The sequence below is a fragment of the Pinus tabuliformis genome, chromosome 5_1, assembly GCF_031772625.1.
Source record: "Pinus tabuliformis cultivar Carrire ecotype Pingquan chromosome 5_1, CPIR1, whole genome shotgun sequence".
NCBI lineage: Eukaryota > Viridiplantae > Streptophyta > Pinopsida > Pinales > Pinaceae > Pinus > Pinus tabuliformis.
The window spans coordinates 511,193,591-511,265,679 of NC_142305.1; the positions used below are offsets into that span (position 1 = coordinate 511,193,591).

Consider the following 72,089-nt stretch of genomic DNA (forward strand, 5'->3'; position numbering starts at 1 on the left):
ACAGGGCATTCTCCCTATGAACTTGTTTATGGGAAAGAAGTCCTGCTCCCCATTGAATTTCAAGTCAAGACTTTCAAGATGGCAGTTCAGTTGGGGATGAATCTATCAGAAGCCCAAAAGCACAGAATGGAGCAGCTGAATGAGCTAGATGAGATCAGACAAGAAGCAATTCTAAGAACTGATCTAGTTCAACATCAAAGAGCTAAGTGGCATGACAGATACATCAAAGAGAAAAAGTTTCAAGAGGGAGATTGGGCACTACTGTTTGATTCCAAGTTTAAAGACTTCAAAGGTAAATTTCAGACTCATTGGCTTGGGCCATATGAGATTGACAAAGTCTTTAGCAATGGAGCGGTAAGAATCAAGACCATTGATGAATTTCAAACTCCTCTCATTGTGAATGGCCACCGATTGAAAATTTATCATAAGCCACTCTCCAAAGAGGAATTTGTCAAAATGTTTCAAGAGAATTCTGCAATAAGGCTGGTGAAGAAGAATTCTTCTTCCCCACCAACCTAGCCTTTGTTTCTTTCGGAAAATAATAATAATAATAATAATAATCTATATAAGACTGAAAACCAATCACAGATTGGCGGTCTTATACAGAAAATTTAGAGTGAAAATCAGGGACACCTGACACTCTATATTTTCCAAAAATAAAAATCTCTTCTCTCCTTCTTTTTCCATATTCACTCCACCTCATCTGCCATTCCACTCCATCTCCATCTCATTTTCATTTCACTTCACTCCGTTTCACTTTCACTCCATTCCACTCATTTCATCTTCATTTCATCAATAAAAGTCCCTTTCAAGTCTATTTTCACTCAATTAGTTATTATCTAACTATCTTTGTTCAGCTAAGAGGGTGTTGTGCAGTTTCCGCAGCTGGTACTAGTGTCCGCAGCCAGAAGCAGTTTCCACAGCCACCACTCTGTTTTTCAAATTCACAGCCAAAATGTTAGTGCAATAATCATGAAAATGCAAGTGTAATTGATCATATGCTATGAAGACATGGAACATCTCCAAGACATTAAGGAAGAGCAGTTGGTTAAAAGCTATGAGCAAGAAATGACAAGGTTTCCAAAGGTATGAGCAAATTTTTTTAATCAAATAGTAATTAAAGTCATGATTATGCATAGTTATCAAACCATAAAAGCTCTACTATGTGCAATGATCGGTACGATAGCTCCATTACCCACTCTCATTCCACGATATTATTCCGCACACCATGCATTCATTTCTTAACGGTCTCATGATTGATTTTCGGGTTTAAACTCATAGTTGACTGCAATTTCACTTACCACCTGTACTCATGAGATGTGACTATCCCATTACGGCTCCTCTCCACTGCATTTTCTGCAGCCATCCATTAAAACGTGTAATATTTTGTACGCAGCTGTTTAATTCAAAAATCTCGACCTCACTCCATTCCCTTACCATTCTATTAAAGCCATCCTCTTCACATACATCCACATTTCATCTTGTGAACTCATTTGCGGCTGCTCATCCTCTGTTCCGCCTGTAATCCCAAAGTATTCTCGTTACCTGCTATCTATCTACCGCTGCAGCCACTGCATTTTACCATAAACCCTGCAACCGAGCCACCTTCCCTCTGCTAAACCCTCACACGCAATTGAATTTTCAGTTGAAATTCAAAACAGAGGAAGGAATGGGAAAATTACTAAGGGCAGAACCAGAAGGACCGAAATATTTAGAAGGTTACCCTCAAGCAAAAGATTTGCTGAAGAAAGCCAAATGGTTACGCTTCATCCAAAAGTTTAAGGGCTATAATAAAGAGGTAACCAAAGCTTTTGCACGGTCTTTCGATGGCCAAATGGTGGAGATTGGAGACTTGAAGCTCACGGTGACTGAAACAACAGTAGCAGCTGCCACAGGCTTACCCCAGGAAGGTGAGCGATGGTTCAAAAACAAAAGTGTGGATGAACAGGAATGGAGAATTATGCTAAGAAACCCAGGTATGGACACCACTGTGTTTACGAAAGGAATTCCTGTTCATGCATTAAAAGAAGAATGGGCCAGTCTGCTGTTAGTTATCCAAAAATTTATCACTTGCGAAGGATGCTTTGGTTCAATGTATATGTACCATGCTAGACTGTTGATGAATTTCTTAGAGAGTCAAACTCTTAATTTGTCTTATTTCTTACTGTTGAGTTTGAAAAAGATGAGTATTACAGTCCAAAAACACATAGGAAATATAGAACCTCATCTATATCATCATGGACTTATAAAGATTCTCATTGAGGACCAACTAAAGAAAAACAAAGATACCTGGGAACAATTCTTGATAAGAAACTACTTTCAAGATCCATCTGAGGCATATGAAAGTAGTACACCAAAGACACCAAGAAAAAGTAGGAGAAAAGAAAAGAGTGCCATAGTCCAAGACTCTCCTACTACAAAAACTCAAGAAGTTGGTCAAAAAGAAAAAGAGAACAGAACTAAGGACAAGAAACAGAAAAAAGTGAAAGGCAAAAGAACCATACAAGAAGTATACCAATCACCTGAGCCATCTATAGAGGAAGATTATCAAACACTGTCGGAGAGATTAGTGCATCTTCAAGAATAGGCTGCTATAGCAAAGAAAAAGGAAAAAGGAAAACAGAGCATACAAGAAGAGAGTACTAGTCCACCATACTTAAGGAGAAGCACCAGGCTAAGAGGAAAGGGGAGTAAAACACAAGTAAAACGGCCCCACTTCATTGACTTGGGTGGGGATACACCCGAGAAACCTCCAGCTGGCCGTAGTCCACCTCGTCCTCAGCCAAGTATTGAAACTAGTCCTCCACATATTGATGAAAGCCCTTCTCGGCCAGAGCTAGAGAGCAGTCCTCCTCCTCCACAAGATTTTGAACTCAGTCCAAGAAAGACACCTGAAATAGATCCCAGTCAACAAGAGGTATATGACTACCTTGAATCTTTAGAAAAATCAGTTGCAGGTTCGAGTACCACTCTACCCCACATGACACCAGATGCACAAGTTCAATCCTTAAAGCAGGAGGTATTTGAATTAGAGGTTCTAAACAGGCATATCAAGCAAGAAAATGAAGCACTCAAGGAGCAGAGCAAAGTAGATAAAATTATTCATGATAACACTATGCTTCATTTGGGACTATGGCAAAAGAAAAACAAGAAACTAAAGAAAAAGTGCAGAAAGTTGAGCAGAGAATTGATCAATCTCAAATTCAGATGTCTAATAAGGAAACCCAGGATGGTGGTAGCACCAAAGAAGAAGAAAAGAGGGCTAGATGTCCTAGCAGAGGCTTCAGAACATATGGATTAGAGGGGAATGACTAAATTTTGGTTGCATGAGGACATGCAACACCTTCACAGTGGGGGTATGTTGAGTCCCAAACCTGCACCTTCCCTATATACCTTTTCAGCCTTCTTTTCCATCTATTTGAGCCACCAAGATGTCAAATCATTGGATATTAGTCTAAAAAGAGCTTATGAAATGGTTTCCTAACTATGTTTATGACTGCTGTTTGATTTAGATTTTTGTTCAAGCAGCTGCGGAAACTTGTCACTTTCCGCAGCCAGCTCAAGTTTCCGCAGCCATTTTGTTAAAGACTATGTTACAGGTGTCTAATGGAGAATCTGACCACATGGGCAAGCTGCAAGTGACATGTACATGGAGCGTGTCCCCTCAGTTTAGCCGAATCACTCACAAACAGCCATGGTCAAAGACGGTCAAAGGAGGGGTCAAACCAAGAGTTTTGCGGTGGCACGGCTCTGTTTTTCCCACATGAAGGTTTGTGTGGCACGATCCTCAATTTCCGGAGGTGTTGGCACACCTGTGGATCAACCCGTGAACTGAATCGAGCAGCCACCACTCCATGGATTTAACTGTCATAATTACCATACCGCTAGATCTCAGGCCGTGGAGATTTACGTGTCTGTTTGGCAGCGTAGAATCTAGGAATTAGTTGCAGCATTTTCACTTATAAATAATGCGTTATCAAACGCTTGACAGTTAGCTTTTCATATGTAATATTGACTGTGTTTTACGAGCCACTGTACCGTGCTCTGTTTCTATGTTTTTACTGCACTTTAATATATGAGAAGACAACATTCTTGAGTTCCATTTGTGACTGAGTATTGATTGGCTGAGGTTGCAGAGGGCCCCTATACACCAAAGCCCTGTATCTACTGTATAATTTCTCGCCTTCTTTCATTATGTTACTGCTTTTATAGTTAGTTTCCTGTATATATATATATATATATATATATATATATATATATATATATATATATATATATATATATATATATATTTCTGATGTTTATAATTAACTGTTGTTCATCTTTTCCTTTTATGCTTTCTTATGGTTGCTAGCTGATCAGTCTTTGTCTTTCAGGGTCTTGTAGGCAGCCTAGGCAAATTACATAATTTTAATGAATACTGACATGAGATCATCTTGTCCTTTCTGCTGATTCATTTACTGAGTTTTAATTCCAACATTGTCATTTCTTTCAATTTTGCTTTGCTTATTTACTTTTCTGCCACTTAGATATCATATTACTCATCTATTTATGATCTCCTTCCTATAGCTAAGCGACTCAATTAGTGAGGAATCAGAATATTATTTGATGTAGTATGATTTATTTTGCTTTCCTGCAAGTTAGAGATTAAATTACTTATGTCATTTTCAAGAATTGAAATATGAATGAGTAGTTAAATCTTAGTTTCCTTTTATGCAATTTGATTTCCTGCAATTTAGATATCATATTACTCAGCTTGTTTATGATTACTTCCTATAGCCGGAGCGAGTCGAAAGGTGAAGGGTCAGAATGTGGGTTGAAGTAGTGTGATTTAGTTGCTTTGCTTTCAGTCTTTGAGTTGCTTTGAGTTCAGTTTTTATTTTCTTTTCATACAGCAGTAAGGATACTGGGCCATTGTCACTAGTTCACTGTTTTGGTGCATTTATTTCCTTTTGAGAATTGATTTCACCACAGTCAGTTTGAAACCTTCTTTTTGAGAACTTTAAAGTTTGGAAAATCATTGTAGAAATCACCATTACCATCCATACTTGACTTTCAATTTCGCCATCTCACACTAGGGATTCCATAGAAGATAAACCCAAAAACAAACCAAAAAACTCAAAAACGACAAAGAGCTAAGAAATCGGTTATCTTGCATATACAGTGCACTTCACTTCAGCAGTTTACGACTCCCAGATTGACATTTTAAATAGCAATTTAGGACACACTAAATTGACCAAACAATAATGGTGGTGAATTCATCTCTGGCGAGTTCAAGGACTTTTGCAGCGCAGAAGGGATTCAAAGAGAGCTCATAGCTCCCCATAACCCACAGTAGAACAGGGTTGCTGAGTAGAAGAACAAAACGATCGTGGGTGTTGCACGGGCGATGTTGCATGATTAGGGCCTACCCCTTCACTTGTGGGCGGAGGCATGCAATACTGCAGTATATGTGCGTAACCATTGTCCTCACAAGATACTTGGCATGAGTACACATGAGGAGGCTTATTCTGGTAAGAGGCTTGATATTTCCCATTTGAGGATTTTTGGTTCTCCTGTTTACATGCATGTGACGAAGGATGCCAGGAAGAAGCTGGAGCCGACCGCAGAGGTTGGGATATTTTTGGGGTACACTGATACGCCCCACAACTATCGTGTGTATTTGCCAGACAGTCGCAAGACTGTTGTGCGACGAGATATTAAATTTCAGGAGGAGAAAGCCATGAAGTGTTCGCTTGAGAGGGAGCCACACTTGCATGCAGATGAGGAGCTATTAGTTCCTAAGGATGAGCTTCAGGATGTGGATCAGCCACAAGATGAAGTTCATGGAGTGGAAGAGACCACTCATGCAGAACCAACCATCAGAGGGCGAAAGCGCACTACAAAAGCTGAGCGACTGGCTCAAGATGCAGAGAAGGTTGTAGGACCACCTACAGCACAGTGCAAACAGAGACAATCACCTGATCGGTACACTGGATACATGGCTCTTGTGAGCAAATGTGTCGTGACTAAGCCATCCTCTTTCGAGGAAGCTGTGGAGGATCCCGCATGGGTAGATGCCATGGTGGAAGACTATGATTCGATTGTCAGAAACAGTGCATGGGAGATTGTCCCAAGACCGGAGGGGAAATCAGTGGTGGGTTCGAGATGGATCTACAAAGTGAAGCAGGCAGCTAACGGGAGTGTGGAGAAGTACAAGGCAAGATTTGTTTCCCAAGGCTTCTTATAGATAGAGGGGATCGATTATGAGGAGACCTTTGCACCTGTCCCAAGGTATTCTTCCATACGGACGATTCTTGCTCTCTCAGCGCAGATGGAGTGGCACATCCATTAGATGGATGTGAAAACTGCATTCCTCAACGGAGTCATTGAGGAGGAGGTGTACATAGAGCAGCCCGAAGGTTTCGAGATCTTCAGCAGCGAGTTGCATGTGTGCAGGCTCAAGAGAGCATTGTATGGGTTGAAACAAGCACCTCGTGCTTGGTACACACGGATAGACAGTTATTTCACTGGACTTGGATTCTCCAAGAGTGAGGCGGATCCTAACCTATACCAGATTGTGGTGGAGGGTAAGTTGCTAATCATTATACTTTACGTAGATGATTTGATTTTGACGGGAGATGAGTTGTTGATACTTTCATGCAAGGAGGATCTTGCTAGAGATTTTGAGATGAAGGACTTGGACCTCCTTCATTATTTCCTGAGATTGGAAATTTGGCACCGCAATGATGGACTATTTGTTTCTCAGGGTAAGTATGGCCGGGAGATACTGGAGAAGTTCAACATGCATGGCTGCAAGCCTGTTGATACTCCTCTTCCTGGAGGTTGGAGGAAGGAGGATGCTACTTCAGTGAAGGTAGTGGATGCCACTGTTTATTGACAGTTGGTGGGGTCGCTTATGTATCTGGTCAATACACGACCCAATATATGCTATTCTGTTAACCAGCTTTCACAAGCTATGGTTAAGCCAACCAAGCTCTTCTGGAAGGTAGGCAAGCTTGTATTGCGTTATCTCAGAGGCACATCGGGATATGGATTGTAGTACAGATAGGAGGATGAGGTGAAGCTATGTCGCTTCACGGATGCAGATTGGGCAGGGAGCCCAACAGAGCACATCTTCAGGGATCTTCAATATCGGGTCGATAGTAGTTTCTTGGTACAGTAGGATGCAGAGATCCGTGGCACTCAGTTCAGCAGAGGCCGAGTATATGGCAACAAGTTTGGCTGCATGCGAGGCTATATGGATGAGGAAGATCCTGGTCGAGTTGTTCGGGTCACATTTTGAGCCTACTGTGATTTATTGTGATAACTAGAGTTGCATTAAACTCTCGGCTAATCCAGTATTTCATGATAGATCCAAGCACATCGACATCAGGTACCATCATATCAGAGATTGTGTGCAGCGGAGAATCATGTTACTTTCATACATTCCCACGGAGGATCAGGATGCTGATATCTTGACGAAGGCGCTCACCAGGAGAAAATTCGAATACCACAGAGGCATGATAAGGGTTGGCATATCTTGTTGAGAGGGAGTGTTGAAAATGCAACATGATGCATGCGAGTGGAGGCGTCTATTTTTAACTTTGCGCAAAGTCATAAAAATGGATCATGGTCATATATGCAGGATGATTATGGATGTTTAAATAGAACAGTCGAATATTATTAGCTCTTAATAATATTTGGACTATAAACATTATCTTATCCTCTTGCAGCACTTCAGTTCAAGCTACGGATGTGGCACATGCAACTGCCAGAAGGAAATACGCTTTTCCTATGGGTTAGTTGAGCTATTGCATGATGGACTTTAGTTAGAACTCAAGTGATTGAGTTTGGTGGAGTTGATTGAGGAGTTGATGGAGTTGTGTTCAGTTTGACTTAGTTGAACTAGTTGTATTTAGTCTAACTGCCAAATACACTAGTGATGAGTGATGTGAATTAATTATTAATTAATTCACTAATTATTAACTCATAAATCAACTAAAGAATACATCAGTTAACTCAGTGCATGGACAGTTCAATGGAGACAAGTGTTAAAGGTGGGTGAAAGGGTGAGACTACTATCAGTTGTGACTATAGCTGTGCATGAGATTTGCACAATCATTGATTGAGATTGCCAATGAGGATTGCGCAGTACAAGCCAAGGGTATTCAAACTTGGATATGATCTGTTCTCAACTTGGATTGTGCAGTAGAACTAGGCAAACAGTGGAGGAGATTTGAACCCGTGACTTGTTCATATCTGAGCTAGTTTGTGTGTAGCATGTGGAGATAGTACTTAGTACTTGTGAGGAGTATTGTACTATGTATTGTCACATGTTCTCTATCATTATAGTATACAGATAGTTGGGGGTTTTCAGCTGTATGCTTTCCCCATTACATACTGTGTTGATATGTGTGATTGATGTTTCAATGTGCACATGCGATTGTTTTTTAATTCTGCAAATTGATGATCAATGGTAGAGGAGGTTATGTATTATGCATGCATTCCGCAAATAGTGTATAATCAGGATAATCTCTGTGAATAAGTGTTATATTATTCAAATTTCTATAGTTGCAAATGCTCTAGAAAATGCCACTGCAAGGATGACACCGCTTAGGGATAGATTTACAATTGAAATTTTGTATAAGCCATCTATCCTTGACAACATAACTAATTTACGTGTTTTTTATGATGATGAATAGATACTGCATTTTATGCCCAATACTGGCGTTTTCAAAGACACATCCATAGATGAAGACGTGCACGAGCAATCTCTTTAAGACACACCTGATGAAAGCAAAGGTAACCCCATCCCTAAGGGTGTGGTTTCACTTGAGAAACTCTATGACTTGCAGAACCGCTTCAAAGGGCCCAATAACACCAAAACACATAGTTCCACACTAATGCACAAATAGATTAACTTGGGAACAGAAAGAGATCTGAAGTTTGTAAATCTCGCTGCGTGTTGCACACCAGAAGAGTGGAAAGCCTTTGTTCGTCTGTTCAGACAGTACTGTGATGTATTCATATGGGCATACGATGCCTTGAAAACATATGACATGTGAAAAATCCAACATGTCATTCCAATCAAAGAAGGGGTCAAGCCGTTTCAGCAAAAACTCGGAAAATTCCATCCATCACTTGAACCCCTCATACAGAAAGAATTGACTAAGTTGTTGGATGCTCGGATCATATACAAGGTTCATCATTCTACTTGGGTTTCAAATTTAGTTCCTGTAAGAAAGAATTCTAGGGAAATCCACCTATGCGTAGATTTCTGAAATCTTAATAAGGCCTCAGACAAAGACAACTACCCTATGCCATCTATGAAACACATATTGCAGAAAATATTTGGAGATGAAATTTTCTCCCTCCTTGACAGATTTTTTGGATATAACCAGGTTCTGGCAGCAGAACTTGATAGACTTAAAACTAGTTTCCATACCAAGTGGGCTACGTTCGCTTAGAAAAGAATGCCATTTGGGTTGGTAAACGCAAACACAACCTTTCAACGCGGTATGGACATCGCCTTCCATGGGCTCATTGGATAGAGCATGGTTGATCCAGGTGGAAATTGGCGACCACCCTCCTATTCCACTTGGACCCCCACCATGGTCTCTTTCAGTCTTTTAGTTTCCTTAATTGTAGCACAATTTACTATTTTTTGCAGTTTTTCGGGTCCTAAACTTTCAAAGCCGTTTTGAGGCCCTAAACAACATTTTTGAGAAAATTGGGGCCAACAAGGATGATAAACTAATGTTGTCCATTTGAAATTTGTATTCCTCGGATAGATCTTTCTAACAAGGTATTGTGCACGTCAAACAGAGATCGTATGCCAAAACTATGACCCCGGGAAGTTGATGTACCAATTTACCTAAATAGGGCCCATAGTTTGGCGCTTCATCTCCTAGGGTTAGGTTTTTGGATGTTAGGGTTTTCCATTGTTTCTCAACAATAAATAGGCCTTCGAGCCTAATTGTAACACAGTTCATGGGCATGTAGCCGCCACATCTCTTCTCAAAGATAAGCTACCTTTGCCTAAGCTAGTCTTATTTCCATTTTGTTTGTAAGCATATTTCAGTATTTGATATTAATAAAATGAAGTATTATTTCTGTTGCATCTATGTATTTATGTTTATTTGTGTAATTTATTGCGTTCCTGCATAAATTCGGATCAGTGGTGGTTTACCTTGCTGACGTGACAACCTTTTCAAGAAAGTGGTCAGATCACCTGCACCATCTCAAGAAGATCTTCTAGCGATGTCGAATTTACGGGATATCATTGAATCCCAAGAAGAGCATATTTACAGTGTCTAAGGGTAGCCTCCTTGGGCGTATCATCACCAAGAGTGGGATCAAGGTTGATCCGGATCGAGTTCAGACTATCACGCATATTCCTCACCCAATCAACATAAAATCTATACAGGCCTTCTTGGGAAAGATCAACTTCCTCTGGAAATTCATCTCATATTATGTGTAGATTGTCAAACCTATTCAAGATATGATCAAGAAGGATGCAATCTATAGCTGGGTGAAGAAGGGAAAGGACACGTTCGCCTGTATTAAGCAGGCAATAGCAGATACACCTGCGCTGTACAACTTAGATTTCAACAAATATTTCTTGCTTTACACATTCGCTTCTGACAACTCACTCACTGCAGTGCTCACACAGAAGGAAGAGATGAACAATGAATGTCGTATCTCCTTCATGAGTGCAAGCATGCAGAGACCACCTGCATAAATTCGGATCAGTGGTGGTCTACCTTGCTGACATGACGGCCTTTTCAGGAAAGTGGTCAGACCACTTGCACCATCTCAAGAAGATCTTCTAGCGTTGTCAAATTTACGGGATATCTTTGAATCCCAGGAAGAGCATATTTACAATGTCTGAGGGGAACCTCCTTGGGCGTATCATCACCAAGAGTGGGATCAAGGTTGATCCAGACCGAGTTCAGACTATCATGCATATTCCTCTCCCAGTCAACAAGAAATCTATACTGGCCTTCTTGGGAAAGATCAACTTCGTCTGGAAGTTCATCTCATATTATGCGTAGATTGTCAAACCTATTCAAGATATGATCACGAAGTATGCAATCTAAAGTTGGGTGAAGAAGGAAAAGGACACGTTCGCTTGTATTATGCAGGCAATAGCAGATACACCTACGCTATACAACCCATATTTCAGCAAAGATTTCTTGCTTTACACATTCGCTTCTGACAACTCACTCGTTGCAGTGCTCATATAGAAGGAAGAGATGAAAAATGAATGTCATATCTCCTTCATGAGTGCAAGCATGCAAAGATCTAAGCTCAACTATCCCACCGTGGATAAATAAGTGTATGTTGTATACAAGGCAGTGAAACATTTCAGACCCTGAAAAATCATTGCATAGTCTTTGTGCCACACCCATCAATCAGAGCATTGCTTGTTCAACAAGAGCTAGGTGAAAGATGTGAGAACTGGATGATAGGACTGAAAGAGTATGATCTTGACATCAAGCCAGTTCACACTGTGAAGGGTCACGGTCTCTATAGACTTGCAACAGAAGTAGTACATGAGCAAGAGGAAGAAGAAGAGCTCGTCGGTTGGGAACAAGAAATCGATATGTACAATATAGAGCGAGCACCACCCACTTCACACGATAACTCTTGGTACAAAGAAGTGTGCTAGTGCCTTGAGCACAGAACCATTCCCTCTCACTTTTCCATGCGACAGAAGAGGGCACTCTAACTCAAAGCCCTATCTTGCTAGTTGGTGCACAAAGTGCTTTACAGAAAGCATAACAGTGGAATTTTTCTCAGGTGCCTGGAGGCACAAGATTCAAAGAAAGTGTTATGTGACATGCATGTCAAACCAACCAGAGGTCACTTTGTGGGTAACAAAAATGCACACAAAATCACGAGAGTTGGTTTTTACTGGCCCACATTATTTAAAGATGCACACACTTATGCCCGCAAGTTCCCAGTCTGTCAGCGATGCGCCAACAAAACTCGAAGGTCAGCAGCCGCGTTGTAGCCTGTTGTTGTGGATGAACCATTCCAACAGTAGGGGCTTAGAAATCATTAGGGAAATCTTCTCACATTCATCAAAACAACACTGCTGCATTCTGACTGCTACAAATTACTTCACGCAGTGGATGGAAGCAGTTCCGCTCAAACGACCAAGAAGACATCAACTTCCTTCAACATAACATCATCTCGAGGTTTGGCATTCTTGTATCACTTGTTTTTTACAATGAAAAATTCTTCCCTACATTGAAACTGTATGATTTTGCATTGCAATATGGTATTGTGCTTAAACATTAAGCTAACTACTACCCACAGGGAAATGGTCTTGTCGAATCAACAAACAAAAATCTCATTCACATCATCAAAAAGACCATTTACTCTAAGCAGCGAAATTTGAATTCTGCCCTGGTGAATGCACTTTGGGTTGATCGAGTTACATCCAAGCCCTCTCTGAGCACATATTCATACTTCCTTGTATACATAAAAGAAGCCATCCTTCCACCCAATATCTACTCGCCTGCTCTCCAGTTATCCCAAGAATCCCGAGGCAAGAAATGTCTATTGATTCAACGTAGGATGGACAGGTTATACAAGTTATAGGAAGAATGGATGAAAGAAAAAGAAAAAAATTCACTCCACCAGAACCATATCAAGAGATGGTTCAATCGTAATTCTGCAGGGAACGCTAGCTTTGTTTTGGGTGACTTAGTAATGAAGTGGGATAAACCCCACAAAGACAAAGGTAAAGACACGAAGTTACAGTCTCTGTGATTGGTCCATACACGGTTCATGAAAAACTTGGCTAACAGGGTACCGCTTGCAATCACTTGACGGGAGGATTGACAACCTTCCTATCAATGGACAAGATTTAAAATGCTATTTTCATTGATCTGGGGCCACGCCCAGCGTATATACATAGCATGCTTACTATTTCTCTATTGCTTTACTGTTTTTGTTTTGTTGTTTACTTTGTTATTTTTTCTTTGTGTTGCTTTGCTTTGTTTTGGTTATCTTTTCATTTTGTTTTGTAAATAAGTTTTTTCGTATACTGTGTTCTAACTTTTGAATAAGTATGTGGCTGAGTTTAAAGATTCTTGTGACACTACAACACTTGGCCAGTCCTGTGTCCGTCTTATCTGTGCTTGGGTGTAACTTTTGGCTGATGAAGACTGGTCAAAAAATATGATCCATATATAAGGGAATCTCTGATCAAACCATGAACCTGTGTCCAAATTGGGAAACCCCATGCCTGTACTCAATATTCTTCTTTGTGTGTTCAAGTTGAATCTAACCAGTAGAAACGAAGAAGGGGAAAAATCTAAACAAGAAAATATAAATTAGAGGTCTTACATGCTTCTCTGAAGGAACAACCTCTTATGCACTCCATAAGTCAGGATCCCTCTTCCGACCCAAAAATAAATAAGTGCCTTTGCACAATCCTCTTTCAAAAATACAAAGGCAAAAGAAGTGAAAGGCTTCCTGCATAAAGAGGTGAAGCAGGAAACTCCACCAGGGTACTGAATAGACTCGCTAGCAGTGGAGCAATGTTTGTGTTCTTGCGTGACTCCGTCAGGGTACTGTCCAGGCCTGCTGGCAGTGGATCAACAACACTAGAGATGAAAACTTATACTTTGCAAATCTTAAGCTCGTGAACCAAAATACCCTCCCTGAATTTGAAACACTGTGATCTAGCTAAAAATTTTGTTGTGTTTGACTGAGTTGGTACAAGGTGAACCATGTTTGTCCATGCGGTAAGTGGGGAAGCCAAAGAAACTTGCACAACGAATCAATACTTCGTGAAAGGCCAATTCCCTGTGATGCAAATGAACCGAAATAGAGAAGCTTGTATTCAACCAATGTGTCGCCAAGTGTTGTAGTAGCTGCAACACCCTCCAAAAAATTTTCTTGCATCCAAATTTTGGAGCCTTCCTTGGTTTTTCCCCTTGATGGTCACAAACATTCGAGCTCATCCCATGAGCTCCTGTTGAGTCTTCACACCCTTTTTTCTTGATCGATCACCGGTCGAATTTTGGCATGTCGATTGCTATGTCATGCTTGTGAGTTTATTCTGGAATTTTGAAGGTTGTCTTGGTGTGTATGAGTTGTTTTCACTCTATTAACATCAGTCGCACTCACACACAAAGTTGTAAACACTGTTGTGCAAGTGTCGTCACGGTCGTTTGAAGACATATTTCAAATGTCACACTTGTCTCTCTTAACCGTTGAGACAGTCTCACTGAGCACATGTTTTATTTTTTGTTTGAAGTGTCTTGTTGTTGAGTTGTGCTAAGTGTGTGATCACATTGTCATGTATGCACAAGTACACTATCTTTCACACTTAGTCAATTTTTCTGAAAATTTGTCAACCAGACAACCCTCCATCAACCAAACCCCATCTCAGTGACCTTACACTACTGCCGAGAACTACGTAGAGCTTGAGGCTATCCTTTGTGCATCTTGCACTACGCAATCCTAGAAATGATCCAACTGATTGATTCCCAGAATTGCGCAGAAGTTGTCCCAAAACCTAATCAATTCTACGCTTCCCGTAAGGTCTCCTATCAAGCCTCCCGCTGGTCAACCAGAGAAATGACTTGAGCTATGACCCAGGGTTGTACTGATATCCAAAATTGCATAGAGTTGTCCTTCATAAGAGCTTCTACCTCGCTCTGCAACCAGCCTAGGAATTGCGCAGAGATGTCCTTCACCAACCCTTCTTCTTCGCTCTGCAATTAGCCCAGAAACTACGCAGAACTGTTTGGCAGGCTTCCATACTGACCTACTATGCTCTCACTCTGAAAACTACACAGATCTGGCTACCACTAGCCCTTCTTCCATGCTCTATAATTAGCCTAGAAATTGTGTAGAACTATCCAAGCTCGGATTATCTCCCAAGATTGCGCAATTTTGACCAGCAGCTCCTATAGGGTGACCTTGTCCTCCTCTGGAAAACTGCGCAAATTTTTCTGCCAGTGCCTCCTGCTGCCCGCACTATCTTCCCCGGAGAAATTGCGTAGATCCCATCTGGATGACCTACCCAGTGTTCCCCTTGAAAATTACACGAACTGGCCCAGCAGGTCCTCGACTCCCTGCTTGATCTTCCTCCCAAAAACGACGCAATTCTGCCTCCCAGCTATGGTTTTCCTCAGAGTAGTCACTGATATCCTAGATTATGCAAATCTACTGCCTAGTGACATCTCAACAGTTTTTCTCGACAATGTTCCAAAGCCTCACATCAGGGCCTAAGCTGTGCTCTGCGTAGTTTCAGTGCCTTGTCCCTCTCCTAGTCACCTGCACCGAAACGGAAAATAATGCATCATGTTAGACTAGGAGATTTTTGGATTTGATGTCATCTTGTCATGAGTGATTGTAGGAACAGGTACATCGATGAAACATGGCATGATGACGAACGATATGGAAAAGAGGCACATGCTAGAAGACTTTCTCATAATCGAACAAACACATGAAGCACATCAAGCAAGTGAGAAAAAGGGACACATTCACATGCACCATCAAGCAAAGACCAAGACCATTGAAGACCCCATGCACTTTTCCATGCGGAGGTGAAGACATATTACACCGAGAGCACACCATCACTCAGCAGCACAACAACTCGACACAGACACCATAGTTAGCCAGTACATGTCAATAGTGTCATGTCGAGTTGTGTCATGATTTGTCTTGGCCACATCACTGCTATGGGCCATACTTGTCATAATCAATGTAATGTAAAGTGGAAGTCTAAGAGACCCACATATGAATTTGAAGAGTCATGTAAAGTCAAAAAGTCATAGGAAGTCAAATAGTCATGAGGGAAGTCGAAGAGTCACAAGGGTCAGTTATACCCCCTTGGCTATATATACCCCCTCGTTGTATGAGAAAGACTTTTCACCTTGGCTCCTCCCACATAGCCTTGAGAGTCTGTAGTCTATTCTTCAAGGACCAAGGAGTGGCTCCAATGTCCCACTACTGGGACTAGTTACGTATGGTGTACAGACGTGTATTAGATCTTTTTCTTAATTTAGAAGCATGTCTTAGACCAACACGTTTTCACGTATGTTTTGTATCCGTTTGTAAGACTATTATTTAAACGTTTGTAATGCATGTTTTCTTAACCTGTACTAAGATAGTTGAACTACTTCGGCCATTTTAGTACTCATATTGTTGAAGATGTGTTGCATTGTTTATCACTTTTGTCCCGTCCATGTGGACTACTCAGTCAGACATTAGATAGACCATCTTCGTGTTTTCTTGGTTTTAACAACTTTCACCCCCATGTGGACTATTATCCTCGATGGTGTACGTGTTTTCCCTTGAAATTTGGTTTTCACAACTGTCGCATCCGCTGTGGACTATTCCGCCAGATGCTAGAAAGAACATTGTCGTTGTTCATGTGTGTTTCTTCCTGGGTCGAGACTATTCCCTTTCATCGAGAGGCTCATTTTACTCCCCCCTATTGAAAGTAAGAGAACCTAGACACAGAGTTACACTATGCACTCACTAGGCACAATCGCCTCGCTTTCTTAAAGATACAAGCATAACACTCTCATGTGCTAAACGGTGTGAGGTGTAGTTGGGAATTCATACCTGGGAGATCCCCTGAATGTTGGCGGGTCCAGTACCATCAACAGACCCTTAACCAAGACTCCTCAAAGACAAATTTAACCTTCCTTATTGATTTGCATAACTTCCAGCAACAAAATTTGACCTTCCATCACTTGTTCAGCAACTTCAACCCCTTGCAACAATTTCTGCAATTTCGACCTTGTAGATTCACAACTTTAACCTTGATGCAGATTCACAACTTCGATCTTGTAGCTTCATAGCTTTGTCCTAGAAGTAGCTTAACAGATTTGACCTTCCAGCTTCACATATTCCACATAGAAGTAGCTTCACAACTTTGACCTTGCAACTTCATAGCTTCGACCCAGAAGCAACTTCACAACTTCGATGCAGCTTCACATCTTCGATGTAGTTTCACAGCTTCGATGCAACTTTAGAATTTCATCTTGCCCAGTAACTGTAGAAATCCTAACAAAAGAGAGTGAGAAAGAGACCCAACACTTCGATATTCTTCTTCTTCTTCTTCATCGTCCTCTTCCAGCTTCTAACTTGAGGAGTTATAACTTGCTTTAGTGTGTATCCAAATGAGGTCAAGTTTCTTCTTATATATAGGATTTTGAGGGGCACGAATTGCTATCTTTGGGCCGACTTGTCCCTTCATGTAGGTCGACTTGATCTTTGTGTCATGACTAGGTCTTGGAGGGTCTTTTGACCTATTTTGACTCAAATAAATTTTCTTTACAATATGTAAGATGTCAAAATGGGTCTTCAATACATGACAATAACTCAATTGTATTTATGACAAACCTAGAAGTACTCAATGGGTGATTGGCCTAAAAATAAATTTCCCTTGAGCATGAAACCCATGCCTCAAGAATAAAAATAATAAATTTATTTTTCTATTTTCATTAAATACATAAAATCATGATTACATATGTCATTATGAAGGCTGAACCTAGTTACATATTTCAACATCCCGTCATCACCCACACGTTTTTCTGGTAAAATGTTTACATTGAACCACAAGTCCAAGGTAATATTATCTATCTCATATTCTTTAATCTACGCACCAAACTGAAACTCCTTGCTAGTTCTCTTCCTACATGCCACCTGGTTTACTGCCCATGGAGAAGTCTCCACATTGGCCACTTCAAGTTAGTTGGCACACTGCTCCACCATCTTCCTGAACTTTTCCAGTGCCTGGGAATCTTTTAACAACTCTAAACAACTTTGTAGCATACTTTGAACTGGGTTTGTTGTTGTCCTTGACTCCTCACCTGTGGTGTTATCATATATCTTCGGCATGGCTGCTTTATGCCTAACCTCAAGCCTATCCCATTCCGCTGTGACCATTTCCCACCAAGGCTCCTTATATGTCACCTTTTCTCATGCAAGGTCGAATTTCAAAGGGGGCTCAGGTGCTCTCCTTACCCATTGTGGCTACAACGTCTGAGCTTTCACAACATCTGCACGTGTTTTGGCACCTCCACAATTCATTGCGCCAACTCGCTATTGGGTCTTGCGAGGTTCTCTAAATATTATATGCACATTGGGTCCCTTCTTCTCCTACCATTTGAAGATATGATGGAGGGAATTATTAGTAAGATCATTTAATGATTTGCAATAGATACAAGTGCAATAGGGGTTAGTGCAATCTCGCGCCAATTGCCCTTGCTACCCGAAGTAATAGCAAACTATGGTGCTTTGTCCTTGACCAAATCCTCCTCTTCCTCGACTTGTTCCTCCAGGTCCTTTAGCCACCATACCTCAGCCTCAACCTTGCAGATTGTACTCTCCACCCTAGTTATACCCGGATTTGTTGAACCCAGTCATTGCGACCTCTGTCCCTTTAGGTCCCTGCACCCAAAATGAGTCAAAAGCGTGCTCACACATAAACTCCAATGCATGATAATGATGGATATCATGTCCTACATATTTGCAAAAGTCAGAAAACATAATGTGGGCTATAGCCTCATACTTTTGCATCATGGGGAAATTTGTTCATATGTGGCCCCATACTCAACATATCTCACACCACATTCCCATTAGAGAAATTTTGAGGTAAAATATGGGCATAAAAACAAAAATGTACAAAAAAAATCAACTTTATAAGAACCAGTAGGATTCAAGATGATGATGTCAACCATGGAGGATGATTCACCATTTTTGGAATAAAAAATATAAAAAAAATTGTTTTTTCAACTCGTATTTTCAACTTATCTCCCTACGGTTTTACTCAATTTTCTAGCGGGATCAATTGTTAAATGAAAAAGTTGATTCCTCATCCAAGGAGTACTGATCTTGCATACTTTCGATTGACCCTACTACACGAAAAATGAGAAATACATGAAAAAATGTGATTGAAATCATGTTTCTTCATGTATTTCTCATTTTTCATGTAGCAAGGTCCATCGAAAGAATGAAAAATGGGTACTCCTTGGATGAGTAATTAAATTCTACATCAAAAGAGTGCTCCCACTCGAAATTTGAGTGAAATCGTAGGGAGATAAGTCGATAATACGACTTGAAAAAATAGTTTTTATTTTTTCCATATAAAATTTGATGATGTAATATAATCTTATTTTATTATTTCCACTGTTATTTTATAATATTCCTTAGGAGGCCCATTTTACACCTCAAAATTTCTCTAATGTCTGTCTTGTGCAAGCGAATTCCCTACGACAGTCACCATGTAGTATATCAACAATATGAATTCATTTATGTGGTGGCACTCTATTCGATACATGGTACACCACACTTCCTCCTCTTTTTTCCTTCCCCTTCGTCAAATCTTAAAGTTGTAAGGTTAACACAACCAGCTAGCATTGTACCTGTGCCATGCCATTATTCTCTCCAGATCTCGCTAGTGAAGCCTCTAGTTTCAACATGAGTTCTAGAGCCTCTAGTTATGTGCCTATTTGCTGTTGTGTCAGTGGTATTTTGATATGCGGTAGTACTCCCGAAATGAACCATTCTTTATGCTACACATCTGGGATCTCGAACGTTAGCTTATGCTTCAAAACTTTGAACCACTAGTTAAAATCCCATACCGACTCACTCAGACCTTGCTTGATTTCCTTCAGGTTTGTAATAAGTTGGGGCTCTGACTTCGGATTTTGGAACTCCCTGATTAGTTCCTACTTGATCTCCACCGGGGTACTATTTTGGATAGTTATAGTCGCGCCTTTGAATTTCATATATCATGTCAATGTACGGTGTCTAAAAGTTGCTTCCATTTGTGCAATCTTCATGGCTTCATCCTGGATCTGTTTAGTTGTCTATACGACCTAACATATGAACAAATTTTTTATCGGTCCTCAGTACTAGCACCATGAAACATTGACATTTGTAAATCTATGCTCTCCATTGTATTCTGCACAGTACTTCTGTATGAAGTACTCCCACCTGTACTTGTTGAACTACCAGAAAATTGCGCACCCACTTGTGCACCACTCTTAGTTTGAGCACCTTGTGCTGACCCTTCTACAATATGGTAATTCCCACTGCTACTGGTATATCCTCCTCGACTACAATTACCCTATACACTAGTCATATCAATGTGTTGATTACTTACCTCTTGGTTCATAGATGTGTGCGGGGTTGTGGATCAACACGAGGCACAATCTAATCTAGTTTTTTTGGTTTTGAAGCTTGAGTACTATGTGGACTCAATTGTTCTGCTTCTCCTTTCTCTGTTCACGACATGTCGAACTACGTCCCTTCATAGCTTTGGTCAATATCAATATTCCTTTTCCTTCGATGGCCTCTCCTAGCCCCTCCCTCTAGGACTCTTCTCTCGGTAGGCATCGATGTTGATTAGCCTCCTCCTACATCACCTCGTCAAAACCTCCTTCCACTCCTCAAATTGCCACCATAGTAACTTTCTTGTTCCATCCAATGCTTTCTCCTCTCTATGCGCAATTCTAGGTCCACTGTCAGCTTCCACCACAGTTCTTCTACCTCTTCTCCTTTCCTTTTCCTCATACCATCTCCTATATCTCCCCCACTTCCCCTTACATGCGGGCAACTCAGTTTCTCATGTTATCAGACTCTAGGGGTAGAACTCTATGGTTGTATAATAACATCTTGATAAGTAATGGTATCAAACTTATGAACCTACCTCTCAATCCCTTCATAAATTTTTTCTCCACTATAGTGTAAGATACTGTCACTCCCACTGCAAATTTGACAATATATCCCTGAATACACTTTCAAACTAGAAATTAATAGCACAAGAATTTTTATTTCTTACCTCTTGGAGTTGGTGTACTTCCTACAACGTCCACTTCCTCGACCCATTGTGGAAATATTTCTAGTTATTTTCCTTTAACCACTATATCCACTCTATCAAGATATTTTGGAACTCCGCAAAGAAAACTTCATGGAAATATGTATACATGTAATTTTACCACCATTTCTCCGTACTCTACTTATCTCTAATTTCCTTTTCTATAAACTCGTACTCCTTTTGTTTAAGCCACCTGGTAATCTTCTTCTAGGTAGTATTCCATGGCTTCCACATTCTTACAAGATAGTCCTGTCACACAACCATTCTAGTGCCGACAACAAAACCATTTGTTAGCGTGCAAAATTTAGATAGACCTGGGATTGGTATGTAGTGGCCAACAAAAACCTACTCAACATCGACCCTTTTGGCAACACCCACAAAGTGGGTGATGTCTCACCCAAGATGATAATGGGTGACCGTTGGAACCAATTTTCCACAGTCTGGCAAGATTTTCTATGTCCTATGACACGGGACTCCCACCGAAAATCACTTTTCCATTGCAAGAGTACTACATATTGCATAGAGATTTAAGCCCCTCGACTTACTGGACAACACACAAGTCAGAACTGACAACACGCAGGGGGTCTCAATGAGTTACGCTTTCAGCCATTAATGGTTATATTGATGCTTATCTAGGATTAATCCCTCTTATATAAAAACAACATTATCAATTAACCTTAACCATCTTATAACCAGTAATCCCATTAAACACATTCATAAGTATTTGGTAGAGTACTAAACTAGTCAACATACAAAAGTCACATACGACATAGACAACATAAATATTTAGACTAATAAACACAGTTGCGAGCATTCAAAACTATTATAAATCCCTTTAACATGCAGAAAGCCAATACACATAAACAACATTTAATATTCAGACAACAACACAAAATATATGGAGCAACTCATCCATACATTGGGTTATACTAGTATTAATGAAAAAGGTGCAATGCATGTAGTTACATTCATCAGACCAACATGTTGACCAACCTTTCAAGTATATGCCATGTACAAGCATAAACATAACTGATAACATAAATTCCAAACATAAAAATATGCATGAATGGCACAGTAAGGCTGCCTCGCAATTATTGACTCTAGAAAGCCCACCCTATAACTCTAGACATGTAGACGGAGGCATTACACAATTATTACATAACCAAGGAAATACTCTACAGTTTTTCTTCCTCCTTTGTTCAACGTCCAATGACAACAACACAAAATATATGGAGCAACTCATCCATACATTGGGTTATACTAGTATTAATGAAAAAGGTGCAATGCATGTAGTTAATTCATCAGACCAACATGTTGACCAACCTTTCAAGTATATGCCATGTACAAGCATAAACATAACTGATAACATAAAGTCCAAACATACAAATATGCATGAATGGCACAGTAAGGCTGCCTCGCAATTATTGACTCTAGAAAGCCCACCCTATAACTCTAGACATGTAGATGGAGGCATTACACAATTATTACATAACCAAGGAAATACTCTACAGTTTTTCTTCCTCCTTTGTTCAACGTCCAATGTCCCTGCCAATACACATAAATAACATTTAATATTCAGAAAACAATGCAAAATATATGGAGCAACTCATCCATACATTGGGTTATACTAGTATTAATGAAAAAGGTGCAATGCATGTAGTTACATTCATCAGACCAACAAGTTGACCAACCTTTCAAGTATATGCCATGTACAAGCATAAACATAACTGATAACATAAAGTCCAAACATACAAATATGCATGAATGGCACAGTAAGGCTACTCCGCAATTATTGACTCTAGAAAGCCCACCCTATAACTCTAGACATGTAGACGGAGGCATTACACAATTATTACATAACCAAGGAAATACTCTACATTTTTTCTTCCTCCTTTGTTCAACGTTCAATGCCTCTTTTAATCCTCGTATGCAATCCCTTCGAATCTTCTCAACCCTCTGCCTGGTTACTCTAGTTGTCTTGTAAACTGTTGAGATATTTCCTGATTTCATCGTTGAGCTAACCCATATGCAATAAGGGTCCTTCAAAATATCCTCCCTCCAAACTGCTCCACTTCGCCTTTTCTCCTTCGCCTACAAAATATATCTAACCTCCTATCTATAATGACATTCCTTGCCGGTTCCATCCCATTGAAAAATAATGAATGACAATATTTCTTGGTATGTTCCTCCTCTACTTGGGCACCACTGTTTGCCTTCTATGCGACGTCCACCTCTTGGGCCAACCCTGTGATGTGTGACATCCATAACATCTTCTCTCCTCAATCCTCCTGCGCAGTTCCACCCTTAACAAAAGTTAAGCAAATCTTTTCTGGGCTCCAACAATGCCATAGCTAGTCCCTTCAACTTGGGCCACACCACTACACCAGTGAATATCTTATGCATGTAGCATCATCCTATTGGAAAAATTCATGCCTTTCATTTCCAAGACAATGCGTTCAACTCCATGAAGTAAGCAGATTTGTATTTCTTAATTCCAAAAAAATTATATTCAAGAAATGCCTTGTTGTGATTGTTGGCCAAGTTGGAGGCAAGTGAAATATTTCCTCCCCACATCCTTAACAATAATCATCTCATATCTCATATTAACAAGAAAGTTTTCAATCTTATCAGTGTAATATTATCGTTTGGAAATTGAGTTGAGTCTTCCCACATCCTACTTTCACCTCCCATCTTGTTGATTCTTATCATTTTATATTTATTTTATTAGATGAATAAAAAGGTTTTGAATCATCCAAGAGAATAATCAATTGCTATTTCACATTTATTATACACTCGTTCAAAGTCAGATTAATGAAAAATGGTTTATACGAAAAGAAATAAACATTAATGTCAAATATATTTCAAATAAATCTTAATGAAAATTTATTAAAGATATGAATACTAAGAAAATCCCAAATCTACTTTTCATTAGAAATATCAAACCCTACATATCTTTTATGCATAAACATGGCTTAAATACTCAGTGAATGTAAAATTAGTAAAGAATCTTAGGGAGAAATTTCAAGCCCTTTATATCTTTTGCATATAAACATAGTTTTACTAATTATTATGCAAAATAGTTATACACAATTACATTTAAATGGTTGCAGTGTACACACTAAGGCCCATTAACAATTTAAAGCTCCCAAACACTTTACAAAGAATGGTTTAGCTCATATGTCTCATACAAGATTGCTATAATTTTTCTTAGTTATAAGGTTGTTTGTATGTTGTGAGTAAATTTATAATTGTATAACAATGGTGAGACATTGAAGTATTTATAAGATATTAGTTGTATAAAAGAACACTTGTAATTTCAAAATGTAAAATTTTGAGTTGATGTGATAATATCCTCCTGACATTAAGTGATTAACCTATTTTTCTTAATACAAACACTTCAAATCAGAAAGTGCTTTGTCCTACATCAAATATTGCACTATTACATTCATGACCAAATTTAATGTGCTTTATCCTTGTTGTTTGTTTCTTTTTGTTGAAACCTTGTCCAAATGAAATGTGATTTTTCCTTGCTAATTGTTTCTTTTTCTTGAAATATTGTATCTTTTGGTAGAAATATCGGCCAAATGTAATGTTCTTTATCCTTATTGATTGTTTCTCTTTCTTCAGATATTTCACTCTAGCTAAATTTTCACTTTGGTGGTCACAACATATAACCGTTTTTCATTTTTTCTTCTTGCAATCATCTCGAATTGTGGAAATGGACTTTAAATTGCTTTGTCCTTGCATGAAGTCAAATTTAAAGTGTTTTTCCCTTGCACGAAGTGGGATTTAAACTGCTTTGTCCTTGCATGAATATTGCATTCTTGGTTAAATGTGTATTTTCCTATGTTTGTCACAACATAGAACTATCTGTTTCTCCTACCCTAGTCCACAAATCTAACTGAGTTAGAAGTAAATCTTTCACTCACCCTAATTTCTCATTTTCAGCATACTTAAAGCCATAATCACAACTCCATTTATATAGTGCAGGATGCACTTTTCTACCTCCTAATGGCTCAATTAAAGAGTATTAATAGGAAAAACAACTTTGTATTGCATTTTAAGTCGATAAAGACTATGGAACATTAAGAGTCCCTATAACATTTGAAAATAATTTTTTCTTGGATTTGTTGTAAAGCTTGTCAAGACTAGGTGAAAATTATGGAGGCAAATTGGGAACATCCACTTCACCTTTCATAATCTTGAGAATCTCAGAGATATCAAGTTTCATTTCTAGGATTCTCTGCAGGCACATATGATTGGCTGTGATGCATATATGTGTTTGGTATCCATCATAAATTCTCTTCAATGACTCACTCACAAGTTCTAAAATGTTGCTCATCTAAGCCAAGTGCCTTGCCCATGAAATGAGATTGGCCTTCTCAAAATATTTCATGGGAGATGCCAAAATATGTAGAGGCTTCATTTTAGAGACACTCACTAACATTAATGCCCCAAAACTATAGCTATCATCCTTCTCTGATGAAAACCCACAACCTCCATATTCAGGAGGAATGTAACACACTGCTCCTCTCATGTTGGTGTTGTTGTTGAGATCTCCTTTACTCAGTAAAATACCACTCCACACATCACTTCCCATGGAATAAATCCTTTTGATTTTATCTTTGTTACTCTCAAAGATGATATCCCCACTATAATCATACAAATAGTCCCTTCCCCTGCTGTTTGTCCTAATGTTCCTTCTGCAATCAAACCTTCTGGAACTTTTCCATCTTATTTTCTCTAGCTTATTCATTTTCTTGCTCTTTTTGCTCATCTCTGCAAAATACTCTTCTTTCCACCACTCCTTGATTTTTCTAGGCTTTTCCTTAATATCTTCCTCAATTTTTCTCATGGAACTAGAGCGACTTATGATTTCCCCACTTGGGTGATTATAATCTGGCAACCTCTTTCTCTTCCTGCTCTTCTTTCCCTTCATTTTGTCCGATGTCCTCGATTGCCCGATTTGGCTACCGATCCCCTCCATCACATTGTCCTTAGTGCCGAGTTCTCCACTGCTATCATATATCCATGACCAACAATCTACACTCCGTGATTTCTGCAAATGAATCTCCTTATTATTTTTGTCTGAAGGTAATACCTGCATCTCCTTACTCCAGTCAGTTCCCTCTTCTGATGGGTCTATCTTCGGCGAATGATCATCAACTTCCAACATGTTATGAAGTCTTCTAGATCCACAGATACCCAAATGCCCTGAAACAATTTCCTTCCCCTTGGCATGAAGTTCATCAACATCTAAACCTTGAGCAGAGGATTCATGCTACTCTTTTTTAAGCTCATGAATGTCCATATTTCTACCAATGCTTGCTTCAACATGACATCTGGGCTTGGATTTCATTTACTTTTGTCACTAAAATCCCATTTAACTTTTAACCCAACGATCGTGGAAAGGCCTTGACTTATCAAAAGGTCTTGACTTCTACCTACCTTGAGTAGAGAAAAGTCATTCATGAGAAGGATTAGAATCTTAAGGTCAAGGATGATGCAATAAAAGTATGTCCCATTATCATTCCATCATATAGTGCATTTGTCTTTAGAAGTGCTTCCAAATTCCAATGGCATTCGCTAATAGTATTTTTCTTGGAAATTCACACTCAAATGCTAGCAAAGAAAGTAAATACCTTACAAAAGTAGTGGAGGTCGAAGCAAAAAAAATGTTCATGGAGGTGGTTTTTGTGGAGAAAGAGGTAGTTTAATGCATATTAACAAGGAACATGATCAACGGTAAGACACCTGACTAGCTCCAAGCTTGTAAATAGCTCTCAATTTCTTTATGGTACAAGAGTGGGATCTAATAGAGGAGGAATTCATGGCAAGATGGATTTTTTGGAACAATCTGCCCTATAGCACCAAGACATAACTTCACATACAAGTTCTAGGTGAAGAATTATATAAGCATCTACTACTACTTTTGGCATAAATGTATATGCACAAAGAAACTGGGGGATTTTGAGGGACAACTATTTCCAACAAGGTCGTCATCCCTGTTGTGTTCCCTGCTCCTAGTGGTGATCATATCACTCTTATCATAGGTGAACGGTACAAGACAAATCACACAATAAGATGTTAATCCGTCCTTGAAACAAATACATCTTTTGAATTTAAAGAGATTGACTATGTTCAACTTCACTATGTCCACCAAAATGTTCTCTCACACTTCATCAATCTAGGACCATTTTCTAGCTTTGGGTATATCCTTAGGAGAACATTTCACATGGGTCGATCGCTTGGTAAACCTGAAGTTATTCTCATTAATGGTCATGGGAAAAAAAATGGTGCAACAATCACAATGGATCAAGGTATATTGTAATTCTATATAAGAAGGCGGAGTGCTATGACTTTTCGTGGATGTGTTTAGGAACTCAATGATCCACAAGATGTAGTTTGTTTTGATTTTATCTAATGGAATATATTTCTCATTCAATTTGTTTACTTATATATTTAAAATGAGTCATCTATTTATTTGTAGGAAAAAATTACCACCTCCAAATACCAAATGTGAGTTTATCATCCTCTTTGAACTTCAAGATCCAAGGTCATAAATTTAAGCTTGTGGAGGTGGAAGTTTCTCACACTATTCAAATGTCTACAATTCTCTTAACATTCATGTTGGCCAAACCTACTATGTTCTAGTAACTGCAAATCAACCATCTTAGGACCATTACATGGTTGCATCTACTCATTTTACTAGTCATGTTCTCACTGGCATTACCAGTTTCCACTATAACAATTCCAAGAAGAAGGTCTATGGACCAATTCCAAGAGCCCCAATATATATTGTTTGGTCACTGAACCAGGCAAGGTCCGTCAGGTTTGGTTCCTACACTACTTACTTTGTGTCTAACATCATGTGTCCAAGGAGGGATATATGTATATACTTTACGTATAGATAGATGCATGAATATGCTTATTTCTTAATTTTTTTAGCATTGTTGGGAAATATAGAAAGGAACGATTGTGTAAAGTGAGGATGGATATGAAAATTTAATTGCTTAGAAGAATAATTGACAAACTAGGGATGAATTATAATATCTATCAAGTGCAAGGTTGGTGGGAGTTACATCCATATATGTACCCAAGTTCTCAAATTTGAATGGAAATTGTTATATATATGGAACTTAATAGTCATTGCAACGTTTCCCAATGCAAAAGGATCTTACCACTATGGAAACATCATCGTAACCCTCATCAGAATGTTTGTTATTGCCACATATGAGAACAATAATCATTGTAATGGCACGAGTGAGGCTCCAGTGATGGTAGAAAGGGAAAGAATTCCAATATTTGATGTTGTATCATGAATGCCACTTGAATACTAATGGACTCTAAAGTGATTTGATTCTTGAATGATTTGAATGTATAAATTAATTTGAATCATTTTTCATTTACATTAATGGAAATTCTCTCTTTCTCCATATATTATTGTATATATATGATTTAATGTATGTACAAATGACATATTCATGTCCCATGTCTTGAAAAGTGAGGTAGCCATACCTACACTTACACCCATGTACCTATATCTTGTAATCTTATGTCTTTTTGTATCTTTGTACATGATACAATGTGCAAGGTAGGTTCAAAAGTTCATTCATAGTATTGTATAATTAGTGTCGACCCCATGATCCACAATTGAGATACTAAAATTATGATATTGTGAAGATGTTATTTTTCAATGATATATAACATGACTTGTTTTTATGAGGAACCGGTTTTTCTCTTGTAGGAAGCCTCCTAGATGAAAATGTTGGAAAATTGAAATTCATTGTTTATGGATATTAAATTTACATCTTATATATATTTATTGATATTAAAGAAATATAATAAGAAATTGATGTTGCATTATTTTTATTGAATTTTTAAGTACATGTTCTTGATGTGCCTCTATTGAGCTAATTTTCATTACTGTCATTTCATAATTACGAGTTCTAGGTTTAGAATGAGGAGTTTGTGGAGATGTATGAACATACATTCTATGATGTTGGATATGAGATCTATAACCTTGGATGCACCAATAATCATGGAGACAGTAACTTGATATTGTACTCTACAATATCACTTTATAAGAACTTTGAAGTTGTTTCACATAATTCTTGTTAGATTGACAACCTTATGAACAAAGAACATGAAAATAACATATCACTCAACATGGCTATGAATGGCTACAACAATTTAATGTCATTTTCAAAATTGTTAAAATTGGTCATTTGGTTAGTTATATGAACCATTTTTAAAGGTTTTTTAATTTGGATTTTAGTGGTTATAACATTTATAGTAAAATATATTGTATTCTATATTTTTAAAATGTTTATAAGGAGATGATTAAAATCCTCTTTCACACAACCACATATTACAAACAATCACCTATTATTCATAGTGTATTACAAGCAATCACCTATTATTAGTCTAGCTTTGTTGATATTCTATTACAAGTTATTGGAACATAATAAGCTACAACTCACCATCTAAAGAATGCACTCTAATTTTCTTTACAACATATACACCTTGTATTCTCTTAGGCATTTCCTCCCCCCCCCCCCCCCGCCCCCCCCCCCCCCCCACCCCCACTTTAGGTTTTCAAAACTAGAAGGGAGTCTCTCAAACCACTAATGGTTTTGTTGATGTGTTTGTATATATTTCCACTCCAAGCACTATGGTTTTCATTCTCTAGGTCTGCATATTATTTCACCTCTATTTCAAATGTTATTGTATTATATTCGAAGGGTCAAAAACCCCAAAACACTATCAATGCTCCCTTGCACCTTTTAGCGTGAATGCTAATATAATAATAATATAACAACCTACCCCACCCATCAACCCATCATCATTCAACTTCAAAAATCCCCACGACGAGGTGTCATCCTACTAGCTTCAACATGAGAAGTCCTCACCACACTATTTATCCTTGCCTTGTATGCCAATTAAAAAGGGTTCAACATTTTCTGTGTTTCTTACATAACTATTTTAAATATGCTATGTTAGACATCCAAGTCACAATAAAAAACAAGAGCTACATAGTCGCTAGTCTTTGTAGCTTAGTTTAAACATAGCTAAATTAAAATATATGTTATTGTTAAATATGCTATTTTTATTATTAATTTGTAAAAGTATATGGTAATATTTTTTAGCGATGTAATAAGGCTTTGAATAAAGTTATTATGGTGACAATTTTGATATGATTTGGATGTGGTCCACTAAGTTAACAAGATTCGATTTTAGCATATAATTATTTGTATATTAATGTGTGTTAAACATGGTTCCACCACAAATTATTTACATGGGACCTTAAAGCTATAAATAGGTGTTAAAAATTTTATGTGCTTGTTGTTTCAGGTTACATTACAATTACTAATATTTAGACTCAAGTAAAAAACATTAATTATTTGTATAGCAAAGTGCATTAAGCATAACTGCATGACAAATTATTTACGAAGGTGTTAAAGCTATAAACATGTGTTAAATTTTAAATGCATACCTGCACTGATGTACCCCATGCCTAATAACAATGATCTAGTAAACTAATTAAAGAGAACACATTTTAATGAGTGTTAAAAGAGTGTATATATATATATATATATATATATATATATAATGAGTTGTTTATGTATAAATATTTTTATGAATAGATATATATTTGTGTGTTTACGTTATATGAATGTAAATATATTTGATAAATTAATTCATGCCAAATATATATAGGGACATTAAAGTAATCAATAAGAAATTTGGTGTTGTACATGGAAAAGAGTGTGATTTTGTCACGAAATCTTAAACATCAAATAAATTATGCCACTGTTGGCTTGTGAAATAGTGCGTGAGATGTGTGATTATTTTAGATAAGAAAGGCCTACAAAAGAGTTATTGCATAACTATAAAGTCTATTATTAAATTTAGATAAGGAGAACCTACAAAAGAGGTACTGCATAACGATAAAGTTTATTATTAAATTAGTAGGGAGTTAATTATTTTTTTAGGGTGGTTTATGAACACTGAGTGGTCACTATATCCACGAGAAAATCTAGGTAGATCAATCTGAATGGACCTATCCGCCGGCCAAACAAGCAAGGCCTAACGCTAAAGGTGTCGAGGAAATTTGCTCCCATGAGCTCTCGATAAGCGAGTTACTTAACAACAAGAACTCGACCAACTAAACTATCGCTTGAAACTAGTAATGAGTTAATTATTAAATTAGTAATTATTTATGTATTATGTAGTAGATTAATTATTATTTTAATATTTAGTTTATATATTAAGTATTAAATTAATTATTAATTTAATATATTTATTAAATATAAATAATATATTAAGAAAATATAAATTACTATGAAGAAAAAAATAAAAATAATTTGTAGATAATAAACAATTTAATAGATAAACTAAATTATTAAATGAAATTTACATATCTTTTTATCCATGTGGATTTCACAACTATAATCTTAGTAATTGAGCTAAAAATCACAACTATAATCTTATTAGTTGAGTTAAATCAAAGATTACTATATTGGGCGTTGAATGTATGGTACGCAACCCATCAATTAATATAGTTTAAAATTACACAACGCTAATGGTTGGGATTAATAAATTTACATATAAATATAAATTTCTGTTTATATATTAGAAATTAATGAATTTTGTTTTGGGCAGTTTAATTGGTGATCGAAGTAAAGTGAGTTTTAGAGATCTAAGGTTCAAATCCCCTTGTAACTTAATTTATCAAAAAGATGACAAGTCATAGATCCCCAGAGATTTAATAGTAGTTACATGTGAGATCAGCGACTTAATTCTTATAAGATTAAAAATAATAACAATAATGAATTTTATGTATGAATTAACTTATCTCTCATTAGAAAACTTATGGTGGGACAAGGATGGTCGGACAAGGTAAGTTAGGCTTACTGTTGGAGAGAAAAATTCATGCGACAACCTTCTTGTTGCTACCCAAAAAAAACAAAGCGAAGAGAGGGGGGGTGGTGTCTTGAATTCAAGTTCATCGAGAAATTAGGTAAAAGATATAACGATATGTGTTAATCTTCATTCTAGTATGTTAAACAATATATAATTAATTTTTTTTATGTTTTTTAATTAATTAAAATTTGAATCTCCCGGATGCGGGTGCTAATAGTTTTAATGCCGCGTGTTAATGGAGTAATGAGGCATGTGGCTTGTCACATGGGCATCTGTCAGCCCGGACAAGCCATGCCACTCCACGACGTAGGCTCCTTAAATTCGCCGGAAGGCGAAGCAATGAGCAAGTCTGAAATGGTTTATGCGGAGGGGAATGTCGTTAGTCTGTCTAGTCGCTTGCAGGGGAATGCTGTGGGAATGTACAGTCGTTTGCAGGCGCCATTCAATGCGCTGCAACATCCGAGGAGTATGGGAGCTATTAAGGTTGCTACCCAAACCACTCTGCCGCATCTCAAGCCATTTGAGTGGGTGATCGCTTGGTGCAAGGTTTCTCAAGGAATTGCTGGTGCGGGAAGCCATTGTCAAATGTCAAGGGAGAGGCTCAGGATGAGCAGTCGCAGAGGAGGGTCACGGGGTCGTTCTGCCTCTCAGAGGCCTGAGATTTCACCCTCCTCTTCAGTAGAGATCACCTCTGAGCAAAACAGGCCTCCGGGCAGCAATGTTAGAGGAAGCTGGGGCATTCCGGAGTGTGGTCACACGGAACACCCGGCCATTCGTTACAGAATCCCCTGTGCATTTGCAAACAATACTCTGATAGTTTCGGTCACCGTGGAGCATTGCAGCAGTATTCGGGGACGCGTGGAAACCGTGAATGTTCCGAGGGTTGATATGGAGACTCCCACCGTCGACTTCAGGCGTCCAGTTCAGAAGGATGAGGCCGGCCCCAGTGAACCTGTTCAGAGGAGCTCGCGCCAGGAAAAGGAAGATTCGGAAAAGCTCAAGGGTCCTGCAAAAGATGAACCTCACACCACGGATGAAGATTAACTCAGAAGACGCCAAGTCTGGGCGGCAAGGAATGAATTTCTCTGGCCATCTCATTTTGCTTATTTTGTATGTTTGTCATGAGGTTTATGCTCGCAGTGTCGGTCCAAATCACCATGGTCTCAGTCCACGCGTCAGTCTACATGTTTACCGTGTCATTTTCTATATACATCGTGTTGAATTATGTTCACCGTGTCAAGTAATGAATCCATCGTGTCGATTTCTGTATTCACCGTGTCAAGTAATGACTCCATCGTGTCAATTTCTGTATTCACCGTGTCGAATCTCTCTGCAAGGTTAGCTATGACTGATATCTTCATGAGAACTCTCTTTGAAGAAACAGGGCCTCGGCCCAGATGTAATTTTGTTGTAATTTTGACTTTTTTGTAATATAATTAGCTCAGTTTTAACGAGAAAAAAAAAAATTAATTAAAATTTGAATCTCATTTATATATTTAAAAAATTACAATATTTTCTTAAATATTTAATTTTGTAAAATAACACCCAAAAAAAATTAAAAATTCTACATCCAATAACCATTGAGATGGCTAAATACCATTCCCATAATCCTACCATGTCAAAGAATAATAAAAAATATTAAACTATATAAAAACTAAAATTTCCCAAATTTAATTTGGACCAACCATCACATTAATATATTGCATTGCATAAGTGCTATCCTCAAATCCTTTAATACTTCAGTTTTTTTATTTCATTTGATATTTTAATTTCTTAAATATCTACCATTCCCTTAGTATTTCCCCGTTTGCATTTATACCTTTAGTTTTCAATGCAATCAATACCCATTTTGCATTTATGACTTCAGTTTCATAGAATTAAACCAATAATTTAGGTTTTTGTTTTGATACCAAATGCATTAGTTTTTCGTTTTTTACATTCAACTCATATTCAAAACCTTTTTTACATTAACATATTTTCACCTTCATGGGAAAATTCAATTTACTAGATGGTGCGTGAAATGACTACATTATGGGTTTTGCTTTTTACGGATTGCCATAGTGTATGGGCAACCAATATATAATGTGTTATCTATCCATTAAAGTGGAGGGGCTGTATATGCCCATCCCTAGATAATGTACTTGCTTAAGTCAATGGTGGGCATATACAAATAGTATATATTGGTTGCCCATACCTTAAGAAACTAAAGCATTAATGGATCGATAGCATAGTATATATTGGTTTCCCATACCCTAGCCACCAATATATACTATGTTATCGATCCAGTATATATTGGTTGCTTAGGATATGAGCATACACATCTGATCCAATATGATATCCCGTACTTATTGAAATTAAACCACCAATTCGTGATGTGAACTAGGTACTCTTGATTTGTGAAAATTGAAAAATTCCCCAATAACATGTAAAAGTTGTTAACCAATCAAATGAGAGATAATTTTAAATAAACTAATAGTAACAAAATAAAAAAAAATTATTTCCTTTGGCAAAGTGAAAAAATATATAAAAGAGTTTATTGAATTAATTTAAGGTCAACCATTTACCCATTACAATATAAGAGGATTGGTGTCACCCTCTGCAAAATTTATTTTCAATTTTCAAAAGGGCACAAAAGGGGAGAAAATATTGCAGTCATCTCCCAAACCGCATAAGCACTCAAAGCTAAATCGGACCCCCTCCATTTCATAGTGCTCAGAACGAGCTTTCTAACGATATGTGGAAGTCCGAAAATGGACTTTTGGATTAGAAGATATGGCCAGATGAAGTTCGAGGGTTTTGTTGCCTTTGAAAGGAAAGAAAGAAGAACATATTAGAGGTTTGGGAGCATGTCGCAATCAGAGTTTTCTGAAAGCAACAACAGGGGAGGGCATAGAAAACTAGTGATCAATGATCACCGATATCAGAGATAGGAGGTCCAAGGCATAGCGTACAATGCTTATCAAAGGTTGTAGCGATATTGCACATCAATGATCGCAAATGTCATAGGACCAGTAGTGAAGCGATCACTAATATCTTAAATTAGAGATCGAAGGTCACTGTGATCTAGAAAAGTCTACTATAAAGAAATTACGGGGGGGGAAGGGCCAATAGTGTAAAATGTAGGGCATTGCCTCGAAAAATGTGATAAAGGAATTCAATGCAAAACCAAGGGCGGGCGGGCCTTTTCTCTCTCCTCAAACTAGACACATGGCTTCATAGGATTAACTCCGACAAGTGACACATGGCAACACATTATTGGATACGATAAATACATGGGGCCGCTGACGTCATCATGACGTGGAAGTACAAAGGACATGTGGCAATGATGGCATCACTGATCGACAATCGACAATCAACTATTGCAGCGTGTTGTGCATCAAAAGGAAATCACCAATTGTGAACCTCCGATTAGGGGGCTCCGATAAGGGCGTTGTCCTATGGTCATGGGAGAGCGAGGAACTAAGGGATAAGCACAGAAGGCGGTCAGCGATCAGTGAAACCTGATATCGCATCACTACAAGTTAAAGCCCTAATTTAGAAACGCCGACTGAGGAGTTGCAATATGTGGGCTAACGCACGGTCGAGAAGGACTTCACGGACTAGGGGTGAAGGATAGTTTACAAAGGAACGATAGCCTCAGGAGGAGTCTAAATGCCTTATCGCCTTAAGGCTAAGCCCCTAGTCATAACCCCCGGTCATATGATGAGAACTGCAATAACTAAAACAAAAGGGGGCGAAGGGACACCAAAGATCGATGTTTCGTAATTTTTTAAGAGTAAAAGTCTTAATACAACAATGCCTCGATATATGGTACAGGGCTTTGAAGGTAGATGGGTTGGAAACTGAGGCAGTGAATGAAGGCGTGGAGTAGTGGGAAATCGATATGAGCTGATCTTGTGGAAGCCTTTGTAACAAGAAAACTAGGACAGCAATAGCCACATAAATGAATTTGATTGTTTCGCTTGCACGACTTCAGCGAATAAATGGAGATACGGGACTCAAAAAGGTTTAATGGCTCAGCATGGAGATACGGGACTCAGAAAGGCTTAATATCTCAGCATGGAACAAGCAAACACAGCTAATCGCTACCAACTCCAGAGAGTGGAGAAGTCAAGCAGTTAAGGCAAAAGTGACAGGAATCAGCTGAGTGGCACAGGAGGCCAGACCGTGGGCAAGAAACAACCTGAGCAAAGGCCATCACAGGGATGGACATTAAGATATTTTGCAGAAGTTTTCCTCTATAAATTGACTTGTTTTGTTATCATGTACTTGTCACAATTTAATGAGGCAATTAATCTAATTGTAGTCTTTTTGGGCCGCAGAGCCATCCCGGGCCGAAACAGCTGGTCAATCTGACAGCTGAGGATGGGCCAAGATATTGGTTGTAATTATAATTCAGAGCTCTGCTCTTCTTATAAATAGAGGGAAGCCACTCTTAAAAAAGGTTCAGAATCCTAAAGAATAACTACATGTTATTTTTGAGACTGTGTGCTTCAAGATTTGCATCTTTCAAAATATTAATGAAATGATGGTGATTCCCTCTTTAAATACTACAATATGTTACCTCTTTGTTAAATTTCCATTATGTTCATGTTTCCTTTTTTATTTCATGTAATTGTAGCTGCTAGAAATGTTTCATATGTTCTTACAGATTCATTTTTATTGACTCATTAATGCACATGCCTGTATGGATCTTTGAGATTATATCTTTAAAATTACGCTCCATGATTCATCGCACCCAATCCTATTTCATCCATTATGTCTATCTTTAACTCAAATAAGTGTGGAATTATTAATGTTTCAAGCTCTATATGATGAGTTATTCTATCTCCTTCTCTTCTTTCACTACTCTGCCAAAGTTGAATAAACTGTAGGTCCTCAAACTACTCAACCTCCACTAGTTTATACATATATTTCTGTGAGTTGTATGTGTGAAGGAGTACCAGAAATACATGGCTTATGTCCTTGGATGAAGGAACCAACCCATGTTGTTTATTATATATAATGAATATATATGTACAAAAATATATGTGATGTCTTTAGTTTCCTAAGAATCATATGAGACACACAAAATCTAGATGTTCCAGGGACTGGTCTTGTAAGCAATCTGAGGCTGTCTTTGGAAGTGAAAACAAGGAGAATTAGATATATGTTCATTGTATACCTTTATGAGCCAGTCATGTTTTAACATCCTAAATCCAACACTCTCTGTTTCATGTCAAATGGTCGTAACAATGTCGGTTAAAAAATCATTAAAAAATATATCTTAAGACAATATTCCCATTGCATATTTTTAATATATAAAAAAATCAAATTGCACATATAATTATATTGATAGGCATAATTAAGCTGATAAGAATTTTATGGTGAGGTTCTTCCTCACGAAATTGTAGAATATTCGGCGGCCTTCAAGGAATATACCATTTCGACAGTGTGATGTTCGTGGATTTCGATTGCCGATCTCTGATAGGATGAGCTCTTTGGTGCTTGGCCCTTGCCGAATTTCTCTCCATACCACATGACCCTTGCCACTTGTCACTTCCATATGGGGTTGTTGTTATAATAATTAAACCTTATTTTAATGGTTTTGCAGGAATTTCACCCTATGCATGTAGCTTATCGCTTTTCAACACTTGTCCTTTATCGGAACCAACCTTTATCCACCACGTGTCCCTCTAAGGAGAGAGAAAAGACCTCGTCCTTCTCTGGTTTCGCTGAAAATTTCTTTTTTAACCTATTTTCCTTTGTTAAATGATTTAAGCTCAAGGTTCTTTGAGTCTTAATAACCGCGTGCCATCCCAATATCAGAGTCCCTCTACCAGAACTTTTGAAATGGCACATGTTGCAAAACGCCGATATGCAATTGGAAATTGTGATTTCCCTTGGTTCTCAGCCTTGCGTCTTTCCTTCTTTGTGACCATGGGCCAACCCCCATATCGGAGCCCCTTAATCGGAGGATTTCAATCCAAGATTTTACTTTGATGCAACAACATGCCTCAACCTTCGAACGCCAATATCTGGTCTATTATGTCATTCACTGCCACGTGGCACCTTGTAATTGGTGACACGTGTCACCCTGTTTCCCCCCCTTTGGGGCCCTGAAAATGCTGAAACTTCCTGCCACGTGTCCACCGTCCTGCCACACCATGCTGACGTCATATGCCATGTGGCTTTATCGGAACCAATCTTTGTCCACCACACGTCCCTTATCGAAACCAATCATATTGCACCACACATCCATTTGGAAGAGAGAGAAAAAGCACGTCCATGTCTAGTTTTGCAATGGAAATCATTTTATATTTTGTTTCGTCGTTTCCCCGACGGTTTAACATGCTCGGTAATTTTATATCGCAACTTCACAATATCACAAAATTTGAAAGTTGTCACCCTTCTGATTTGCCAATTGCCGACATGCTATATGGACCTCCAACTACATGCAAGGCAATCAGAATATCACATCCACTGTCATATCGAAATTTTTGAAATGCCACATATGTTGAATCGTCGATATGGCTCAATCCTCTAATTGCCAAATTGGTTCCGAACCTGATATAGTAATAAAAAAAAATTAATGGAACAAACAATCCGCTAAATTTATATCAAAGTATTATAACATCACAAGAATTCTTTTATAAATTTCTGATACATATAGCATTGGTCTTATATAATAATAACCAAATATCTAAAGTCCAAAACTCCAAATTGTGTTATGGATCTCCAACCACCAATATGCTTTGAAAATATCACATATCGCAACAAGCACTATTTTCCTTTCTTAAATTCTTTAAGCCAGATCTTCTTTGAGTCTTAATAATTGTACGCCAACCCAATATTATATCCCCTTAATCAGAACTTTTGAAATGGCACATGTTGCAAAACATTGATATGCAATCAACAATTACAATCTCCCTTGGTTCTTAGCCTTGTGTCTTTCCTTCTTTGTGACCGTGGGCCAAACCCCATATCGGAGCCCCTTAATCGGAGGATTTCAATCCAAAATTTTACTTTGATGCAACAACATGCCTCAACCTCCAAATGTCGATCTCCAGTCTATTACGTCATTCACTGCCACGTGGAACCTTGTAATTGGTGACACGTGTCACCCTGTTCCCCCCTTGGGGCCTTGAAAATGTCGAAACTACCTATCATGTGTCCACCATCTTGCCATGCCATGCTGACGTCATATGCCATGTGGCTTTATCAGAACCAATCTATGTCCACCATGCGTCCCTTATCGGAACCAATCATATTGTGCCACACGTCCATTTGGAAGAGAGAGAAAAGGCACGTCCATGTCTGGTTTTGCAATGAAAATCCTTCATTATTTTGTTTCGTCGTTTCCCCGATGGTTTAACATTCTCAGTACTTTTATATCGCAACTTCGCAATATCGCAAAATTTGAAAGTTGTCACCCCTCTGATTCGCCAATTGCTGATATGCGATATGGACCTCTGACTACACGCAGGGAAATCGGAATATCGCATCCACTATCATATCAAAATTTTTTAAATGCCACATATGTTAAATCACCGATATGGCTTAATCCTCCGATTGTTGATTTGGTTCCAAACCCAATATAGTAATCAAAAATAATTTAATGGAATAACGAATCCACTAGAGTTATATCAGATTTATAACATCGTAAGAATTCTTTTAGAAATTTCCGATACATATAACATTGGTTCTATATAATAATAACCAAATATCTAAACTCCTAACTGTGCTATCGACCTCTAACCACCAATATATAGACCCAGTTGTTTTATCATATCGAACTTAAATGTAAAATCACATCCGCCCCTTATCGTAACTTTTTGAATATGAGCTCTGATAAGATCCACTATCTATGCATGTATCTTGCTTTCGCTATCTATTTTATTCATTAATTAAGCGTGATTAACCAACTATGTGGATTTACTATCATTTTATTCTCCCTCATACGAAGATCGTGCGTTTTATGCCCTTGTGTGAAACCACATTAATAGGATGAATCAGACTTTTGCTTTCGAAGATTTCCAAAATATTTATTATGATGTCAAGGTTTCAATACACGAAAAATCCAATATATGTTTAGTCAATATGTTGCATTTTTTAACGATTCCAATTTAAAACCTATACACAAATCTTGGTCTCGGAAGCTATTCCATTCATTAATATAATTAATGGACCGACTATCTTTGTTTATTTTCACTTTGTTCTCGCTCGACATGAAGTTGATATGTATTATACCCTGGCTACTTTATGATATGCGTTTATTGAAACGAACCACATTGATATGTTGTATCTGACTTTTCGCTTCCAATATTTCCAAAGGATTCTTCTCATGTCAAAACCCAGAAACTCCCATATATAATTAATCAATAAGTCACATTTTCCTTTGATTAAGGTTTCAAACCTATTCACACATCTTGGCATTGAGTCCTCTTCTATTCAATAATATAATTAATGACCTGACCATGTGCATTTATTCTCACTTTACTCCCGCTTGAATGGGCATCTCTCTCATTGTCTCTGTCATTGGTAGCCCCGCGATCTTTGTGACATGTCCTGACTCTCATTTATTGCTCCCTCTGATTACTTGGTATATGGGTGTGTTCTCTATTTAACCTCTTCACCTCATATTATTCAGCTTCTTTTTCGAGTTTCAGTTTCTATTGTTGTTTCTATGCTATTCCTGGTCTCTTTCTATTTCTCTTGTTGTTGTTGTTGCACGTCGTGTTGCTTCCTTCAATCAAATAATTGTCCCTGAATTTCATTCACAAGAGGGTGAGAATCGAAAATCGCTTAACCATATTGCCTTGTACACTAAAATGGCAAGTATCAATGTTTTCATACTGCATATATAGCTTAAAATAATATCTGCATTGTCACGACATGAAAAACACCCCCCTGTAGAGTTTTTGAAACGTCATATATAGAGAGCCAACTTTCTATGCTTAGAAATTTCAAACTTTCTTCTCTGTTACCTTTCACTATTGGCAGCAATCTAGATTGTGAATCATTCTTCTTTCATTTGTGCTCGCTGCTTTATTTTCGTTTCTTTTCCAATGTTGACAACATTTCATGCACTTTCACCTTTCAGAACACCTCCTTTGCTCCTCATCATGGAAGTTACCTTGACAGTGAATGCCATCACTTTGTTGTTGGTTGGCTCTACATAGATCCAACCATCACTCCAAATAGTTGAACTCACCCTTCTTGCTTCCACAAAGAAAATGTCCCAACACCACCGAATTTCCCTCTCCGACAGTACCTCTTAGCACAGAACTTTGCTTATGTCTACTTACAATGGCCATGTCGTCTCTGGTGCCCTCGAGTTGGGGTCAGTTTTCATTCCCAAAGAATTCTCTTGCACTTTTTTGCAAAAATATGTGTATGTTCACTCTTCACAGAATCTATCTTTTTTTCCTGTTTCTTCCCTCTTTGCACCATTGTCACTCCGACTAATGTCACGTTGCTTTTCTCTTTCTTTCCTTTTTTTCAAGACTCTTCAGGTTATTGAAATCAAAGTTCTTGAACGTCATGAACCTTTGATTGGGGACCCGACCCTTCTTCAAATTGTACAACCATCAACATACCAACCAGGATCTTCAACGTCACATAGCACCTCCTCGTATATTGCTCCTTTGAAATAGGCTTCTCCTTCATCATCAACTCAGCTTTCCTCTACTCTACCTATTTCCATTCCATTCATGGTGCTAATCCCCTACCGTAAACAATGGTCAATCCATGGTAGGGTCCTTGGAAAAATAGTCGTTCGCTCGTACAACAATGCTCAAGCCTCCGCAGAGGTATTTGGATTTGACCTCGTTGATTTTTCCAATGATGTAATCCATCTCTTTGCCTTCAGTGATCTGGAAGATTCCTTTCATGACCTTGTCCAAATTGGTCAGATTTACATGGTTTCAAATGGCATAGTGAAACCAACAAACACAAATTACAACCATCTCAATAGCAAATGGGAAGTCTCGCTCTTTGCAACTTCCACTATTGAACCTTCCCTAGATGATGTTCCAACAATTCCTTTCCACCGTTTCCATTTTAAATCTATAGATGAAATCAGATCTGCAAACCTCGGCTCAATTGTCGACATCATTGGCATTGTTAGGTCCACTTCTCCAACTTCCACCATTCATCGAAGAGATGGCTCTAAAACACCTAGAAAAACTCTCAGCTTGGAAGACATGTCTGGGTATAGTATCGATGTCACCCTATGGGGGGAGAATTGCAACACCGTAGGAAAGAAACTTGTTGAACTTGCCTCTTCTGGTGCTTCAACCGTGCTTGCAATCAAAGGCGGCCACATAGCCAAATTTAATGGAAGAACTGTCAAGACTATCTTGACCACCAACCTCATGCTAGATCCTGACATTCCAGAGAATGAGAAGCTCCAGTCATGGTTTGATCAAAGAGGCCACTTGGCCTCTTCACAATCATTAAGTATAAACTTCTTGGGGTCTTCCAACCGCTTCTACCCACAACATACAATTGTCGACCTCATAGACTCACATCCCGCCAAGAAAGAAACATGGCTTTCTATTCGTGGAACCATCACATCTATTGACATGCAATATTTCTACTTCCTTGCATGCCCTCTCTCATCTAATGGAATTAAATGCATGAAAAAAAAATTCAACCACTCAAATGGAATGTGGCACTGCACAAAATGTAGTGGGGACTTCCCGAAATGTTAGTATCGTTATGTGTTGAAATTTGAAATGCATGACCACACAGGCCTACTGGAAAATGTTACTACTTTTGATGATGTTGCAACTAAACTCATGGGTGTCCAAGCAAAAGACTTGTTCATACTCTCCAATGATCTTGATTCTATCCACGAGCTTCGTGCAAGGGTTTCATGCTGTCCTTTCCTCTTCACACTATCTGTGAAAAAATATAGCTTCAATGGTGTCGACCATTTGAATTTTGTGCTAATAAATTCATAGGAAATCAACTATGGTTCTGCATGTTTCGTTCTCCTCCAGGATATCGAAAGAATGTCTAATACTTCAGTTGTTCACCACCTTTGAAAGTCGTTTTCTTTTCCCCATGTCACTTTGAAGTGTAAACAACAACTTCTATATGCTTTTCTGTTCATTATCGTTTCGTCCCCTATCGCCCTATTCTTCTCTTCAATTCATCATTGTACTTCTCTCAATTATGTATATACACCTATGTTACATGTTGCACCTTCCACCTTTGCATAATTCTCCATCTTTGATCTGAGATGGAGAAAAATAGTAATGCTGTGCTAATTCCCCAATTAGAATAAAACCCAAGATACTTATCATTTTCTTATTAAGTACTTAAGGATTCAATAATTTTGCTTAATTAACTAACTCACATGATATTTTCTTATGTAAATGTTATAAAACAATTTAACATAAAAAATATATGTTGAACAACAATAAAATAACAATAAAGAACATCAAAATACAACACATAGCAAGCACATGATAAAGGAGTTCACCCCTTCTGGGTTATGTCTCCTTGGTCCAGCTTCCAATGGTTTGGGCCTCTCTATTATGCTCAAATTACAACAAAAGTGTGTTTACAATGCTCAAAATGCCTCTGAAACCTGTCTCAATGAGTTCAGAATACTAAAAAATGGCTATCTAGCCTCTTTTTGCATCCAATTTGGATAAGAATTGAAGAAGTTATGACTTCTCCCAGTTCTTCCACTATTTGTTCCACAAAATGCTCCAAAACCGACCAAAATCCTCATTTCCGCTCCAAAATCCGCTAATGGAGTGAGAAATTCGTCGTTCGGCGGGCTATATCTTGTCGGTCGTATCCAAATCGCAATCGACAAGTTCTATGGGCTCCCAACACAACAAAATGTTGCAATTGCGGTATTGCGGACCCGCCAGGGATAATTAAATGCAACATATATAATACTGTGTCTGGAACCTCCCACTCATCACAATCGACAAAGTTCAATGGCCAAAGGTCTTGTTAACATGGGAACACTGCGATTGCGGTATTGCGGACCCGCCGGGGTATTAAACTGTGATATATAAAATTCCCATGTCCAGGTCTTATCACAATTAGCAATCTATTTCGGGTACATAACCAGTACGATATGACGGACCCATCAGGACATTAAACTATAACACATAAAAATATCGCGTCCGGCAGGTTTATTGCAATCAGAACTTTACCGTTGGTAACAACATAATAGCAAGGTGTTTGGCGTGATTTCTGAGGGCTGATTCTTAACCTGTGCTTCTTATTTTTCACGATATGTGATATGTGGGACCCAGTGGCAAACTACCACTTGGTGCTTCCCCATTCTCTAGGACCCTTGCCATGTCATCCAATCCTGTCACATAGACAAGTCAAACTTGAACTTTGACTTGCTCTATCTTCTGAATACGAACTCGGATTTGAGTGTCGTTCGCACCGTTGAATTCAAAATGAAGAGAACTTCAATCTGAAGTTGAGTTTGAAAATATTCTAACACTTTTATTTATGAGCATAAGTATGAGCACTTGATCACTCCTCCCTTCTGGAAGCATTTTGGACCCCAAAATATTTATATTCAGTTATTGAACAGATTAGGGTACTATTCCCTCACCTTCCCCACTTCAATCTAGTTGGCCTTTGATGGATGTGTACCTTTGAGACCCACCCGAAGATAATCAATACTTCCCCTTTTAGTTTTCCTTGTCCTTCTGTCAAGTATAGTGTCTTGTTGAAGCACAACAAGGAATTCTGGAGAAAATTCTTCAATAGATGGAATTTTAACATTCTCTCCTTGATCTTCAATCAAAGGAGGTTCATACAATCTCAAATTCTCAACATTAACAACGGAATAGATTTGCATATATGAAGGCAAATCAATCTTGAAAGCATTATTACCAATCTTTTCCATAATTTTAAATGGACCATAACGAATTGGTTTTAGCTTTTTACTTTCACCTTGAATCCTTTCCTTGCTAATGTATAGCCAAACTTCATCACCTACTTGAAACTGATGATCCACACAATGCTTGTCATGCCTTGCCTTATACTTGCCTTGATTCTTTTCTAGTTTTTCTTGAACTGTTTGGTGAATCAACTGAATTTGCTCAATGAATTTCTTTGCTTTGTCTATGTCACTATGTCAATCTATAACTACGTCTTTCTCAAAGATGAAATCCAAAGGAGATTTATGCAAATAAGCAAGACATGCTTCAAAAGGTGAAGTTAGAGTAGAAGAATGTTTTTCTCGATTGTAAGCATGTTGAATATAATGCAACTGTTCATCCCGCAACTTAGGATGTTTCTGCAATATCCTCTTAGAAAATGAATAATTGTCTTGTTAACTACTTCAGTTTGACCATCTATTTGCGGATGAAAGGCTATAATTTTCTTCAACTTGGTGTCCATCAAGTTCCATAAACTTCACCAAAAATTCCCAACAAATCAAGAATCGTGATCACTTACAATAGAATTAGGCAATCCAAAATGAACCCATACATTTTGAAAGAAAAGTTGAGTTGTTTGTTCAGTTGTAATTTTATTTTTACAAGGAATTAATATGCACATCCTGCTGAACCTATCCACAAATACATACAAATAATCATGACTTTTCCTTGATAAAGGAAGACCTCCTACAAAATCCATAGAAACACTTTCCCATGGTCGTGAAGGCACTGGAAGTGGTGTGTACAATCCTAGTTTCCTATTACTAGGCTTACTGACTACACACAATGAAAAACCTCTGATAAAACGTGACACACTTTCAAGCATACGAGGCCAATAAAAATACCTTTGAAGATTTTCCATTGTTTTACTTACACCGAAATGTCCAACAATAAGAGAAGTGTGCGCTTCCCTTGTGACATTTACTCTCTCTCCCTGTGGAACACAAAGTTTTCCCAAATGATACAACATATTATCATGTACATGGTAGTATAATTCCTCAACTTGGTGGCCTTGACTCAAGTTTAAATATACCTCTTGAAAGTCAGCATCCTGTGTGTATTGTTCAACATAACTTTCAGGCATAACATAATGGTTCTTGAGTAGAATGGCTACATTAATAACTGGTCTAGAAAGCATATCAACAACTCTATTATAAATACCTTTCTTGTACCTGATTACCAAGTGGAATTGTTGTAAAAATCCCATCCAACGAAAGTGCCTTGACTACTGCAATTTAGTTTGAGATTGTAGATATTGCAAAGGTTGATGATCAGTGTGAATAATGGTTTCTTTTCCCATCAAATAATGCTTCCATTTCTTCACACTTTGTACCAATGCATAAAGCTCTTTATCATATGTAGGATAATTAATAACAACACCATTAAAAATATCAGAATCAAATGAAATGGACTTACCATGTTGTAAAAGAACTGCACCCATGGCATAGTCACTTTCATCTTTTTGTATTTCAAAGGGTTGTTTCAAGTCTGGCAATGCTAAAATTGGGGATGAACTAATCTTTTGTTTCAAAGCATTGAATGCTTTTTGTTGTTTTTCTCCCCACTGGAAGACAACCTTCACGCTAGTCAAAGCATGTTGTGGAGCTGCTATGGAAGAGAAGTTAGCAATAAAATTCCTCCAGTACTGCACTTCTCCTAGAAAACTCCTTACTTCCGTGATTGATTTGGGTATTGGCCAATTCACAATGACCAAAAATTTATAGGGGTCAATCTTCAGCTCACATCCTCCAACTATGTGGCCCAAATACACTAAGGAATTTATCCCGAATTCACATCTAGACATCTTCAGAAATAACTGTTCTTTTCTCATGATATCCAAAACTTTCCTCACATGCTTGACATGCACTTCTCGTGATTTGCTAAATATCAAAATATCATCTAAATAGACAATTACAAACTCATCAAGAAATGATCTTAAAACATCATTCATAACTCTCATGAATGTAGCTAGAGCATTGCAAAGACCGAAAAGCATAACCAACCACTCAAACAATCCTTGTTTGGTTTTAAAGGCAGTCTTCCAAATATCCTCCTAATCTATTCTTACTTGATGATATCCACTTCTCAAGTCTAATTTAGGTCAATATTTTGCATTTTTCAACTGATCTAGCAAATCATATATTCTGGGTAGTGGGTATCGATTCTTTATTGTAATCTTATTCAAACCTCGGTAATCTACACACATGCACTAGGTTCCAAATTTCTTGGGTACCAATAAAATTGGTGAACCACATGAAGAAGTTGAGGGACGAATTACACCTTTATCCAACAATTCATGGACTTGTTTCTTAATTTCTAAACTTTCCAAAATTGGCATTCGATACATACTGATGTTTGGGAGTGGACAGTCCTGCTGTAGCTGATTTTCGTGTTGAATTTCTCTTTTTGGTGACAATCCTTTTGGTTCTTTAAACATGTCTCCATATTGATTGATCACATCAACCAATTTAGCTTTCAGATTCATATCACAGCCTACAAAGGATTCCTTCTCCATGTCATTCTTCATCTTGATCATAAGGAGCACGAGACTCTTGCTCGAATTGACTAATCACTTCATTTCCCATGCACTTGCTAAAGACAGACTAAGCTTTCTGTGATGGTCTCTCACAATATACTCCACTACGTCTTTGAACAAATGATATTTGTTCTCAAATTGATGGAAAATGACTTTCCTGTCATGCAGATATGAGCTTCCCAACACAATCCCATAAATATCCAATGGCACAACATCTAATTTGACTTCATCAATGAAATTAGTAGTGATTACAAACTTGAAAATGCATTTACATGTGACTTTCAAATTGGCATCCTTGGTTATCCAACCCAACAGATACAGTTTATGATGAGGGACGGTTTCCAGATTCAATTTCTTGACCAAATCCACAGAAATTAAATTTGCCTGAGATCCACTATCAAACATCATATCAATCTTAGTGTGTTTGGAAATAACTCTGATATGGAACAACTCAATTCTATTTTCCTCATTTGAAGCGTTATTGGATTTATTTGTTGCGTTGGTTCTTACTACGACTTCCTCATTGTTTGCTTTTGCCACGACTTTTCCCTTAGTGACTGTGGTTGTAATCTTAGTTTCATCTCCTAAGTCGGAACCCAAGACTTGTTGTGAAACAACATTTGTCCTTTCTTTCCCTCTATTGTTAAATTTCTTTGGTCTTAATTCTGGATGAAGATTCCAACAATGTGCTTCATCATGACCTGCCTTGGAACAATTCTTGCACACAAGTTTCTCCCCTTCTTTATTAACAGAAGCATTTTTCTTCTCCTTTCCTTTAAATTTCTTCCCTTTTTCACCACTCTAAAAATAACTTCTTCTTACCTTCTTCTTGTACATTTTTCCCTCTTTCTTCGAGGTGTGTAGCTTGAACACAGACCTCATCAAGATTCGTGGGACTAAAGATAAGAATGGTATGTCGAAGATAACTATGCAACCCTACTATGTATTTCAGCAAAGTATCTTGTGACTGTAAGTCTACTCCTAGCATAAAAGCTCTTTTCCTAAACTCTTGAGTATACTATTGCACCTTTTGACCTTATAACTGTTTGAAATTTTTCCAATTCATGATATCTTTTTGCATATGAGCTAAAGGGTAGAACTGTCTTTTTATAGAAGCAATGGAATCATCCAAGAAATAGAGATCTTACCATGTTTCTTGATCTTGTCTTGAGTCCTTGATTCCCACCATACAAGTGCTTCTCCCTCCATTCTCAATGAAGTCAACTAAATTTTGATATCGTCCTCTTGAAGGTTCTGAATTTTAGAATACACCTCCAACTGACGAATCCAGTTATCCATCTTCTCTACATTAACTTCACCATTGTGGATATGCAACTCGAATTTAACATCAAGCTTTAGAAAAGGTGATTTACCAGTTCCTTTCGAAGAATGATGATGAGTATGATTATGGGTTGTAGTAGTGGAAGAGGGTGAAGATGCCTTCAAAGAAGAAGATGAAGAATATGGTGGAGATGGTGGAGGTTTGCCTCTATTCCCATTACCTCCTTTTCCTTTATCTTCTTTTCCATTATCTCCTCCTGAAGAGCCTTCTCCATTGGGAGGCTTGAAACATTCTCCTTGCAACCTACTATTCATCTTTTCATAGAGGACCTTAACCATCTCTGTCATATCAAAGAAAGCCTTTTTGAAGGTCTTCTCATTTTCTATCATGATAGATTCTCCTTCATGAGACACGATCTCTGGAGACTCAACTGTAACTTCTGCAACTTGAGGTTGTACTGGTGTAGAATACTATGGAAACCTTTCTCTTCTTCCCCTTGAGCCAACTATAGGTCTTTCAACCAGCTTCGTTTCTCCTCTTTTGAGTTTTAACCTTGTAAGCATGACATAAAGTTGCAAACAAGTAAATCCTTCTTTCACAAAGCAAATCTAGTAAGTAAAAACCAGTGCTTTGATACCAACTTGATATGAAATGGAGCAGATTAGTAATGCTGTGCTAATTCCCCATTTAGAATCAAACCCAAAATGCTTATCATTTTCTTATTAAGTGCTTAAGGATTCAATACTTTTGCTTAATTAACTGATTCGCATGAGAGTTTCTTATGTAAATCTTATAAAACAATTTAACATAAAAATATATGCTGAACAACAACAAAATAACAGTAAAGAATATCAAAATACAACACACAACAAGCACATGATAAAGGAGTTCACCCCTCCTAGGCTACGTCTCCTTGGTCCAGCTTCAAATGGCTTGGGCCTCTCTATTATGCTCAAATTACAACAAAAGTGTGTTTACAATGCTGAAAATGCCTTTGAAACCTATCTCAATGAGTTCAGAATACTAAAAAATGGTTATCTAGCCTCTTTTTGCATCCAATTTGGATAAGAACTGAAGAAGTTATTACTTCTCGTAGTTTTTCCACTATTTGTTCCACAAAATTATCCAAAACCAACCAAAAACCCCATTTTTGCTCCAAAATTCGTTAATGGAACGACAAATTTTTCATTCGGCTGGCTAAATCCTATCGATCGTATCCAAATCGCAATCGGCAATTTCTACGGGCTCCCAACACAACAAAATGTTGTGATTACAGTATTGTGGACCCGCCTGGGATAATTAACGGCAACATATATAATCCCACATCCGGAACCTCCCGCTCATTGCAATCGGTGAAGTTCAACGGCTAAAGGTCTTGTTAACATGGGAACACTACGATTGCGGTATTGCGGACCCGCTGGGGTATTATATTGTGATATATAAAATTTCCGCGTCTAGGTCCTATCGTAATTAGCAACCGGTTGTGGGTACATAACCAGTGCGATATGACGGACCTGGCGGGACGTTAAACTGTAACACATAAAATTATCACGTCCGACAGTCTTATCACAATCAGAACTTTACTGATGGTAACAACATAATAATAGGGTGTTTGGTGCGATTTGCGAGGGCCGATTCTTAACCTGCGCTCCTTATTTTTTCCCGATATACGATATGTGGAACCCAGTGGCAACTTGCCACTTGGCGGTTCCCTATTCGCTAGGACCCTTGCCATGTCATCCAATCCTGCCACATAGACAAGTCAAACTTGAACTTTGACTTGCTCTATCTTATGCATACAAACTCGGATTTGAGTGTCATTTGCACGATTGGATTCAGAATGACGAGCCCTTCAATCTTAAGCTAAGTTTGACACGATTGTGACACTTTGATTTTTTAGCATAATTCTGAGCACCTAGTCATTCTTTTACCTTTACATGGAGTATATATGTTTTTTTCTTCTTCCTTCTAAACAACTTAGAATGTTTGCATCCTTTTAAAGTGTGATCTGTGCAACTAAATACAAACACAGGATTTTTATGAACAATTGTTGTTTCCTTACCTTAAATCTATTTGGTAAATCAATGATAAATAGTTATCGATCACCACAAAAAATACTTCGTTGAAATAAGATTGATTTTAACAACAAAATTTCAATGGCACAACATTAGTGCGTAATGTCAAAGAAACATAAACTCTATTATAAAAAGGTTTGTCCAACCAATTAACTACAACCACTTTATCAAAAGACACATCTACTTTATAAGCTAAAAGGCACTATTTTGAAAATATAACCAGTAATGAAGTTCTTGGTTTTGGGGGCTATGTACTTTATCTTTGCGCTCAAGACTATTGTTTCCCATCTCCTATATTCACTAATACTTGTGTCCCCATATTTGTATTAGGATGGACATGCCAACGTCTTCTGCAAACCCCTCAAGAAATGTTCGCAAGATACTCCTTTATGCACAGAATAAATATGCCTCCAACAAACAAAGACGGCTCAAATATAAATCTGATTTAAACAACCAAACATTTCCAGGTATACCCCCATGTAATGTTTCTCTTCCCCAACATCTCGAAGCTTCACTTGGAAACCCATGTCCTTCAACATTCCCTACTTTGACTATACCTACCCTTCAACTTTCTCCATTCACTGGCACTTCTTCCCCATATACATCACACACCCCACCATCAAGTCATCCTCCTTCACCCTCCCATCCCCATCTTTTTCTCAACCCTATGCTTAACCATGCACACCACTATTTTGTGAAAGGATAGATGACCTATCTCCCTTACATCTCTACTCCATATGCAAAGAATCATACCCAAATATGAAAACAAAATTCTTACATGGTAACCTCTGTTGCTCTCGATGTGCAACTACAAAATCCACCCACCGCTTCTCGCTTGCAAACAACATGGACCCTGGCAACCAACTATTTGTCCTTGTTGCTCTAACACAAATAGAGGAAATGCTCATATCATGTGTCATCCCAATCTTGCAAGTCACCCATGTACGAGGTACTGAATAGTACAAATACATTGGCCATACTCTTTGTTTCCCCCAAGACATCACTGTGATCGCCAACATTTTGCCTCGATGGTTTCTGAATTGGACATCGTCATTGTTATTAGACATGTCTCTAACCACAAAACATATGATTTCATTTTTAACAAGACACGTGTTCTTGTAGATTTAGAGTACAAACTAGCCCAGGATCCCTACTACATGGATGTCCATCTAGACCAAGCTACAATATCTACCTTGTCGACTCACCCTACCGATATGTCTTCTCTCGTCCGTCGCATTACCCCCTCCTCTCCTAAACCATGACTTGCCTTCCGTACTTTCAATGATAACATTCTTGCACAACCCACCCCAACAAACCTCCAACCATCCTCTTTTGTATCAACACTCCCAAATTCCCATACTGAGCTTGAAGAAATATCCAACTACCTGCACTCTCCCCATCCTAATTCCACTACTTCACTTTCATGGCCTTCTATTTCCCACTCCACTATTAATGAATATACCACAAAAGGCTTGTTTTCTATGGCGTTCCCCACAGGGGTTTCCATGATTGGTCAACCATGTCTTAGAAAAGTCGAAATGGAAGAATATGATGTTCACCTCATACGCTACTATGATAACCGCTTTTCCCAGCATCCAAGATTTCGATATTAATTGTATAATATTATGTTGCGGCATCATAGTCAAACAACTTCTGCTGTTTTCATGAAAATAAACCTTGAAGAGGGCTTTCCAATGACCATTATAGACCTGCGTGCACACCTCGATGACATGCCTAATTCCATGGTTCCTGACCAGATTATGCGCTTTGGGTCAGGCCTTAGAGGGCGCTCATTCTGGAACATACACAGAGGTGAACTCTCTAATATGATTGTACAAATAGGTAGCCCTACTTTCTTCTTCACCCTTAGTGAAACTGACACCAAATGGCATGACATGCACATCGTCATGCTTGGCAGCCCCCCGTATTCGTCGGAGTTGTCTCGATGAAAATTCAACAATATAATGAACAATCCACTTCTTGCAGCACAGTACATTCATTGTCGATTCAAAATCTTCCTCGCAAAGGACTTCTGGTGCAAGTTTTTGCCTTACCATCCTTCTCCTTTTTTGTTTTTTGGCCTAGATGTACACTCATCTCACAAAATTTCCTTTCTCATCTTTATAGGTATGAGTAGAAACATAGGGGCTCCACACACATACATGGTTTCCTTTGGATGGAAAACACACCTGATATGGACAACCTCAATTGGGATGACCAACGCATGATGGATAGAGCGAATTCGTATTTCGATGAACACATTTCTACTTGGAATCCTCGGCCTGTTAAACAATGTAAACCTTATGTACACATCTCTATAGAGCATGACCCATGCATCCTCCCATCGCCATTGATATTTGCATCCTCTCGCCTTCAGGACTACAAGGATCTTCTTAATTGCATTCAACGACATACAAAATTCCACCCCTCTTCATGTCTTTGCAAAAAAGGTCCTAATTTTTTTTGCCACTATGTAGTTCCATGGGATTTGAATGCCACCTCCTCTTTGATGATTGATGACAGTGGACGAAATAAATATGTCCCGGCTCGTAATGATGACAAATTAAATGTACACAACTCTGCCATGCTATCCATATGGAGAGAAAACATCGATTTACAACTCGTTTTCTCTTGGCATGTTGTTCTCCAATACATCAAGAAATATGCAGCAAAGCTAGAGACAAAATCAAAAAGTTATCGACAAATGTTGTCATGTGTCTCGTGGGATGTTCACCTTGAAGCACCTATTGTTAGTGTTGTCTAGAAAATTTTAACAGAAATAGTTGCCAATAGGGAAATCAAAGCACAAGAAACATGCCACATGCTACAAAAACTATCCATTTCACTTTCTAGCTGCTCATTTGTTTCCCTCAATGCTACTTGAACTATTTTTCAACATGTCTCTCATGGTCTAGGTTCCCCCTTCCCAACACCACCCTTCATTGTAGCATACATGAATATACCTCCTTCGCTTGAAACACTAACTATTTTTGAGGTTGCACGTTCTTGGTCCTTCTCTGCTCGCCAAAAACATAACCAATGGAAACAAATAAATCCTTGCAAGATTGTTCATGTCCTCCCTTGTTATTCCTTGATCCCTTCTCCTATTGATGCATCCTATGCTTCTTTCTGCTGGAGTGAACTACTTCTATACTTTCATTTCCGCGCACTCCCATCAGATATTGGCTCCGCTGTGCAACAATCATTTCTCATTGGGAACAAAAAATATATGTGTATGTTCCATGGCATGTTCATCAAGCCCGTGAAACCCCCCCTTCCCCTAGCTCTGGTGACACCTCCACTAATGATTTTCCCAACCCCCATGAATCTGTAGACATCAATGAATGGAAATTCCTTTCTCAACTACACCCTAGAAACAACATGAAAATTGATGACCTTGACATGCTTGGACATCGTGACTTTGACTCTAACCACAATTGGGCCCATACTACCATCTCTCTCCCTTTGCAAGAGACATCCATATGTTTTATAGACTTCAGTCACTCATCCACCCAAATCCATTCTAGCCCCACTCCAATTCCCTGCTCGCTCACCTCACTATTGCCCACCAACAAGTTGCTTTCACCATTGTCCTTACCCACTTTAGGACCACTTCCTCCATTCCTCCACTTAGAATGTTGATCCAAGGTACTATTGGCATGGGGAAGTCTCATTTAATTGATTGCCTAAGAGATACATTTCTTGTTGAATCTGCTCCCAATTCAAGTCCATTGCTCCTACTCACTCCAACAGGTGCTGCAACGTTTAACATAAAGGCACTTACAATCCATTCTTCCCTTCGCATTCCTTTAGTGTCAATGCATCCTCTTGAGGGACAACCACTTCTACATCTCCAAGAAAAAAAATCACGTCAAATACATTTTAATTTATGAAATGAGCTTTATTGGTCCTAAAATTATTTCACGCGTAGACGATCATTTAAGGGAGGTATTTCCTTCCTATCAGAATGCCCCTTTCGGCAATTGGTCTATCATACTTGTTGGTGATCTTGGCCAACTACCTCCTGTGAAGGACATCCCGATCTATCTCGGGACATCACGCGACAATGCCCTTTGGCACACCTTTGACATGTTCATCACACTATCTACCATCTTCCATCAACAGGGGACCAACCCTCTTCAAATTTCATTCTGCCAATTTCTCATGAATATAAAAAATGCAACACCAACAATCGAAGACTGTAACCTTCTCATGTCAAGGACAAATTCCTTTTTTCCAAACAATGAGCAGCGGGAATTCAACAATGAAATCCACCTAAATCTAACCAACCTAGCTGTGACATTGAATAAAAAACAAATGCTCAAAAAATTGAACATGCTAATTGCACGATGCTATGCAGAGAAAAGGAACCACCATCCTACTGGTACACATGAAGATGATGAAAAGTTGGATGAAAAAGTTCTTATTTGCAATGAACAACAGGTTTTCCTCACATGTAACTTGTGGGTTGAAGCAGGTCTTGTAAACGGAGCACTTGGAAAAGTAGTTTCCATTTTCTATGCACCTAGATCAAAACCCCCTCAATTACCATCATTTGTTGTTGTTGACTTCTTCCAATACAAATCCCCGCCATGGGATGCCTTGAACCCATCTTATGTTCCAATTCCCCCAATAACACGAGGCTCTCACAGGAAACTTCCCCTTTGAATGGCATGGGGTTTGAAAATACATAAATCGCAAGGGATGGCATTACCAAAGGCGACAATGGACATTGGCAACACAGACTGACAAAGCTTAACATTCACTGCCATCTCCAGAGTTTGCACCTTGGCTGATCTTCGCATCTCTCCACCATTTTCCTTCAACCGCTACTCCCACATGCAAGGCAATTCTTACATCAAACGTAGGCAACAAGAGGAATCCATGCTAGCATCAAAGTCTTTACAGCCACCTACAATCTGATCGCTCCATCTAGCCCCTTCTAATTTCGTTTGAGTAAGCATACTTTTGATTCAATTTCACAATAGTTTCTTTCTTTTACAAATAGTTACTACGAAACTCAGTTAAAATTCTTGACAGGAAGAAACAAAAAGCAAATATGTTGTCACTTACTGGAAAATATCTTTTCAGCTGTCCAAGAAGTAACTTACCACAAAAGTTGGAAGTCATTTTCCCTGATAGCAAAAGGACTCAAAAGCTACTCTGAACAAGCTTTCCAAACTATTGTGGTGAAAAATACAACACCCCCATTTTGATTGTATTATTATCATAATAATAATGGGCACCGCTATGTATTTGCAATTGGCTTTTGGATCATTTGTTATTCCTTTTTTCCTTATGTTGTCTTGTTTTATTTTCAATTTGACTTAATCTTATTTTTCAAGTTTCTTTTTATTATTCATTAATTACAATAAATTAAACAAATACCCCCTGAGTCCAAGACTTATATTGCTATCCGACTTTAACCCTTTTATATTGAACCAACGTTAAATGCACCCTTTGAGTAATAACACATTGTCGCAGTATTTAACTGATACTTTGAAAACCTTTCAATCAAAGTTCGCAAAAAAATATATAACACACATCTTATATAATGAAATCATATCAGAGAAATTGCATATCATCGTTTTGGTAATGTGGCACCCCTCCAAACCTCTGATATCTGATATAGTGTTACCTCTGATCTCTGATTTGCTTAGATCTCTGGTGTGCGATATCACAAGACCTTTGATTTGTTTAGAGCTCCAATACATAGACCAAATATGGGTATGAAATTCATTCAAAATAATATCGCATTTTATTTATGATCCGATAAAGTTATAAAAAGAAGTTAATTATCATCAACATCCTTGTTGAATGTTAATTATCAGCAACAACAAAATTATTTGTAGATTTGTACAATTCTAATTCTAATTCTAATTTAAGCTACATTATTTCCTAAATATTCCATTTTTTTTGCATCCTGTTTCTTCTTATCTAACTTTTCACTTCAAATTTAAATTTAAATTAACTATATATAGCAGAGATGGGAACCAAATGAAAGGATACAATATTCAAAATGTTAATATCAATTTCTTAAAATCATATCCTTTTAAGGAATTAAGAAATGAAAAGGAGATGTAGGAACTGCATTAAACTCTTTAAATAACAATTTATGTTGTTGTTTAATTTACAAACCTCATAGAAAGAAATGTTGCCCTTAACCTATTGAGAAATGGCAACAAGAAATTCCAGTTTAATTTGTCCTTGAATTAAACTATGAATTAAAATCAAATTCTATTCTCATAGCAATGTGTAAATAGTTAATGAAGTTTAATTAACTTAATTAGCATAGGAAGTTTGAGTTGGAAGTCTTTCTGAAGTCATGTATATGTTCTCCCTATATTATAGGGGTCCAAGATGAGTTAAGTATGAGTTGTAATTAGTTAAATCAGTTTATTGAGTTAAGTCCAATTAAATTAGTTCCAAACTATTTGAGGAACTAATATTGAGTTAACAATCAGTTGGTGCACTAACGCATTAACTAGTGCTACTCCAGTTTCAGAAACTCATGCATGTTGATTTTGAGAAAGACCCAGTTGAGACTAGAGTGCAGGGACGGTGTACTATTTGTTGTAGAATTTTCCGAGTTGTATAGATGATGCATGCAATCAGGAACTGAACCTAGAAGGGATTGCACAGTTTTGGATGCACTGATTTCCCTTTAATATGGGCTAATCAACCATAGGAATTGCGCAAGGAAATATGGACTTGGAGAGTAGGAGAATTGGCTAAGTGTTGGCCAAGAGTTTTCTTGTGAGTTGGAGATTGATTTTACTGAGTGTTGGGATTGTTCTTGTGAGAACAAGCATTGTAATCTCATCTTGATTTTCTAATATATGCAATACAGATAGTGGGGTTTTGAGTTGTGGCTTTCCCTAGATATTTATTGTGTTATGTGTATTTGATTCTCTTCCTCTTGTCGATTATTGTTTTGCTCGATCTTTATGTGCTTCTGTTGTAAAGAGTAGAAGTAGATTCTTGTCTCTTGCTTTAGTACATTGCATGAGCTTGTGAATCTATAGGAAAATCTACATGGTATCAGAGTTGAGAACAATATATTAGAGGAGATTTCAAAGTTTTTGAGTTCAGGGTTACAAGTGAAATTCGAATTTTCATTTCATACTTCAGGATCGACAGATGGCATTCTATGGTTTGCGGCTCGAGTATGCCTTGGAAGGAAGCTCGAATTTTATAGCCTAGAGGGACAGGATGGAGGTTGTGCTAGAAGATAATGGCTTGAAGGAATTCATTCATCAAGAAGTCCCCAAGCCAACAACATCGGATGCATAGAACTTAGCCGAATGGAAGAAGTGTGTGGTGAAGGCAAGGCAGACAATACTTGAGGGAGTTCGAGATCACATTGTCTCGAGTCTCCATGGCAAGGAAACTCCGCATGCTATGTGGAAAACATTGACGGATTTTTATTAGAACAACAGTGACCAAAGGAAATTGGCACTGAAGGACAAACTTCGAAAAATCAAAATGGAGAAAGGCGAGACTATTTCCAAATACTTGACCAAGTTCACTCAATGTCATGATGAACTTAGAAGTGTTGGAATCATAGTTGCCAAGGAGGATATGGTGAGTCTTTCTCTTCTAGGACTCCCAAAGAGTTGGCATAGCTATCAGGACTCTATCAATGGTCGGGAGAAACTGCCAGATTGGGAATGAATGTGGTCAGATTTGATGTAGGAGGATATCATGAGGAACACCAGGGATGGCTCTTCATCAAAGATTGATAATGAAGAGAACTGTGCCTTAGTGACTAAGGCAAGAAAGGGGAAAGGGAAAGCTTCCCATTCCAACACAAATTCTTATCATGGAGGTAAGAAGAAAGATATGATGAAAGTTAAATGCTTTCATTGTCATAAGATGGGACATTTTACTACAAATTGTCCACTCAATAAGTCCAAGGAGACTTTCTCAGTAGGAGCGGCGGGTGAGGCTTTGGCCTCTCAAATTGAATTGGACTTTTCCCTCATTGCATGCATGGTGTCATCAATGTTGGGAAGTGTATGGTACTGAGACAGTGGAGCTTCATTCCACGTGACTGGCGACAAAGAGTTATTCAGTGACCTAGAGGAGAAAGATCTCCAGATACATATCGAGATGGGTGACGATGGGAAGTATAGTGTTACTGGATTGGGCACGATTGCTTTTCATAGGGAGCATGGGGCTCCACTCACCTTGAAGAATGTTATGTATGTACCTAGGCTGAAGAATAACTTGGTATATGTTTCCATGCTTGAGGATAGAGGCTGTGATGTGATCTTCTCGAAAGGAAAGGTGTTCCTTCGACAAATAGCCACGGGTCAAGTAAAGAAGATATGGATTTGTGTGAAGAATCTCTATAAGCTGGAGTTAGAGGAGTGTGCTTCTTTGAGTTCAAAAGAAGAAAAGATGCAGATTTGAGACGTTGGTGATTTGTGGCACATGTGATTGGGCCACTTGCATCATGGGGCTTTGAAGATATTGCAGCAGATCTCTACCGGTCTTACCAAAGGTACGCTTGAGAAAGTTGATACATGCAAGGGATGTACTTTTGGAAAATACACCATGTCTTCATTTGGAGACAGAGACAGTCGAGCAGAGTCTATTCTAGAGAGAGTCCATTTATATGTGTGTGGACCATTCTCGACAGCATCCACAACCAAACACAAGTATTATGTTATATTTGTTGATGACTATTTTCATAAATGTTGGATATTTTTCATGTATAAAAGGATCAAACTTTCACAAAGTTTTTTGAGTTCAAAGCATTGGTGGAGAAAGAGTCAGGCAAGAAGGTTAAAGCTCTATGGAGTGATAATGGTGGTGAGTATGTCTCAAATGAGTTTAAGAACTTCTGTGCAGCGAAAGGGATTAAATGAGAGTTGACGACACCCCATAACCCTCAACAAAATGGGGTGTCCGAGAGGAAGAACATAAGCATAGTAGGGGCAGCGAGGGAAATGTTGCATGATCAGGGCCTACCACTACACTTGTGGGCTGAGGCATGCAACAAAATGGTTTAAGTTCAGTACTGTAGCCCACATCGGATACTTGAGATGAAGACACCAGAGGATGCTTATTCCAGTAAGAGGCCAAATGTTGGTCACTTCAGTATTTTTGGGTCATCGGTATATTGCCATGTGACCAAAGATGCACGGAAGAAACTTGACCCGAAAGAAGAGTTAGATATATTTGTAGGGTACACTGATACACCTCACAACTATCGAGTGTACATGCTGACCAATCGGATGACAGTGGTTTGCAGGGATATCAGATTCGATGAGGAGAAAGTTGTGGGAGTTTCCCTTGAGAGGGAGCTTGACCTACACGTGGATGATGAGATTTTAGATCCTAAGGTTGAGGATCCTTAGATTGATGTAGAGTAGCCACATGCAGATGTTCTGGGAGTGGAGACATCCACTCAGGCAGTCTTCCAGAGAGGGAAGAAATTGTACTAGAGAGGCTGACAAATTGTTGGATGATGCACGGGAGAATGTGGGAGCACCCACTTCTCAGCGCAGGTAGAGGAGGTCACCTAAGAAGTACACTGGATACATGGATCTTATGGGTGCATGTGTTGTGACAGAGCCATCTTCCTTTCAAGAAGCAGTACAGCAGCCGGTTTGGGTTGATGCAATGGTGGAGAAGTATGAATCCATAGTTTGAAACAATGTTTGCGATGTGGCCCCGAGATCAGAGGACAAGTCAGTAGTGAGCTCCCATTGGCTTTACAAGGTAAAGCATGCTGCAGATGGTAGTGTGGAGAAGCATAAGGCCAGATTTGTGGCCTATGTCTTTTCACAAGTAGAGGGTATTGACTATGATGAGAGCTTTACTCCTGTTGCAAGGTACTCGTCGATTAGATCTATATTGGCACTATCAGCATAGATGGATTGGAAGATCCATCAGATGGATGTGAAGACAACCTTCCTCAATGGCATGATTGAGGCAGAGGTGTACATAGAGTAGCTCGAAGGTTTTTAAACCTTTGATCGTGAGTCGCATGTGTGCCAACTCAAGAGAGCTTTGTATGGGCTAAAGAAAGTACCACGTGCTTGGTACACTAGGAAAGATAGCTACTTCACTGGGTTTGGCTTCACAAAGAGTGAAGCGGATGTGAACTTGTACCACATAGTGGTGGAAGATAAGTTTTTTATCATTGTAATTTATGTTGATGATCTCATAATGAAAAGTGATGAGAAGTTGATCAAATCTTGCAAGGAGGACCTTGCAAGAGAGTTTGAGATGAAGGACATGGGGCTCATTCATTACTTTATTGGCATGGAGGTATGGCAAGGATATGGGGAGTTGTTTGTATCTCAGGGCAAATATGCCAATGAGATACTCAGGAGATTCCACATGGAGAGAAGTAAACCCATGGAGACTCCTCTAGCTGGCAACTGGAGGAAGGAGGATGCTACTTCAGGGGAAGTAGTGGAAGCTATTGTTTCCAGGCAACTTGTGGGTTCACTCAGGTACTTGGTGAACACATGACCGAATATGTGATATGTAGTTAACTAGCTTAGTCAAGTGATGGTTAGGCCTACCAAGCTATATTGGAAGGTGACAAAGCATGTGTTGAGATACCTCAGGGGCACTACTCAGTTTGGGTTATGGTATAGACGGAAAGAAGGAGTGAAGCTTCAAGGCTTCAACGATGCATATTGGGCAAGGATTACATATGACAGGAAGAGCACATCAGGAGGGATCTTCAGTATTGGGTCAGCGACAGTTTCTTGTTACACCAGGAAAGAGAGATCGGTTGCACTCAGTTCGGCAGAGACAAAGTACATGGCTACAAGTCAAGCAGCATGTGAGGCTATCTGGATGAGGAAGATCTTGGTTTCTTTTTTTGGTCAGCAGATGGATCCTACTGTGATTTACTGTGATAATCAAAGTTGTATCAAACTCTCTGAAAATCCAGTTTTTCATGATCAGTCCAAGCATAATGCTATCCATTATCATCATCTCAGATATTGTGTATTGAGGCGGATTATGTTGTTAGATTACATTCCCATGGAAGAGAAAGACACTGACATCTTGACAAAGGCATTGTCAAGATGTAATTCGAGTTTCACATAGATAGGATCGGGGTAGTTGATAATCCCTTTCTTGTTGAGAGCGAGTGTTGAGAAATGGAAACAATAAATTACAGTTTAATTTGTCCTTGAATTAAACTATGAATTAAATTCAAATTGTATTCTCGTAGCAACTTGTAAATAGTTAATTAAGTTTAATTAACTTAATTAGCTTGGGAATTTTGAGTTGGAAGTCTTTCTGAAGTCATGTATATGTTCTCCCTATATTATAGGGGTCCAAGATGAGTTAAGTATGAGTTGTAATTAGTTAACTCAGTTTACTGAGTTAAGTCCAGTTAAATTAGTTCCAAACTGTTTAAGGAACTAATAGTGAGTTAATAGTCAGTTTGTGCACTAATGCATTAACTAGTAATACTCCAATTAATTGAAGATTCCCTCATCAGAAACTCATGCATGTCGATTATGAGAAAGACCTGGTTGAGACTAGAGTGCAAGGACAATGTACTATTTTTTGTAGAATTTTCTGAGTTGTATAGATGGTGCATGCAATCAGGAACTGAACCTAGAAGGGATTGCGTAGTTTTGGATGCACTGGTTTCCCTTTAAGATGGGCTAATCAGCCATAGGAATTGCACAAGGAAATAGGGAATTGGAGAGCAGGAGAATTGACTAAGTGTTGGCCAAGAGTTTGCTTGTGAGTTGGAGATTGATTTTACTGAGTCCTGGGATTGTTCTTGTGAGAACAAGCATTGTAATATCATCTTGATTTTCTGATATATGTAATACAAATAGTGGGGTTTTGAGTTGTGGCTTTCCCTGGATATTTATTGTGTTATGTGTATTTGATGCTCTTCCTCTTGTCGATTATTGTTTTGCTCAATCTTTATGTGCTTCTGATGTAAAGAGTAGAAGTAGATTCTTGTCTCTTGCTTTAGTACATTGCATGAGCTTATGAATCTACAGGAAAATCTACATAACATTCTTCATGTGTTCCACAATATTATACTCAATGGTATCAGAGACCACAATGGTCTTGGATGAGTGAAGGATATGTGAATGCAAAGCTAATGAATGTATATCAAACTAAAAAAAAAAAATATAAACAAATCATTGTAATATCTATCCAAGGACAATGTATCATTAATATATGTGACTTACATATATTTTCACTTATAGAATTATAATCTAGATCATCAAACCATTCATGAATATAAAACGAGTAATGATAGTTGCTTTAATTAAATAGTTAATTACATTAGTTGATATAAAGCATTGCACATATATGATACTGTTGTTCGTTTATATCCTTAAAATATTTCAATTAAAACACATCAATCATGATAATGGTCCAATCGCATCCAATAACATATATGGCAAAGTCGAAGTAAAGCAATAATTCAAATCATAAACATAGCATCAACATACAAATAATGGCACACGATACACATCCACTCCTCTCATACGTAGAATCGCAATGGTTCTTCTTTCTATTAAGACTTCTTTACAACTACAGTAGTGCAAACAAAAAGGTTTCTATTAAGACATTTCTGCTGAATTTTGTTTATTGGGACTAGCCTATGAGGAAAAAACACAAAGAATGGCCAGCGACTACACTTACATCGAATAACTTAGAGAAAATGAGCAATTATGGATGAATCCAAGACTTTTATTAGCCAAATCTTTGGCAATTGTTAGTATTAATGAAAGCATTTAGAATATCGAAAACCATAAATTCACTACATTTCGCCATTAATTAAAACAACATGGATCCACATGGGCTTTGATACACGTAATCTTTATTGGATATTTTTATCAGAGAAATCAGATGCTTGTCCTACTAAATCTTGTGATATCATTTACCTCTGGACCTAATCAATTTTATCATAACATATTTAATATAAAATTGCATCCGCACTTAATCGGAGATTTTGGAATGAGACATCTACTTAGATCCGCTGATCTCCGGTTGTGATATGTCTTGTGGACCCGATTTCCTTTATTATAACGACTTCAATGTAATACTGCATCTGCTATATTGCAACTTTTGAAGCCTTGTCACTTTGAAACCTCTGATTGCGATACGTGTTGCGGACTCGATTGCTCCACCATAACACGCCTTAGATCATACTTGCTAACAAAATGTAGAAACCCAATGACATTTTTGGCTTGTCTCTTAACCAGCAACTACAACCAAACCATCTAATGATGTAGGAACCACCTTTAAAAAAAATCATAAATAAATATTCGTAAAATAATATAAAGCAGGCAAGTAAAATAACTCTGCAATTGTCACAAAGATACTTCCCCATGAAATGTGAATGTCGATATTTGTTTTAGAAAGGAAGGATGCCCAGTATTCATTTCAATGGAATTATCTATGTATTTATCTATCATTTCTAGTGTATTGTGTGGACTCAGAACTATTTAAAATAAAAATTGCTCTTGTCAAATTTTCCTTAGTCTAAAGCTTTTGCTATATGATTTAAATTCCTTTAAACAATTAAGGCTTTCTATACCCTTGTTGTTGCTACCTGTTCTAAAAGTTTCTTGATTAATAAGTCCTTCTAGCTACTACTTGTTCTCAAAGCTTTGTTGATTAATATATCAGTATGGATTTTTCCAAAAAACTCAATATACAATGCAATGAAGTGCTTAGTTTACACACATTTCATTTACCATAGAACTTCTATGCACTTGTATACTGAAAAAGCGAACAAAATGTTTTAAACAACTTGATCTGTCATAATACTTTGGGAACTTATCTCTCCATTGCATAAACACATTCTTGGCATGTTGGTGGTTGTAGAAATAAAATCAAAACTAAGCAAATATGTGGTCCTTTTCAAGGCTGCTTCGCTCCATACCTTCTCCCTGCTATCTGATGCAGCTGAATAACCTCTTACAATATTCATATAACGAAATCTCTCAGATCAAGCAAATGTAACCAGCAATAATGATGCGAATTATACGGTAGATGTAATTTGTAGGGTTATTCAACCCGCACCTGGCTTATCATTTCATGTAGTAATTACATGGGAAGGACTTGTTCAAATACATAGCAGTTAAATCTCTTATCAAATCCGCTTGTTAAATGGATATTAGAGTTTTTTGGAATTGTTGTCGTAAAAATACCAATAAATCGCAGTGGACCCGTTCATATTATAAATTACAATTAAATTCCAAATCGGGTCTAGCCTATCGGAGTTCACAATTTGCAGAATTATTAAAAAGCTCGATATAATGAATGAACGCGATATGGATCATAAAGCAGATTTAAATTCTATATCGGGTCCGGGGGAGTGAACTAACTATATCGGAAAGTTCTGATGCGAGAACTTGTGATATTTGACACGATGTGATGTGGGCCATCAGAGGTCGTGAATATAACGATATCAGAGTTTTTTGAGACATACTATATATAAAATTCTGATAAATGGGATTCTCCGATTTGGGACAGCAGAGCAAAATACATGGAAAATGAGTCCAATGGAGGTGGACCTAACTATGGTTGTGCCAACAACAGGTCCTTAAACCTTTAAAATTTATTTGGGAAAGGTTTTAATAGCCATTTTTCTTAAAAGCCCTTTTTAGGATGTTTCGATATAATACCTTTATGTCGAGGCTTTAAAGTTAAACCTAAAGTTTATCTCTCTTTTTAATTAAGTTTTTTTGGGATCTTAAAACTAAGATTTCCTTATCTTATTAGAAATTTTTGGATTATAGCCTAAATTTTAAAACGGTCCCCATTTTTTATTAATTCTATAATTAATTCTAATGGGGGATTGTTGAGTCGTACAACACATATGTAGCATTTTACTCAAATGTTTATTTTACTTACTTCCATATCCCCCATTCTTTATTAATTATATTATTAACTATAATGGGGCGTTGTTGAGTCGTACAACACATATGTAGCATTTTACTCAAATGTTGCTTTTACTAACTTCCATATCCCATTACTCCTATCTGTGTTTCTTTGCACCTCTTGGTGCAAATTCTAGTCTAATTATATTTGCACCTATTGGTGCAAATTCTAGTCTAATTATATTGATAAGCCTAGTCTACTTTTGTTTACTTAAAAATAGATATTTTAAAAAATTTATTTAAAAATAAAAATAAAAAACTATAGATAATTTTTGAAGATTCTTCGGCGAAAATCACATAGAGATACTTTTGTTGACGCGTTTCGAACCAACCGGTGTGGTTCATCGTCAGGACAAGTTGAATGAGCAAATCTCGCTTTGCACATTAAATAGACAGGGCAGAATATCCAATGACCCAATTTTACTAGACAAGGTAACGGCTAAAATGACAACAGCTAGATTTGACCAAAAAACGACTAATTTGACTATGATAAGGGGTAAAAACTTTATTTATTTAAATAAGTTAATACGGTTATAAATGTAAGAGGACCATTATAAATATATATTAGAATTAATATATTATCATAAATTAAATTATTTTCAAAACTACTAAAAATAGAGTGAACCATACATATATATTAAAATAAATTAACTTAAATTAGTTAGAATAAGTAAAACAAAAATACATTAATTTAAAATTGTCAGATAAATTTCTTATATAAGTATTAGTTAGTTATAAAAATAGAGTAATAGTTAATTATATTTTAATTAAAAAAGGAGTTAAAATTAAATTAAATTTTTTTTTTCCAAAGAAAAAACGAACTTTTTATTAAAATAAAAAGTTACATAGCATATGCATTAAGCATTCAATTTGGTTGTATGAGAGCAGATCATAGAGCCCACAGGATACAATCCTGCCTAAAAAAAGAAAGCAAAAATGTGATGTTCCTGATATCAGGAATGCAAAAGAAACAAAAAGTCCAACTGGCCTAAAATTTCCTTCCCTTCTTCTTCTCCACTTTTCGCCAACCATCAGTGTTGTGAGTGGAGTCAATAATGGCAAGCTAGTTTTCCACTGTGTTCATTGGTTGTTCCTTGTCTGAATCTGATCCTTCGGGGCTGTGAATTCGTTTGGTACCACTTATTTCCAGCTGGAGTTCTTGTTCCTTTTCCAAATTGTTCTCTTTTTCCTTATTATCCTGAATTTTATCTTTTGTTGCATTGTGTTCTTCTTTCTTTGCTGTAGCTGCCTTCATTAACGCATCCTCTATATTCTGCCATCCTTTCGGCTTCCTTTGTTGTTGCTTACTCTTATTGGGGCTTGGACACGCATTGTACAAATGAACAGTTTGTTGACAACCCCGACATCTGAATGTTGCGTTCTCATAGTCCAAGGGTTGTTTCCACTGTGTATTATTGAATTCAAAATTATACTTTCAGGTAATCCTTGGCTGAGATCTACCTCGACACATATTCTGGCAAAAGTAAATATTCCTTTTAGATGTCTCTCTGCATCTATCTTTAAAATTCTGCCCAAGGTATTTCCAATAGCTGTTAGAGCCTTTTGATGCCAAAAGTGTAAAGGGAGGTTATGCAGCCTAACCCATAATGGCATCCTTGATACCACCATAGAATTGGCATCAAAGTCGGGAAACCATGGGGTGATGAATAGTCCAGCACTACCCCAGAACCATGGACCTTGGTTGAGGACTATTTCCTTTTCTTCTTCTATGTGAAATCGTACTATAGAGAACCCCTTAGGGTATAGGAAGATTTCACGATTTTTTGTCGAGACCGTATGGATCCATTGATACAATACGTCAGCTCTGGGCCAAAAACCATTAAATCTACAAATAACTGCATATTTTTGTAGTTCTGAATACATATCACTTACCTCTGGTATATGGGCTCTCCGAAATTTGATCTACAATGTACAGCCCCGAGGGTTCAGTGACAGTTGTGGGGTTTTCCCCTTTTCCCTTCACTTCTTCCTTGAAAGACCCTTTTGCGAGCTAGTTCCAAAGCTTTCAACGCCTCCTCATAATCTCATATTGAGAATGATTATAGAGCCTGACTTGATGTTGTAATCTTGCATGGTTCTACAATCCTCCAGCGCTCTGTCCTCATTTAATAGGTGTTGTTTCTTAGTCGGGTAGCCAACCTGAACGGAGATGTTGTTCTTCAAATCTATAACATTGTCGTTATCATAAGTCTAGATCACGGTTGTGTTTCCCTTTGGCATCTTAACAAAGATATGAAAACCAGATCTGGTAATCTGGGGTAACTCGATTCTTGTCAGATCCGAGCCATCCAAATCCGTATCAGATCTGTGTAAAACCTTGATCTCATGAACAGAGCTCTAGATCTGCCTTGCCTTGAGGAAATCCTCTGCGGCTGAAGAGGGGTCCGCGGCAAAAAAAATAGATTTGTTCCCAGATCCATGCTTTTGCTCTGCTCGAAACCCAAGATCTAATCGCCCATCTGTGAGAAAACTTCGATCTAGCCCTTGGAAGCTCTTCTCCAAACGGTACTTCTCAGTCCAGAGATCCGGAGTTATTAACCGGGCCTCCCCTTCGCTGGGCTGCATTACTATGCCGCCGATCTTTGATCCAAAAACCCTCTTAAAAAAGGAGAAACCGAGACTCAGCGATGGGTACTTCTCTGAACAAGCCTGCAACAGCTTCTCAAACTCCAAAATACGGCGATTCCATCTCCATCTGCTACAGCCGCTGAGCAAAATGTCGAATGCCCGATCTGCGTGTCCGTCCTTTGCAGAGCCGCTTCATTAAATCCAATTGATGCTTGTCCAACGCGGGATTCCAACTGAGGAAAACGGGCAGTCAAAGGAGTCGTCCAGGTTTCCAGATTTGATCGTTTTAGCAACTCCAATTTCAATAGAAGGTTCAGAAACCCCACTCTTGACGAGGCATTAGGCTTTGGATAGACGGATTCACAGAGATCTTGACAGTCACAAAGAACCATTATTGTCACAGATCCTCGCTCAATCCTCGGCGTTTCAGAGCTCGGTTCCCCCTCTCATCTCCAAAATAAAATTAATTTTATATCTATAGTCAAAGAGTTTTATAATTATACGAGTTAGAAAAATATAAGAAATTAATAATATATTAGTTTTAAATAGATTAATTTTAAATTCATTTCATAAATCAATTATAAAATAAATTACATTTAAATTAACCCTCAAAGAGTTGAGTGTGTTTTTGTTATGTTGTTAGAAAAATATTTTAGTGTTTTTTGTTAGAAAAATATTTTTAAAATATAATTAATTTTATATGAATAGTCAAAGAGAAAGTTTAAATAAATATCAAGGATTAAAAATATTACAATATTATAAATTAATTAATAGTCCATCTAAATAGTATATTAATTAATTATAAAATAGATTGATTCTAATTTAATTCTATCAATTAATTATAAAATAAATAACTTAAATAAATTGAAAATATTTTTAATATTATATACAATTCAATGGATAGAATTAATAAATTTACACGACTCTTATCTTGACCTTACAAATTCTTACCGTAATAAATGAGATGCAACGACTCTTATCTTGACCTTACAAATTCTTACCGTTATAAATGACATGCAAGTAGTCAATACAAATTTAGGTCTGGAAAAAATGAGTTATCCTTTTTTTAATAGACTATTAAAAGAAATTTAGATAACCACATATTCTAAAATATTTTTATCAAGTTCCCAAAATAATGTCAAAACATTTTTTTATCACTAAATTGACATGTTTTTTTTCATATAAATAGTAGATTTATAGATATTTCAAAAATATGAATAGATATGAACCAAGTCAATTGTTTAATTTCATTTTAAATTCTTTAAATTTCTTAAAATACATTGAGGTCAGATTTTTGTACCTTTTTTATTTATTATATTATTATGGAAAACTTAAATTTATATCAATTACAAATTCTAAATACTAATCAAATCAAATAATTATTTTATTTTATTTTAAACTTGTTTTTCTATTTTATTTTATTTTGAAATCTACAATACATTGAGCAGCACATGTTCACAAATTCTCGTCCCATGTTCACTAAGTCTACAATAAAAACAAGGTTTGTCTCATAGGAACTCATTTTGCAACTCATTAGGAAGGATGTGTAAGTTTGTTTGTCTCCTTTAAAATAAAAATAAAAAATAAAAAATATGTTCTAAATAAAAAAATAATGTCGACTATAATTAAAAACAAAACAAAACAAAAACAAAGCATGTGCTTAAATTAATTAAAAATAAAAAAATGTGTGAATCACATGTTTAAATATTATATTTTTCAAAAATATTTCAACAAAAGATTTAAATAAACTATTTGAAGATTTATGTTAAAAAATTTATGTTGATATAAGCTTTCATATATTAAAAAAAAAAATTATGGTTAAATTTTTTATTTGGTCTTATATATTTTATTTAGTGTTCAAAAATGCAATTTAAATGATTATGTACATATAAGTTTCATATATATTTATATATAGAAAAAAAATAAGTTTTTAGGGTTAAATTTTTTATTTGGTCCTATATATATTCTATTTAGCATTTAAAATACAATTTAAACAATGAAAAATAACAAATTGTATTTTGTGCTCTAAAAAAAATTTTATTGAAGAAATTTCCCAAATTTCATTTGCATTTGCCATTCACACACATCAAATGATGACATATCAATTTGTGATGTTGACAGCCAATTGAGATTGGAGCCAACAACGCAGTATGCAACATGTAACCATTTTTTCCGGAGTTATCTTTAGTGCGATTTTTTGGACTTTCATGGATTCACCATCGTAAAAAAACCCTAGGGCACTTCAAATGGCAGTTGTCTATAACGCGACTTTTTGAAAGCCTTTCCCGCCGGTTTTCCGGTCGAAATCCGGCAGGAATTTAAATGTGCGTGCAACATGTAACCATTTTTCCCGGAGTTATCTTTAGTGCGACTTTTTGGACTTTCATAGATTCACCATCATAAAAAAAACCCTAAAGCACTTTAAATGTGCAGGAGTTAACCATCAAACTTGTGATTTCAATAAATTCTTGCGAGATTTTAGAAAAATCAAACTGAAAAAAACCCACCAAAAAACTTCTAAAAAATCACACTAAAAACAACTCTTTTTTTCTATTACCCAAAAATCATTTTCTTTCTTTATAATTAGCTAACTTCTTTCTCAACATTAATTCTAATTATGTTTAATTCTAAAAGTGAATGGTTTATCCAGGTTATGAAAGTCAGTGACAACTCCCCAACGTAAAATTTAGCTGGAATTTTCAAACTCAACTTTGTCTAAATAAAGGCCAATTATTTTTTTACCTCATGGCAGGCCAATGGACAACGAGTTTTGAGTATGGTGAAAATAGTTATGGGCCGCAACGCTAAATTTTTTATCTATTCTTCATTGGCAAGAGCAATTTGATTGCTCTTCCTGGGGAGCCATTTATAGTTTTTCTCTAAATGGCTTGACATCAGATTTCAAATTTGGGAATGAATGTTTTTAAATAAAAAAAATTATATTTCAAAATCTATATATATTATAGAATATATAAATTATATCTACTAACCACAAACCTATATATCTTATTTTAAAAAATGAACCGATCCCCAAACCCACGTTAAGAAATTACTAATTAATTTTATTTATACCTTTTAAATTTTAAATATTATATATATATATATATATATATATATATATTAAAAAAAATAATATATACATAAATATAAATATTACCGCTCCTATGCAATAATGTGTGCCATATCATTAACCAAGCCATGCTGCTTGCACAACAGAGTATGCTAGAACGATTCCATGGGTTATGGCCGAGTTTGGTACATATACATTATAAAGGAAATTAGTTATTCATTTTTAAATGTGTTATTTAAAAAAACTTTATATATATATATATATATGTGAATGAATGATATTTTAATATACACCAAATTAAAAATATTTTATGGGATTACTAATTTTTTGTTTTTTGTTTTTTGTAATTTATTTTTTTTCTTATTCAAATTGATGATGAGCTGATCCAATTTTTTAATAGTGCTCTCAGTGAAAAGACAATGCCAAAGAATTAATGCCAATATACTATCATAACATTTTTAATATCTCTAAAAACATCATAAATTAAAATAAAATACTTTTTAAATATTGATGGCTAACAACCGGAACTGGTAAAAACTCGAGTTCTGCCCACATGGACGCCAGAGGGGGCCCTCGTCCTCCCTTGCCTCCTGAGATTGATGCCTTCAAACCTCTGGTAGCCTCCTGCGGCAAGAGGAAAGAAAACCCGAATCAACAGAAGTTTGTAAAGAAAGTCGAATCCATCCCCTCTGTAGAACTGCCTACGAAACACCCGTGCCGGATTGCGCTTAGCCTAGCAGAACGAGGGCTCATTGGTCAATTTATGGGCCTCTGGCCCTCTCCCAAAGATATTGATGGATGGGTCCAGCAAAACTAGAGGCCCCTCGTCTTTGAAGGAATCTGAAATCATCTGGTAGGCAGAGGCTATTATGTTTTTGTCTTTGATTCAGCAAAACATCGAGACCTTATTTTCCGAAATGGTCCATATTTCATGGGCCCCCAAGGGCTCTATCTGAATAAATGG

At 37.5% G+C, this 72,089-nt stretch overlaps 1 protein-coding gene across 1 annotated transcript; it reads right to left on the reverse strand.

Moving 5' to 3' along the window:
* Positions 1–25,184: 25,184 nt before the first annotated feature.
* On the reverse strand, positions 25,185–26,018 carry LOC149165743 (uncharacterized). Its single transcript, XM_089429920.1, has one exon. It carries the CDS (start codon positions 26,016–26,018, stop codon positions 25,185–25,187), a length of 834 nt encoding a protein of 277 aa, XP_089286046.1.
* Between the last annotated feature and the right edge of the window lie 46,071 nt (positions 26,019–72,089).

Excerpts from the sequence above, each read along its gene's own strand:
- LOC149165743 (XM_089429920.1), bottom strand. The coding sequence starts at position 26,018 with ATGTTGGAAGTTGATGATCATTCGCCGAAGATAGACCCATCAGAAGAG.